The sequence below is a fragment of the Rhinatrema bivittatum genome, chromosome 2 (assembly GCF_901001135.1).
Source record: "Rhinatrema bivittatum chromosome 2, aRhiBiv1.1, whole genome shotgun sequence".
Taxonomy (NCBI): domain Eukaryota; kingdom Metazoa; phylum Chordata; class Amphibia; order Gymnophiona; family Rhinatrematidae; genus Rhinatrema; species Rhinatrema bivittatum.
The window spans coordinates 550,969,264-551,041,352 of NC_042616.1; positions in this window are offsets into that span (position 1 = coordinate 550,969,264).

The following is a 72,089-nucleotide window of genomic DNA, read 5'->3' on the forward strand; positions in this document are numbered from 1 at the left end:
GGAAGCTTCCCGGTGGTGCAGACCCCGCGGGGACGCCGCCGAACAGGGCACCAACCAGGCCTCCAGAAGCCTGAGTAGGTCCAGGAGCACGGAGGTAAGGGTCTAGTCGTGGTGCTCACGGCCAGAACCGCAACACCAAACCTCCCAAAAGCACCCCTTACCTAACCATTTCTATAATAAAAAATGGTTGTATAATGTCTGTAATTACCAGAAACATCAATAATTTCCTAGTGTACTCACCAAAACATTATAAAATGTGCCTAGCCTATCAGAAACAACAATTTCACCTCCTCCACCAGTTCCTTTACGATATCTGCATTTGGACTCTCTATCTGGGTAACATCAAGCTAGGTTGAGAGAACATTGCACAAATCTCATCTATGGGTGAGTTTCCTCACTCCAAAGGTCATCACGTCTTCACAAGAGTGCACTGTTCTGTTTGTATGCCACACTCTGCATGTCATGTCAAAGTGGCCCCTAACCCCTACACCTCACCTCCAGTAACTGGGGGGCCTCATATATAAATACCCACCTAGAGAGCATTATGGCTAGGCAGACTCTCTCTCTCTCTCTCTCTCTCTCTCTCTCTCTCTCTCTCTCTCTCTCTCTCTCTCTCTCTCTCTCTCCTCTCCCCCCTCCCCCTCCTCCTCCCCCTCCCTCAATGGAAATATTTTAATTGTAACTAGAAATCTGTTCGTAACTCAAAACCAGAATTTTGGTCGTAACTCGAAATTTGGTTGTAAGTAACACAAGACCAGAAAAGTTGGTTGTAACTCGAGCCAACTCAAGGGCCCACTGTACACTCCAAGATCAAGAAGCTGGGAGAGAGAGAAGGGACAGCACTGATTTGAAACACTGAAACAGTGGAGAGAAGAGTCATCACTACTAAAACAAAGGTGCCATTATAGCCGCGGTAAATGAAAAAAAAAGAGGGACCACTAAGGCTTGGAGTGAAGGCCCATAGGAGAGGTGGCATCAACACCGAGTAGCTGCTGCGATGGTGGTGCCCCAATGCTCAGAGAGATGAAGTGGCCTGAAAGAGCAGGCTGCAAGTTGGAAAAAAGTGATGCTGCTTCCCCAATTTCGGCCAGCTCATGGGACAAGGAGAGTCGTGGCCCTGCCAGAGGAGAGACAGCCTGAAAATGAACATGCCCACACATAGAGACCCCACAGACCTGAAAGTGCTGTACTGCCCACAACCCTAATACAAGAGAGAGGCTGAGCTACAAAGGAGAGAGCCGCGATGAAAAACTGCTGTGTGGAGGCTAGCCTCTGGGCCACAGAGGATGTGTGGCTGGAGAACAGCAATGGCAATTTAGACTACGGAGATATAGTGAGCGCCAGAAGAGATGAAACAAAGGACCACACTGAAGAGAAGTGCAATATAGAAACTAACATCTCAACCACAAGTGGCCATGTCAAGTGAGGCCACTGGACAGTGTCAGTGAGAGTAAGGCAGTTGCCCGAGCTGGCATTTGGCCACAGGAGAGGCACCTGGAGAAGAAGGCAGGTTCACCGATGGAGCAGTGCCGAAATGTATGCACCTGGAAATGTTAGGAGACCAGCTGAGCTGGGAAGCAGCTTGGAGATACACTGACCATCCCACGATGAGAGAAAGATCAAGGTAACATCGTGCCATGAGGCGTAAAGAAGAGAGACGCAATAAAAATACTGGAAGCGCAAGGCACAAGCTAATCTCCCCGCCACAAGAGAGGGCCGCATTAAAGAGAGGGCATCAGAAGGATACAGCCCGCACTATAGGCAAGTGAGACATTGGGCTGGGATGCTGCCGGCAAAGGAGGAGAGAACTGCAGGAAGATGCAGAGAAAAGAAAGGGAGCCAGCAACAAAAGATGAGCCCTGCTAATTAAATCTGAGAAGCTGCTCAAGACTGAAGCAGAAAAGATAGGCCTGCTGAGAGAGAGACAGAGAGTTGTGAACAGAAGAAAGGAGTGAGAAGTTAAAGAAATAAAACTGGGAGGATTAAGCTGACCAGCCGTCAGTGATCAGCACTGATAAAGAAAGCGTATGCTGCTGGCAGAAACCTGCTCCTGGGACAAGAACTGCTATAAATGAAAAAAAACAAAAGAAAAAAGATCTACTCAGGTAAGTGCCTTTAAGGTTCTTTTTTTTTTTTTAATTTAAGTTATTATTTATATTAGAAAGTCCCTTTAAGATAAACAAGTTCAGGCCAGGTTAAGGTAGGGTATTAGTGACATCATGAACACAAAAATGAAACAGCACTAGCAAGCCCACGATACTATATACAAGTTAGAAAGAGAGATCATATCCAGTTGAGCATGTCATTGGCTTCCCTGGTTACTGGTCAACTGATCAGCATAGGAACATCCAGCAGAGTCATAGCACGAAGGTATAATTCAAAATTAGGAAAAGTTAGAGGTTCATCCAATGTATCAAAAAATACACTACATTAATAGTATTAAAAATAAAGTAAGAGAACATAAGAACATGCCATACTGGGTCACATCAAGGGTTCATCAAGCCCAGAATCCTGTTTCCAACAGTGGCCAATCCAGGCTATAAGAGCCTGGCAAGTACAGAGAAACTGATAAACAGTAAGAAAGATAATAAACAGGTGACCCATTGAACTATTTACTGTAATGACATTATCAAAAGAAGGAATATTCATAGACAGTAAAAGAAAGAAAACATTGGAGAAAGCTACGGTTAGGAGCTGGCTTGCAATGAGGGTGCTCATCATTATCTCAAATTGCAAGGCCTGAAAGTTTAGGGAAAGATCTAATTTTAAAAAGAATAGCTTTGTAATGAATGGTGTATAAATGGAGTGTGTTTGGAAATTTTTTTTTAGTTTAAGTACACATTTTTAATATTTCTAAAGTTAATTGAAGACTTGTACCGTATTATAGAACAACTCTAGATGATTAGCTTGAATGAAAATAGAAAGACAGACTGAGAGAAAAAATGAAAGTGTACAAAGAAATTATTTGCTCTTATAGTAGGGAAAACAATTATGAGTTAGATATTTCACAGTACCAATTAGTTTGCACCACTTTACAGCTAGGGTATTCATTGACTTAGTATACCAAAGTTATGGAAGTGTGATAAGGACATTGATTATAAGTTATTTAAAGAATAGTATTAAAGGAAAGAAGAAAGAAGGAAAGAGATACAGCACTGGCCAGCAGTGAAAGTAAAAAAGAAAGGAAAAAGATAAGTACAAGAAGCTTAAAACAAATTAATAGCCAGGCCTGAGCTCAACACTAATATAATGACTCACAACACATAACAAAGTTACTTACCTGTATAAAAACTTTCCTTGAGGTAGAACTGAAAAGGAAACAGAAAGAAGGGATCAGATTCTAAAGACATTGAAGTAAATATGTATTATAGACAATTGAATAAGAAAGGAGGAGTTACAAAAAAAAAAAAATACTTATCTGATAGTGATATATTGATGATGAATCCAGCGAAAACAGGGGGCGAAGGGGGGTGGGCCTGTGAAAGTCTGCAGCTTTCACACCACCGTGGTGTCTTTGCTCCGGTTTTCGCACCGAATAGCACCACTGTGAAAGGTGGTGCTATTCGGCGCGCTACTGCTGATGATATTGTTGGTAACATTCTCGCCAGCAGCGAAGCCACTGGCGACTCCTCCCTCCCCCGCCCTGACTCCTTCCCCTCCCCCAATTAGCATTATATCACATGCGAAAAGTCCCTTTTCGCATGCAATATGGAATTATCGTGTGTATTAGGGCCCTAACACCCGCGATAAAGCTTTAGTGAATGACCCTATAAGTTCTTGCTTAGAGTTCAATCACTAAGATATTGCAATTTTTAAGAGAATATTTTTCAAAGAGAAGTTACCAGAATATCTTGTAATTTGTTGATGTGCACCTCTAAAGTTTAAATATGCTATAATATGAAATAAATACAAATAAGCTAATATTATTTGAATAAAGTAGTAGTTATTAGTAAATAGATTTTTAGTTGGATGTTAAACTGTACCACTGTGACATAAAATCGGTCTACTTGCTGCCTTTCTACACAACTATAAAATATAATATCCACTACAGCCACGATAAGCCTTTGACCCCCACAGTGCATGGATTACACATGCATTTCCAAAGATTCAAAAAGCTTTCTAAACACATTTCCCAATCGTCTTAGCAAAATTGGTAATTTTTGAACTTCATTCTATCTTCTATTTTTCAGCCAGTAAACCAATTATTAAGTGTTGACTCATTTCAGAATAATAAATTTGCAAAAAGGATTTCATTTTAAACTTATTGATGTTAGTTTAATCCTGAAGATATGGTACCAGTACAGTTTCAAAACTGTGATCCTGTGATATATCTGAATAAAAATACCTAACAAGCAGACATCTGAACTATAGTTTACATGACTGATGATCTATGATTGCATGAACAGTAGTTTGGAAGTTTGGAAACTCTACTCATTATACCAAGAAGGAGCTTAACAGGCATATCTGAAATACTTTCTAACTAGTTCTTTTTCTAGACATTCAGAGTTTAATGAATTATTTAAAAACAGAATAACTATGTGGGCATGTAAAAGTCAGACACATTCATCTCAAAGCACTAACCTTCTGAACATTAGTGAATTGTCTTGCAATTGGAATATGAATCCAGCTACTTTTCTCCAATTGTTGTCCCTACACACTTTCAAAAAATATATAGCACTTGGACTGTATTACATGAAATCTTGTCTCCGATGATATAAACAAGACTCTGCACTGGTGCCAACAGTCCTCTCTTTTGCCTTTTCCATGATGCTCTTTGATAGCTTAAAGCACACGTGTTTCGGGTTGCTTACACCCAGTTTAGGACAGGTGGAGGATTGTTTAACCCGCATGGTCTCCATGCATTATTGTTCTCTGTTAAGGCCCCATGCCTAATTGTTACCCTTGATATCATTGTTCCGAAGTTATTTGTAAGTTATAAGTTTTAAGTTATTTGTAAACCGATACGATGTGCAAACGGTTGTCGGTATATAAAATCTTTAAAATAAAAATAAATAATAAAAATCATCCACGTGCTCTCTCTCAGGTAGTGGAATCAGTGGGCAGGAATTAGATGAGATAGGAAATGACTGTGCACTAGCAGCCCATTCATTGAAGGACATTATAAACTGGTTTGCTCAAGACGTTTGTCTTTTCTTGCTCACCATCAGCTTGAAAAAGACAAAGCTAATGTACTACTAGCTCTATCTAAGACCTATGCCAAGTTTACAGTTTCATTGAGGGCACCGAGTTTAATGCAACTGATAAATTCTTTTACCTTAGAAGCAATCTTTCCAATACTACCAATGACAGTGGAGAGTAGGGGTTCATGTCCTTGATTTCTCTGAGTGGAGAGCATAGTACTAAACTGTGATTAAGGATGTAGAGTGTGGTTATGATATTTCCACTGTGAGGAGGAAAGGATTTCTGTTCACCAGCAATAGAGAAAATATAATCAAGTCAGCTCTGCTTCATCATGTCTGAGGAATTCAGATATTTGAACTGAATGAAATTGGTCTTTGATTTATCCAGCTTAGGCCTGTAAGTAGACCACATGGCATACCCAGTTTTGGATACCACAGTCATCAAGGGGTAGATTTTTTAAAAAAGCGCATTCGCGTACTTTTGTTTGCGCACCAGGCGCAAACAAAAGTACGCTGGATTTTATAAGATACGCGCGTATCTTCTAAAATCCTGGATCGGCGCGTGCAAGGCTGCCGATTTTAGGCAGCCGGCACGCGCCGAGCCGCGCAGCCTGTCACCGTTCCCTCCGAGGCCGCTCCGAAATTGAAGCGGCCTCGGAGGGAACTTTCTTTCGCCCTCCCCTCACCTTCCCCTCCCTTCCCCTACCTAATCCACCCCCCCGGCCCTATCTAAACCCACCCCCTACCTTTATCCACGGATTTACGCCTCCCAGAGGGAGACTTAAATCCATGCACGCCAGCGGGCTGCTGGTGCACCGAGACTCGACCCGCCCCCGAAATGTCGCGTCCCGCCCCCAAAAAGCCGCGTCGTTTGGCCCCGCCCCCGACACGCCCCAACACGCCCCCTTCCGAAAACCCCGGGACCTACGCGCGTCCCGGGGTTCTGCGCGCGCCGGCGGCCTATGTAAAATAGGCGCGCCGGCGAGCAAGGCTTTTAAAATCCGCCCGCAAATGTTTATGGGAAGGGACGAATGAGTGTTCTAGTGGGGTTTGGAATCAATTCAATGTCCTATTTGTTGCACTGGAGGTAGACCCTTGGCCTGGTGTAGGATTGGTATGGCCCTCTGGTCGGACCCAGAGAGCGCCTGCCACCAGGAAGCGGAGCACACAAGGAAACAGAGGCTAGCTGGAGCTTCACCAATAGCAATCCTGGGTTTCCTCAGGTTGAGCCCTTGGATACCCGGACTGTCTGGACTTAGGTGGGCCTCCGAGGGTCTCCCAGAGAGGTAGCGAAGGGGTGTGCCCACCATGAGCAAAGGTGCTTGGTTGATGAAGATAGGGTCACCGGAGACCTCTTGGATGAGACAGGAAGTGAAGGTCCTCTGGGCGAGATAGGCAGTGCCTATTGGTCTGGTCAAGGATAGGCCACGGGTAGTATCAGAGCAGGCTGGTCTGGTGGTCATGGAAATGAACAGAGTGTCTAAATGTACTGCAAGGGTCAGAGCCAGGATATCCATCCGAGGGTGGTCAACCAAAGCAAGGGTCAGTTTCAAGATCAGTCTGTATGTGGTCAAGATGCGATGGACTTCTCCTCCAAGAACTTATCCAAACCTTTTTTAATCCCAGCTACATTAACTGCACTAACCACATCCTCAAGCAACAAATTCAGGATCTTAATTGTGCGATTTGTTTTAAAATGGCGCCAGCCATCCTTTGTCCCTACTATGTGACAGCAGTTACCCAATGGCACTGGTAGCTCCTGTCACAATTTAAGTGCAAAGGGTGGTCGGCACCATTTTGAATGAGGACAGCTGCCGGTCTAGAAGTGGGAAGTAACTCCTGAGCTCCCCACTAGACCACGGGGTGTTAGTAATGATTCCGGGGGGGGGGGGGGGTCATGAGGGTGAGGGGGGGGGGGTATGTTGGTGGGGGAGGTATGTTTTTTCAACAATTTTTTGTTTATGAAACAGCGCAACAATGAATTGAATAAAAATTATCTGAGGCTGGACCCAAAATGGCCCCACCCCAGAATGAAAACAAAAGGGCAACCAAATTTTTCAAGGCTCCCAGCCCTATTCATCACCAACCTATATAGTAATTCTTCTAGATCATATGTAAGCCTGTGGATTACTATTAAATATACCCTTTCCTGTAGTATTAGGACTAGGAGATACTCCATGAAGATAATCTATAGCACTTTTAGATCAAAAAGGAGAAAGTGATTTTTCACACAGTGCACAATTATACTGTAGAATATGATATATTAGAATGTGGTGAAAGCAGTTAGCATAGTTGGTTTTAAAATGGGTCTAGAAAAGTTTCTGGAGGAAAAGTCCATAAATCACTTTCAGGCATGTAGACTTCGTAAAGTCATTGCTTATCCCTGGTTATGAGCAAGAAGTATTGAACTTATTCTTTGGGATCCTATTGGGTGCTTGTGACCTGGATTAACTGCTGTCTGAAATAGGATGATAGCCTTCATGGATATTTGCTCTGTCACAGTATGGCATTTGTTAAATTCTTATATTTCCAATGTTGTCCTTAAATTCCTGCTCACATCATGTATCCCAGAGGCAAAAATGAGCATATCTGCACATTCCATTTGAACTCTTTTTGTGCTTCACTATTGTCTATTGCTCTCAGAGGGTCTAAGGGCATATTACATGGCTGCTAACTAGGGATGTGAATCGGAACCAGAATCGGTTCCGATTCACATCGTGATTTTTCCTTCGTGCGGTCCGATCGGGTTTTTTTTTTATCGGCTGCACCCGAGCCGATTAAAAAGAAACCCACCCCAACCATTTAAAACTGCTCCCTTAGGACCCCCCCCCCCAAAAAAAAATACATTTTAAAATTACCTGGTGGTCCAGTGGGGGACCCGGGAGCGATCTCCCACTCTCGGGTCGTCGGCTGCCACTAATAAAAATGGCGCCAATGGCCCTTTGCCCTGGTGCGAAGGTGGCGGACCTCACGCGTCACCTAGATAGGATTTTAGACAGTGCTGGGGAGGAGCCGGCTGTCGTGGTACACGTGGGCACCAACAACATAGGAAAATGTAGGAGGGAGGTTCTGGAAGCCAAATTTAGGCTCTTAGGTAGAAAGATTAAATCCAGAACCTCCAGGGTAGCATTCTCTGAAATGCTTCCTGTTCCACGCGCAGGTCACCAGAGGCAGGCAGAGCTCCGGAGTCTCAATGCGTGGATGAGACGATGGTGCAAGGAAGAGGGATTCAGTTTTGTTAGGAACTGGGGAACCTTTTGGGGAAGGGGGAGTCTCTTCAGAAAGGATGGGCTCCACCTTAACCAGGGTGGAACCAGACTGCTGGCACTAACCTTTAAAAAGGAGATAGAGCAGCTTTTAAACTAGAACGAAGGGGAAAGCCGACAGTCGCTCAGCAGCGCATGGTTCGGAGAGAGGTATCTTTAAAGGATACTAATGATGCATTAGAATTAGGGCATCCTGACAGTGAGGTTCCAATAATTAGAAAAGTAGTCCGAATGCCTGTAACTAAAAACTCACATGAGCTAAAAAAATTCTAACTTATCCCTATCAATTAAAAAGCAGAATAAAAATACAAACAAAAAACAAACTTTGAAATGTTTGTATGCTAATGCCAGAAGTCTAAGAAGTAAGATGGGAGAATTAGAATGTATAGCAGTAAATGATGACATAGACTTAATTGGCATCTCAGAGACATGGTGGAAAGAGGATAACCAATGGGACAGTGCTATACCGGGGTACAAATTATATCGCAATGACAGAGAGGAGCACTCGGGAGGAGGTGTGGTGCTTTATGTCCGGGATGGCATAGAGTCCAACAGGATAAACGTCCTGCATGAGACTAATTACAAAATTGAATCTTTATGGGTAGAAATCCCTTGTGTGTCAGGGAAGACTACAGTGATAGGGGTATACTACCGTCCACCTGGTCAAGATGGTGAGATGGACAGTGAAATGCTAAGAGAAATTAGGGAAGCTAACCAAATTGGTAGTGCAGTAATAATGGGAGACTTCAATTACCCCAATATAGACTGGGTAAATGTATCATCGGGTCACACTAGAGAGATAACGTTCCTGGATGGAATAAATGATAGCTTTATGGAGCAATTGGTTCAGGAACCGACGAGAGAGGGAGCAATTTTAGATCTAATTGTCAGTGGAGCACAGGACTTGGTGAGAGAGGTAACGGTGGTGGGGCCGCTTGGCAATAGTGATCATAATATGATCAAATTTGATTTAATGACTGGAAAAGGAACAGTGTGCATATCCAAGGCTCTCGTGCCAAACTTTCAAAAGGGAAACTTTGATAAAATGAGAAGAATTGTTAGAAAAAAACTGAAAGGAGCAGCTACAAAAGTAAAAAATGTCCAAGAGGCGTGGTCATTGTTAAAAAATACCATTTTAGAAGCACAGTCCAGATGTATTCCACACATTAAGAAAGGTGGAAAGAAGGCAAAACGATTACCGGCATGGTTAAAAGTGGAGGTGAAAGAAGCTATTTTAGCCAAAAGATCTTCATTCAAAAATTGGAAGAAGGATCCAACAGAAGAAAATAGGTTAAAGCATAAACATTCGCAAGTTAAATGTAAGACATTGATAAGAAAGGCTAAGAGAGAATTTGAAAAGAAGTTGGCTGTAGAGGCAAAAACTCACAGTAAAAACTTTTTAAAATATATCCGAAGCAGAAAGCCTGTGAGGGAGTCAGTTGGACCGTTAGATGATCGTGGGGTTAAAGGGGCACTTAGAGAAGATAAGGCCATCGCGGAAAGATTAAATGATTTCTTTGCTTCGGTGTTTACTGAAGAGGATGTTGGGGAGGTACCCGTAATGGAGAAGGTTTTCATGGGTAATGATTCAGATGGACTGAATCAAATCACGGTGAACCTAAAAGATGTGGTAGACCTGATTGACAAACTGAAGAGTAGTGAACCACCTGGACCGGATGGTATACACCCCAGAGTTCTGAAGGAACTAAAAAATTAAATTTCAGACCTATTAGTAAAAATGTGTAACTTATCATTAAAATCATCCATTGTACCTGAAGACTGGAGGATAGCAAATGTAACCCCAATATTTAAAAAGGGCTCCAGGGGCGATCCAGGAAACTACAGACCGGTTAGCCTGACTTCAGTGCCAGGAAAAATAGTGGAAAGTGTTCTAAACATCAAAATCACAGAACATATAGAAAGACATGGTTTAATGGAACAAAGTCAGCATGGCTTTACCCAGGGCAAGTCTTGCCTCACAAATCTGCTTCACTTTTTTGAAGGAGTTAATAAACATGTGGATAAAGGTGAACCGGTAGATATAGTATACTTGGATTTTCAGAAGGCGTTTGACAAAGTTCCTCATGAGAGGCTTCTAGGAAAAGTAAAAAGTCACGGGATAGGTGGCGATGTCCTTTCGTGGATTGCAAACTGGCTAAAAGACAGGAAACAGAGAGTAGGATTAAATGGGAAATTTTCTCAGTGGAAGAGAGTGGACAGTGGAGTGCCTCAGGGATCTGTATTGGGACCGTTACTGTTCAATATATTTATAAATGATCTGGAAAGAAATACGATGAGTGAGATAATCAAATTTGCAGATGACACAAAATTGTTCAGAGTAGTTAAATCACAAGCAGATTGTGATAAATTGCAGGAAGACCTTGTGAGACTGGAAAATTGGGCATCCAAATGGCAGATGAAATTTAATGTGGATAAGTGCAAGGTGATGCATATAGGGAAAAATAACCCATGCTATAATTACACAATGTTGGGTTCCTGTTAAAAATCCCATTTGTTTACAAGAACAACTCTGAATCTTTTACGTTTCTATTTTTTATTATATGTCATATTAGGTGCTACAACCCAAGAAAGAGATCTAGGTGTCATAGTTGATAACACATTGAAATCGTCGGTGCAGTGTGCTGCGGCAGTCAAAAAAGCAAACAGAATGTTGGGAATTATTAGAAAAGGAATGATGAATAAAACAGAAAATGTCATAATGCCTCTGTATCGCTCCATGGTGAGACCGCAACTTGAATACTGTGTACAATTCTGGTCGCCACATCTCAAAAAAGATATAATTGCGATGGAGAAGGTAAAGAGAAGGGCTACCAAAATGATAAGGGGAATGGAACAACTCCCCTATGAGGAAAGACTAAAGAGGTTAGGACTTTTCAGCTTGGAGAAGAGACGACTGAGGGGAGATATGAGAGAGGTGTTTAAAATCATGAGAGGTCTAGAACGGGTAGATGTGAATCGGTTATTTACTCTTTCGGATAGTAGAAAGACTAGGGGGCACTCCATGAAGTTAGCATGGGGCACATTTAAAACTAATCGGAGAAAGTTCTTTTTTACTCAACGCACAATTAAACTCTGGAATTTGTTGCCAGAGGATGTGGTTAGTGCAGTTAGTATAGCTGTGTTTAAAAAAGGATTGGATAAGTTCTTGGAGGAGAAGTCCATTACCTGCTATTAAGTTCACTTAGAGAATAGCCACTGCCATTAGCAATGGTTACATGGAATAGACTTAGTTTTTGGGTACTTGCCAGGTTCTTATGGCCTGGATTGGCCACTGTTGGAAACAGGATGCTGGGCTTGATGGACCCTTGGTCTGACCCAGTATGGCATTTTCTTATGTTCTTATGTTCTTATGATGTGACAGAGTATCCGTGCCATTGGCCGGCCCCTGTCACATGGTAGGAGCACTAGATGGCCCACGCCATTTTTAAAGATGGTGCCGGCCATCCATTACTCCTACCATGTGACAGGGGCCGGCCAATGGCACGGATACCCTGTCACATGGTAAGGGCAAAGGGCCATCGGCGCCATTTTTATTAGTGGCAGCCGACGGCCCGAGAGCGGGAGATCACTCCCAGGACCCCCACTTGACCACCAGGTAATTTTAAAATGTTTTTGGGGGGTCAGGAGGGTGGGGGAACCTAAGGGAGCAGTTTTAAAGGGTCGGGGTGGGTTTAGGGCTTGTTTATGTGTGCCGTTTTTCCTGCCCTCCCCCAAAATGATAAGAGAACCCCACGAAGAATTTTGTGGGTTTTCCTATTGGTTTCGGGAGCCCCCAATTTCTGACAACTTTGAAACTATTGTACGATATTTTCAATCATCAGAAATATGATTCACATCCCTACTGCTAACCCCTGAGAGTTAAGAAAGTGTAATTGACTGGAGATGGCCTGGTTGCAATTACATCTATGTATGCATGCATGTTATTGATCCAATGATTAATGTAGTAATTTACCCTCAAGAGTTATAGTAATCTAATTGATAATTTAAAGATATACAAGGGCTTTGTACCACTAAATACAAAGTTAAATATCATTTATGGTATATTTCTCTAAGAGTATTGCACTGGCATTGATGTTTTTACCTCTCTGTGCAGCTCTCATACTACAGACCTAGTTTCTGACATATTGAAAGTGATGGTGTTTTACATTTGCTGTGTTCATTGTTTCATGGGTAAAAGAACTGGTACACTATTAAGATACTCACTTCAGGGGTGTTTGCTTCAAATATCTATTAGAAGAGGTGAAATACATCATTATGTAGGAAAAAAAAACCTTGGGTGGGGCTACAAGAGATTTGACTATGTTATTTCTATGGTTGACTATTTGTGATAAATCAATTGTAAAATAAACAGTAGTTGCTATTATACAATTCAAATTAAGCTAATTGAATATAAATGGAAGTTTTTGAAAAAATAGTCATGATATGAGAGTGGAAGGGAATAATCTCAGGTTTCTGGAATCATATAAGAAAATAATTTTTACTGAAATGAGGATTGATGAATGGAAAGTTTATTAATCAAGGAGGTTGTTATGTTCTTATAATTCAAGAAATTATGAGACATGTGCAAAGGATCCTTAGATGTCAGTAAGTCTAAAGCCAAAGAATAAATAGGATGTACAGTATTGCAGCATTTAGGATAAATGGGAAGATTAGGTAGACATTGTAGTCTTTATCTACCATCATATTCTATGTTACTGTGAACCTAAGCAGTGTGTATGCACTCCAGAGTCCTATCAATAACAAGGTTTCCTTCAGTTTTTTTGTTTTTACAAATATTGCTTGACAATGAGGCCCTAGTGTCAAGTTCCTGTCAAGCGTGTTATTTGCTTATTTGTTCAAGTTCTAAAGCTCTGAAAAAAAAGGGTTATAATGGAAAAACTAAAATGCTGACAGACTTTTTATTGTAGAGTCTCATCCTTAACTATGGAAAAGTTATAGCTTGATTCTGTAATAAAAGTGCACCTGCCACTGAATAATGTTACTTATGAGGATATTCCAACATAGAAAAACAGAAAACTACCAATTATGAGCCAAAATGCCAGTTTTCTGATGAATTATGTTTGCCTTGAGCTTGTAAACTTAGTCTTGGAAAATACATCATTGTTTGCATTTAATCCATGCAGTGACTTTAGATGTCATTTGAAGCAGACAAGATCACTTATCTCGTAACATGAATGATAAGGAGAAGGAGACAGCAAGGAGGCTACAAGGGCTGCTCTGCTAAATGACAACATTCGAAGCAACTACTTGTTCATCCCTACTAAAAATACAGAAAATCAGTGTGAGGTTCCATTTACTCATCTTGATTGTTTTATACATTTTTAAAGGATGTTTTATGTAAAGGTAAATAGAATGAATCTTCCAAATTCCATTTAGGCACCACACAAAGTGCATTGTGCATATTCTGCAATATATTTTTCAATGAAATGCATAAAAGGCAACATATTCTAGCCATTAGCAAAATTCAAAAATAAATTGTAAGGCCATTGATGGCTCTTGAACAATGGAACATTGCATTTTTTGACCTTTGTTTTAACACAGATATTTTAACAACTCTATATTATCAGGTCCAGTTAGATAGGTGGCATATTCCCTAGTGCATTATGCTCAGTAAACTTTGTTTTGAAATTAATAACTTAGAAGGAAATAATGAGCTTCCCACGGAGCCTGCAGTCCTATGGCTACAAAGTATCCACTCATCAGTGCCCATTTAAACAGAGACAAAATACATGTCACAAACTATGCTCAAAGATTTAAAAATGACCTAACTCCGCCCTCTTTTCCCATGACTTTATCCATATAGTGGAGGTGGGGAGGAGGTTTATCTAATGATTAACTTCTCATAATAGTCCCTTTTAAAGACTAAGCAAGTGATTCAAAACAGGAAGAACGTTGACAGTCGCACAATCCTGAGAAAGTTCTGAGAGCAGAAGCTCAGTGAGTAGAATTTTTGAATATTGCTTTGCTAGGAAATGTTGTGACTTAAAAATCTGGAGAGAAGAAAGATTGTGTGGTAAATTAATTAATAATGGGGTTGATTTTAAAACCTGCATGCGCACGTCCATGTGTGCATGGTTCCCATGCGTGCACATGGACGTGCCAATTTTATACATGTGTGCAGTGATGCACGCATGTTATAAAATGTGATTTCTTTGCACACACGTGCACGCCAATGTTTTAATCGGCACGCACATATACGGGCAGGTTGCAACTCGCGCGTGCAGGGGGCAGAATTTTGTAAAGTAAATGCAGTGACCCAATCTGGCCTTTGCCCAGTTCCCTCCCAGTCTGCTCCTAATTGGCCCAATTGTGTGCAAAGATATCATATTTTATAACATGTGTGCCTCACCGTGCGCATGTTATAAAATTGGCACATCCATTTTATACCAGTACGCTCCAATTAAGGAGCAGACTGGTAGGAATTTTTTCTATACCCCTACCTAACCTTCCTCCCTTTTCCCCTCTCCTCTCTAACCCTCAGGCTAACCCTATCTACCCTATTTATTTTGTTTCCCTACTTACTTCCTCTTCAGAAAAGAAGTAAGTACTGTGCGCCAGCCGACTGCCGGTGCGCGCTTCCCCGGGACAGGATCTAATGGCCGCTGTCCTGGTCAGCCCCGCCCTACCCCTCCCCACCTAGACCCCGTCCCTGGCCTGCCCCTTTTTGGTGGCCTGGCACTTCTGCACATACTGGGAGATACTCACGTGGCTGGGCCATTTCTAAAATGTGCTCAGTGCACGCAGGGCCCAGCCACACATATACCCCTCATTATATGCGCACAGGCAATAAAAAAATGTGGATGTATGTGTTTAATTGCCTTTAAAAGTGAAAAGCCAGGTTATTTCAATATGTAATTGCCTTTTAAATGTAAAAGCTAGGTTATTTCTGTTTTTTATCCCATCCTTCCTCTCCAACTTGCATTCACTTTGAAATATTTTGATCTATAGACATTTATCCCAATTAAGATGACAAGAGAGAAATTTTTTTCACAGAGGCCAATTAGGGATTTAGATAAAGGAAGGTAGCAATCATGCTCTTTTAAATAGATTAATTTCTGTTTATTTACACCAAATAAATTTAAGGGACTTTATATTAGATTAAGCATCCCTGCTCCCTTAGTAAATTTAATAAATAACTCAATATTATAAGCTGCCATCAGCAGTCCAGTAGTGATATGGGGACTTTTCTATGTTTTGCACCTATACCAGTTGGTGAGAGGTTGTATGTGTGCACCAAGTGCAAAAAGCTCCAAGCTCTCAGAGAATGAGTATGATCTTGGAAGGCTAGAATGGCAGACCTGAAAGAGCTAAGACAGACATAGAGGTATATAAAGGAGCCTTTAGGAACATAGATATGTCCCACTTCATCTGAAATCCTCTGTGTTTCCTTGGACAAGCAAAATGACCTGGAACGTGACATCATCCTGATTTGATAGAAAATGATGCTGTACCTAAGACGTTCTTTCCAGGTGATGCAGTTTCCTTTCTCACCAAGGATATATCTCCAGGGGGTCATGTGAACAGAAAGGAAGGATAAGGATGGCTGTTGTAGTTGGTGATTTAATCATTAGGAATGTAGATAGAAAGGTAGTTGAATAGGCTTAAGGGTTGCTTTGTAGAGATGTGAATCGTGTCCTCGATCGTCTTAACGATCGATTTCCGCTGGGAGGGGGAGGGAATCATATTGTTGCCGTTTGGGTGTGTAACGTATCGTGAAAATCGTTAAAATCGTGAGCTGGCACACTAAAACCCCCTAAAACCCACCCCCGACCCTTTAAATTAAATCCCCCACCCTCCCGAACCCCCCCCCAAATGCCTTAAATTACCTGGGGGTAACAAGGGTAGAATCCTGATGATGATGATAACATTTAAAAAGGAGATAGATCAGCTTTTAAACTAGAATGTGGGGACAGCTGAAAGTTACTCAAGAGTGCATGATTTAGGGTGAGATATCTTCAAAGAATAGTTGCATAACAGGGAAGTTAAAATATCCAATTTAAATTTATTAATTTGTCTGATGAACAACTTGAGGTAACTTATGACAATCACGTTGTATCAAGGTTTTGTTATTTTATATCGTTGCTAATATTGACATTTAACACTCATACTTTTTATGACATTTTATCACAATTTTTATGTAATTTTGGGACCTTCATACCACCTATGGTTTGCAAGTATAAACTTGTGTTTTCATTGCTACTGGTCTTTTTTAATCATCAGTCCACTAAACATTCTTCATAATTGTTTTTTCAATTTTTCTTTTTGTTTTTGGATGTTTTTGTAAAATTACAGAGAATGGTACTTCCCTTTACTTGAGAAGACCAAGTTCCAGGAGACACTGCCTCAGGGATTTCTCAGTTTGACTCACTTAACACTATTGTAGAAAATCTCTGGATACTCGTTTATAGAACATCTCTGAATATTCATCAACTTTTCAATTCAATGAAGGTCCTTCTTATCTCTTCTGTAAATCAGAACTGTTTTAGTTGCTTATACATTATAACCACACATAATAATAAAATGCACATCCTGGACAACTATAAGTGACTCGGGACAATCTTGCTTACCAGACCCTACAACCATTTTTTTCCTTCAGCGTTTCGGCAAATTGAAAATGAAAATGAGTCTGATTTATATGGGATTCACATGCCTCACCTGGTGACTAACATGCTATGATTGACTGACAATCACATGGGAAGTTCCACAGTCTGCTCTTCTTCAATTTCATGCTTCATTGAACAATTTTGATACCTGCCTCAAATTCACCATGGACTTTCATGATCAACAGGTGGCATATATGGACTTATTGATTTCCAGACATGGTTAAAGTATTAGGGCTAGTAAATTCCATAAACCAAATTACCGTAACAACTTGCTCCTTTCTGACAGTTTCCACCCCATCAATTTTAAAACCAATCTTCCTGTAGGACAATTCCTATGGTTAAGGAGACTATGTATGGATCATACCAAATTCAAGAATCAAGCCAAACACATGGTGGATCAGTTTCTACAGCGGGGGTATCCTTTCCACTGCGTTAAATTGTCATATTGTAGAGCCCTATATGCAAATAGGGATTATCTTTTTTTGAAAAAAACCATCAGAGGAGGAATCTAACCCACAGACTCTGGTTCTTACATACAGATTGGCATCTGCCTCAATTAGCAGAGCTATCCAAAAACATTGGGAGATCCTCCAGGAAATCTACCCCTTGTTTAAGGAACCGATTAGGATTGCATATTCCAGAGGTCGGAACATTAAAGATCATGTGGTTCATGCAAGTTGCCACAATCCCCCTATGTAAAGGCTATGCCTAATGACAGCCTTGCTGTCTCTGTTCTAAGTTACATGTGAACCGATAAGATGTGCAAACGGTTGTCGGTATACAAAAATTCTAAAGAAAGAAAGAAAGAAAGAAATGACATTGGCGATAATGAAGCCTTGTACTAAATGCATGTGTTACTCTTTGAAATCAGCACAGAGCACTATTAATACTGCATCGGGTCAGTTGATTTTTTTGCACAAATTGTCATACCACTTTTGTAGTTTACACCATATTCTGTCCATGCTCACTTGTGTATGTGGGAATGACTAAATGTCAAATCCATATTAGACACACTGAGCACAAGTGTTGCCTGAAGACTGGAAGAATAGAAGAACCCCTTGTGGCCCACTTTAAAGATTTCAATCATGGCTTTGATGACATACGGTGGACAGTGTTGGAAGTAGTATATCCACATTGGAGAGGGGGAGACAGAGTTAAGCATCTTAGGCAGTGCGAGCAAAAATGAATCTATCAACTTCAGTCAGTCACACCACATGGACTAAACAAGGAAATTGAGTGGGTCCATTTCATGTGATTGTCAGTCAATCATAGCATGTTAGTCGCCAGGTGAGGCATGTTAATCCCATATAAATCAGACTCATTTTCATTTTCAATTCGCCAAAACAATGAAGGAAGAAAATGGTGGCAGGGACTGGTAAGCAAGATTGCCCTGAGTCATTTATAGTTGTCCAGGATGTACATTTTATTGTTATGTGTGGTTATAGTGTATAAGCAACTAAAACAGTTCTGATTTACAGAAGAGATAAGAAGGACCTCCATTGAATTGAAAAGTTGATGAATATTCAGAGATGTTCTATAAACGAGTATCCAGAGATTTTCTACAATAGTATTTAGTGAGTCAAACTGAGAAGTCCCTGAGGCAGCGGCTCACAAAATGTGTTCACGTCGGACTTGGACTCTGGACTCTTGAACTTGGTCTGCTCAAGCAAAGAGAAGTACTGTTCTCCGTAATTTTACAAAAAAGTCTAAAACAAAAAGGAAAATTGAAAAAACAATTATGAAGAATGTTTAGCGGACCAATGATTTAAAAAGACCCGTAGTGGTGAAAACACAAGTTTATACTTGCAAACCGCGGGTGGTATAAAGGTCCAAAAATTACATAAAAATTGTGATAAAATGGTATAAAAAGTATAAGAGTGTTAAATGTCAATATTATCAATGATATAAAATAACAAAACCTTGATACAACGTGATTGTCAGAAGTTAAAATATCCCAATAGAGAGGATGTGATAGATACAGAAGTAGCCTGGGTGCTATTTAAATAAAAATTATACAGAGATAAATGTTTCCAAACTACTCATTTCAACCACTAGGAAGGTTGTATACTACACCTTGAATTATCTGTATACAAATGCCAAAAGTCTAAAAAAATATAAGATTAGAGAATTAGGTGTCGCATTGAACAAAAATGTATACTGATGAGGTAATTTTCAAGGAAGTTACATGTGTAAATGTAACATACCTTCAAAGCAATTTTCAAAAGACGTTTTTGCATGTTATTGGACTTTCTAGTGGTGGCTTCCTTCAGACCAATGGAGAAGGTCCCTGTTAGAGATGTGATTAGGCTGAACCTTTCAGTTCAGCCTTCGTTTTCGACCCGCTGTGGGAATTTTCATTTTTCCACGGTTCGGGCGAATTTTAATTCGGCTGCCCCCAAAACGATATCTGAAACCCGCCCCGACCTTTCCAATTTAATTAATTAGAACGGGGTTGTAAAAAAAAAACAAAACCCCAAACCCACCCCAACCCTTCAAATTTAATTAATTGCAATCCCCCATCCTCCCGACCCCCCAAAAACTTGCCAAAATTCTCTGCTGGTCCAGCGGGGATACCAAGAGCGATCTCCCACTCTCGGGCCGATGGCGCTTTGCAGTATATCGGTGCCATTGGACGGCATCTGTCACATAGTAGGAGCATTGGATGGCTGGTGCCATCTTAAAAAATGGCGTGGGCCATCCATTGCGCCTACCATGTGACAGGGGCCGACGAATGGCACTGATAGCCCCTATCACATGGTAAGGGCAAAGGGCCATCGGCCCTTTTTGATTAGTGGCAGCCGACGGCCTGAGAGGGGGAGAGATCGCTCCTGGGACCCTGCTAGACCACCAGGGACTTTCAGAAAGTCTTGGGAGGGGGGGTCAGACAAGTCTTGGGGGTTGGGAGGGTGGGGGATTGCAATTAATTAAATTTGAAGGGTTTGGGTGGGTTTGGGTTGTTTGTTTTTTTAAATGTTTCCTTTCTCCCCCCCAAAAATGATAAGAAAACCACACGGAATTTTGTGGGTTTGCTTATTGTTTCGTTGCCCCCCAAAACGCGATGAAATAGGAAATATTGTCTCTATTTCCTATTTCGTCGCACATGAATGCACATCCCTAGTCCCTGTGTGAAGGTAGGCACAGAGGGCTCCCTGCAAGCAGTCTTTGCATGTCTGCATACCATGGGCATTTTGGCCAATCAGGGGTCACGAGTAGAACTAGTTCCTTGTGGTGTTCTATCTTGTGGATGATCTTGCCCAGTAGCGGCCATGGGGTGGAAGGCATTCAGTAAGTCCTCCTCTGGCCAGGTCTGGACGAGGGCATTGATCCCTTGGGAGTGTGGCTGTAGTCTGCAGCTGAAGAACCTGGGAACTTGGGCACTGAGAGAGGTGGCCAGTAGGTCCATGGCTGGGAGGCCCCAGTAAGTTACTATCAGTTGGAATGCTTTGGTCAACAGCCTCCATTCCCCAAGGTCCAGGCTTTCTCTGCTGAGGAAGTCAGCTGAGATGTTGTCTTTCCCTGCGATGTGGGAAGCTGAGATCCCTTGTAGTTTTACCTCTGCCATGCCATGAGAGGATCTATCTCCAGAGACACTTGCTGCTCCTGGTTCCTCCCTGGTGGTTGATGTATGCAACCATTGTAGCCTTGTCCGATATTACTTGAATTGCTTGCCCTTGGAGCCTGTGGCTGAATTGCAGGCAAGCTGGTCTGACTGCTCGAGCTTCCAGGTGGTTTATGTTCCATCCCGCCTCTTCCTTGTTCCATTGACTCTGGGCAGTCAGTTCCTGACAGTGGGCTCCCCAACTTCAGAGCCTCACGCTTGTGGTGAGCATGATCTAGTTTGGTGGCGATAGGCTTACTCCTCTGCTTAGGTGGTCTTCATGTAGCCACCATTTAGCTGAGAAGGTTACTTTGTTGGTAGTTGGAGGCAAATTGAATAGACCTGGGACAGTGGGTACCAGTATGACAGTAAGGAGCACTGGAGTGATCGCATGTGAGCCCTTGCCCATGGAACGACCTCCAGGGTTGATGCCATGAGCCTGAGGACTTGAAGATAGTCCTATACCTTGGGGCGTGTAATGGTCATCAATCGTCGTAATTATTCCATCAGCTTTCTCCTCTTCAGGGGAGAGAGGAAGACCTTGTTCTGTTTGGTGTTGAAATGGGACCCCAGGTACTCGAAGGACTGAGAGGTTTGCAGTTGCTCTTAACCGTGTTCACGACCCAACCGAGTTCCTGCAGTAGGTTCTTGACTCTGCTGGTCACCTGTAGGCTCTCTTCCAAAGACTTCACTCTGATCCGCCAGTCGTCCAAGTAAGGGAGTACCAAGATCTCTTCCTTCCTCAGTTTTGCCACCATGACCACCATAATTTTGGAGAATGTTCTGGGGGGCATTTGCTTGGCCGATGGGTAGCACTTGGAACTGGTAATGGTGTCCCCGTACCGCAAAGTGTAGAAAATGCTGGTGATTTTGATGGACTGGGATGTGAAGGTAGGCTTCGGAGAGGTCCAGGGAGGCTAGGAACTCTTCAGGTAGTACTGCCATTATTACAGAGTGGAGAGTTTACATGAGAAAGTGTAGATTCCACAGATGATGGTTCACGTTCTTGAGGTCCAAGATAGGTCAGAATGATCCTTCTTTCTTAGGAATAATAAAATAGATGGAATAACGCCACCTATTTTGTTGGGGTGTAGGTACCGGAGTTATAGCCTTCAGACTGAGTAATATTGTCAGAGTGGTTTCCACTGCCAGTCTCTTGGTGTGGGAGTGGCAGGGTGATATCATAAATTTGTCCTGAGGGATGCTGTGAAACTCCAGAGAGTAACCTTCTCAAATGATGTTTAGTACCCATTTGTCCGATGTGATTTCGACTCATCGTTAATAGAAGAGGGAAAGTCAACCCTCTATTTCCTCTTCCTGTGGATGGGTCAGCCCATTCTTATTGAGAAGCTCAGTTCGAGCCTGCCCCTGGGCCTGTTCCTCTCTTGGTTTGTCAGTTCCAAAAGGGCTGGTACCTTCCGGAGGGATGAGGTATCTAGAACGAAGAGTTCCTGTAGGGTCGAAAGCATTGGGAGCCTCTGCCCCTAGTTCTTCTTGGGGAGGGGTGCTGGGATCTTTCCCCCCTGTCTTCTGGTTGCTGAGGCACTGGAGATTCGCCCCACTTGCTGGCTAACTTCTCTAATTCACTTCCAAATAGGAGGGCTACCTTAAAAGGCATTCTTGTGAGATTTGCCTTAGAGGTCACGTCTGCAGACCAGTTCCGCAATCAGAACTGTCATCTGGCCACCACTACCGAGGATACTCATCTGACTGAGGTGAGGTACGCACCAGGCCTGAACTTGAGTCCATTAGGAAGGCTGCTGCAGGTTCTATCATTTCACTGGCATACATTCCGGAATTATCTGCCAATCTTAAGAGGAGCAAGCAGGAATGTGCCACCAGCAGGCTTACTTAAGGATGGATTCTAATTGTCTCTCCTGAGTATCATTCAATGCTGCCCCTCCCTCCACAGGAATGGTTGTTCGCTTCGAAATGGCACAGACCATGGCATCCACTTTCGTGAAATGGAGGTGTTCCTTGGTCGCTGGTTCCAGAGGGTACAAGGCTTCCAAGACCTGACCTCCTTTAAAGTTTACCTCCGGGGTGTCCCACTCCAGGTCAATCAGTTCCTGGATGGCTTCTATCAATGGGAAATAGCATGAGGCCTTATGAAGGGATACCAAGATGTGGTTCTTCTTTGGTTTTGCCAAGGATTGTTGCCTGGAATCCCCAGAGTCTTCAGAGTCTGGGAAACAAGGGATGGTAATTCATCCCTGTGGAAGAAGCAAAGCTTTGTTCTGTATGGTTCCAGGCCTAGAGGGATTTCCCCTTCCTCCAGTAAGTCCCCATTATCGTCTGAGGTGTCTGGGTCCTTGTCAGGAAAATTCTTGGTGAGGTGAGGCATGTCTCGAGGCACCTGAGCAGGGCCGGGAGGGTCAGGTGCTCTCGGCTGGGGTTTGACCCAGGTTGCAGCCGGGGCTGATTGTGCCTGAACGAAGGCTTGCAGCCCCTGGAAAAATTCTAACTAGGAGAAGGCCCCTGGATCCATATTAGCCCCAGGGGGAGTCAGAGTAGGGGCCACTGAAAAGCCCTCTTGTGGAGATGCCATTTCAGAGTTGCATAGGTCCGGGGTGCTATAGTATGGAGTAGTTCCGGACCCATCCTCCGACCGTGAGGAACCAGGATTTGGTACCCCCTGTGCTTCTTCACAATGATGACACAGGCAGGACTCCAGTTCAGGCTGTGTGGTTCTGATGTGGCAAGCTGTACAAATGGAGTGCCTTCTGAGCTTCTTGGATGCTGGTGCCATTGCCTTTGTGTATAGATGCACAGGTAATGTGCTTCGATATGTGCGCAGTTATGCGTGTGTGCAGTATGCGCGGTGTAGTTTTGAGTGCGGCTGTGCCTGTAGTTATGTGCATGGTTGTGCGTGCGGTTGTGCGCAGATCTATGTTAGAGGCGCACAAGTTGTGTGCATTCACCGTCCGGCCTGCCCCGTGCGTACTGACGGCCGAGAAAGGAAGATCGCGCCGACACCCACCCCCCCCCCCCCCCCACATGTAAGATGGTGCCCCAGAGGGTCTCCAAGTGTCTGGACCCCTGCACCAGACCGGGGCCTAGCCCAATCAAGTCTGCTCAACCTGATCGGTGCTCCCTTCTACTTCGCCAGATGAAGAAACGGAGTGGTTACGGCACTCCGAGCCCCAGAGACCGGAGACCTTAAGTTAAAGTTTCCTGCTTACCTGGTCTCGGCGCTTACCGGTCGCATGCAGGAACGGTCTCCAGCTGCGGGGGAGAGGGCTTATCCTTCACCGCCATGCTCAGATATGCACCCGCTGCCTTTCAGCCGCTCTAGGGATAAGTCCACACTGGGAGATGGCTGCTGGACCAAGGCACACCTCTGAGGGATATCGACAATCACCTCAGGAATTCTCAACTGGGGGAGGGCCCCTTGGGTATCACCGCAGGAGAGCGGGTCTCAATCCTCTTTAAGGTAAAAATGTCTTCTTTGAATTTCTCTAACACTGCCAATGTATGGGATAGCGTCCAAATCTGCTAGGAGGCGGAGAGTTACTGAGGAGCTTAGGTCACTGCAGGGGTATTTCTAGGGTGATATCAGCCTTGAAATCGGACTCCATCTCCCATCTGCTAGCAGAAGAGCACATAATCCACTGATCCTGAGTCCATCTTGCAACACGCTAGGAAACCCAGTTTTAAGCATGTAAATCCTTTTGAAAATTACCCCATAATAGATATCTCAAAGACCTGATTGAAGAAGAATAATCAAGGAAAACTGTAATACCAGGGTACAAATTATATCTAAATAATAGACCAAAACAAAATGGTGGAGGGATGGTACTATATGTTGGTTTCCCTGCTAATGGTGGACTGGGTCTCATGGGCTATGCTTATACCTTTCTTTTCCATATTCTGGTGAGAAAGTTTGCCGCTAAGATTTTGAAGTTCATTTAAGAAATGTTTTGATTTTTGATTTTTGAGTTTTGGAATGCCTGGTCTTGGCTCAGAGAAGACAAGCCACCTGCATTGGGTAGGACAGAGATAGAGGAGCTGTGATTCCATCTCACACCCAGTGAATAGACAGTGGTGAATCTGAGCTATGAGAGCAAGTAGTTTGGCATGATGATGTTTTTTCCCTATTTTTGTTTCTAACACTTCCTACCCAAAGTGGAGAGGAGCAGAGGATTGAGAGTGCAAAGGACTTTCATCTGGAGACCATCACTAAAGTCTTCATTCCAGGAAAGAGAGAGACAATTTTGGAGGGTTGGGGGATGTTGAGTACATCTGGACATCAGGTTTTGTGGGGAACAGGGGCTCTAGAGAGATAAAAGAACCAGGCACCCCTGCCCTTGAAAAGCTTGCCATTTCATTCCCTGGAGGGTAAGACCAAATCAAAACACTAATTCTGAGGAACACATTCAAAGAGAGAGAGAGAGAGAGAGAGAGAGATACAGTTAACAATAACTTTGGAGCATGAATGTAACCAGATTCAAGCATGTATGGTGCTAGTTAATTACTTTCAAAGATCTGCAGTAAAGTTTAAAATAGGAACACCCATCCAACGTGTCCTGTTTTTTTTTGGCACCTACACCCAACCACAACTTACAACTAGTGAGATAATGCCCAGTTTGCCCACAGCTAGCAATGGACGGCTGGCGCCACCTTGTGCTCCTACCATATGACAGGGGCTGACCAATGGCACCGGTAGCCCCTGTGACATAGTAAGGGCAAAGGCTATCGGTGCCATTTTGAATACCGGCAGCCGACAGCCCAAGTGCAGGAGAATGTTCCAGGACCCTTGCTGGACCACCAGGGACTTTTGGCAAGTCTTGGGGGGGGTCAGGAGGGTGGGGGATTGTAGGTAATTAAATTTAAAGGGTTGGGATGGTTTTTTTTTTTTAACTTTAATAGGAAACAAATACCATACGTAACTAATGGACGAATTGGGGTCCCCCAAAAATGGATGTAACGGATTTGGGTCTCGACAAATATGAATACCGAATCGAACGTATCCGTCCCTATGGTAAACCCACATCCCTATGGTAAACCCACAATCTCTTACTTGTGTCAGATGTGTGCTCTGCATTGTAGGAATAGTCAATAGTTCTTTATTTTGAGATCTTAGTGTTTGTTGAGGTGTGTATGGTTGTAATGTCATGCCAATCATACCAGTGTTACTGGAATGAATGATTTTGAATATTATCATTAATACTTTATAGTATATTCAGGATTGTACTGGTAGCCAAGGCAGTCCAGCTGGAGAGGGGGAGGAGTTGGAGAATGGAGACTACTGAAAGAGAGGGGCAGAGCTGGAGATTCGGGCAGAGATAGAGAGTACATGGAGGTTGAAGGGAGCTCAATGTGCATACACAAATTCAGGTGAATGATAACTTTCCTTTTTATGGGGCCGATATAATAAGGTGTGCTGAAGCTGCCATGGGTTTGTGTGCATTTCTACATGCGTTTTCCCACACAAAGCCCTATATAGGTAAGTAATAAGGGTTTTGTGCACGGGGAAAAAGTGTGTACAAATGCGCTGACAGACCCGCGGTTTTTCTGAGTAAGTGCATGCTAATGGCATTCAAAGGAGATGATTTATGTATGGGCAATGCAGGTGTTTTAATGCAGGCTTTTAGCACCTGGGTTATGGTAGGTGGTAAGTGAAAGCACTGGTGTTGAGACTTGTTTGTTGTTGCTTTTGTGGGTCAGCCAAGCAGCAGATGGAAAGGGTAAAGAGAAGGCAGATTCTCAATGAGGCAGAATCACTGATTTGCATTTCACTCTCTCACCGGCAGTCAGAGTCCGATCATGAAGGGGTTAGTTCTTGCTGTACCCACCTTCACATAAACTTCTGGACAACTAATTCATTCATTTTTTTGAAAAAAAAAAAAAAGAAAGGCTTTCGCCCTGAAAATCAAATGCAAGCGTTCATACACCAATAGGTGACCGTGCAGGTTTCTGTATGGATGGATGTCTGCGTGATTTACTACATAGGGCCATTAGCAAGCATTACTGCACACATAATGGCACCACATATGTTTGGTGTGTGCAGATTTTATGCATGTATCTAATTTGCATGTGTGACTATTATTACATACCACATTTTTGCTGGTTTTTCTACGCACGCCCAAAAATTCTGCTCAGAAATGCGGGTCTTATTACATTATTATAGTTAGATTAGAGACAGACTTTGCCCTAATCTGGGCAATTTTGAAAATTGCATCCAGTATGTCACTGTGAAAGCTGTAATGATAATTTTATGAGCACAAATCATTAATAAGAACTTTTTACATTAAAAACAGAGAAACAGATAATATGATGGCCCAAAAGTGCTCATCTATTTTGCACATTTATTACATTTGGTGGCTCAAAGAAGGGCCCCACAAGCTGCCTTTCTCACCACCGACATGGCTGGTGCAGACCCGCGATCAGCACACAGCCTCCTGCTCTGAGCGCTGCCCAGCACGGCCTGTGACGTCGCCATCCACCACTCCTGCTGCCATGCTTTAGGCACACATACTCAAATGCTGCACATTATATAGACCCTGCAGTGGAAAATGGTGAACAGCACCTTTCGATGATGTCAGGCTGACTGGCCCACTTAATCAAGGGCCTCAGCAAAGTGTCTCCTGCCTCAGCAGTGTGTATTGCCTTTGAGTTTTTGATTCCTGTGTCCTGCGTTCCTGATTCTTCATCCTGCCTTGCCTCTTCAGCCTTGCCTCATTCAACCTTGTCTCTCCAGCCTTGCCTTTCCCAGCCTTGCCTCTCCAGACTTGTCTCATTCAAATTTCATTGTCCAGCCTTGCCTTGTATTGCTGTCTCGTCCAGTGTCTTCCATGTGTTCTCATCCACCCTTGACCTGAATTCCAGATCTGGCTTCTTGCCTGGAGCTGACCATGATAGCCTACTACTGGATCTGACCTCTGCCTGAACCTGACCACCCTTGTCTGCTGCCTGCCTCCAATTTCGTTAGTCTACTGCCTGGCCTGAATCCAGCATACCTTTGGACTCTTTCTCTAGGCCACCTCTCCATGGACCAGCCTAAGACCCGCTGGCCACCAGAACCCAAGGGCTCAATCTGTGGGGGAGGTGGTTGGTATAGGCGAAGCTCCAGACTGTCCCGATACAGGACGCATATGCCAGCAGCCTGCATAGGCTGCGTAGATTCACCTAAGAGGCTGTGTAACCTTCACAGCAGCACAAAGGGCTCACACCCATACCACCCTTCACACCATTTTCATGCCTGATTTATTGCCAATATATCCCAGTTGTTCTCTGATTTTCTCCTCACTACTTTGCAACAAGGGATCTTTTGTTTTTATCCCATCCTTTCTTTAATTCCATTGCTGTTTTAATCTATCTGTATTCGAAAAGGTCATAGAACAGGGGGAAAAAGATCATTTGGAGTGGGAAAGTGAAGGCAAAGTCTGAATTCAGCTAGAGGCCACATTATTGTAACATATAGGGAAAATGGGCAGACTAGCTAGAGTAGGGACTTCTTCTGCCATAATTTTCCATGAACAGTATTCTTTCCAGGGCGAGCCATCAAAAATGGCTAAGTTGGAAGAACACATTCAGCAATATGTACACACTGTCTTCTATCCCTTGGACTGGCCAGGGCAAGGATGTTACTGAAATTGCTTTAACAACCCCTCGGAGGTTTAAATCTGAGCCATTGCAGAACTGTAACTTTCAAAGTTCCACTGAGCTAGTAAAGTAACCAATTAATTTTAGCATGATATGTGTAGGGAAATTTTCAGCTGAGCCTAATTGTCTAAATTGTGGGGCTGTCAATTTCCCAAAATCTAGTTGGTCAGACTTTGACCACTTGGATTTAGGGCACCACATTTTGTAGCTGGTGTTATTTACCTGAACTTAGTCATATGATGCTAAAATATAACTCAAAGTTAGCTAGTTAAACCTTTTAATAAAATGACCCTTTTATTGCCAGACTTATGGTGCAGGGAGTGTGATGTGGACTGTGGCCTCTTGTCATAGACTGTCTCTGCATTAACAGAGCTAGACAGGAAGGAAGGGAGGGAAGGCAAAAAATGAGGAAACACCCTGGTTAGTTAGCTATAGTAGAGGTCAATTCTGATTCAGCTCGAAGTCCAAAGTAGTGGAAGAAAACTGCCAGGACAAAAATTAGCACATTCAGTTACAGTTGTAGAATGTAAGTGTAGGGAACCTATGGCTTCCCTTACAAAAAGGAATGTACTAAATTGCTGGGAAGTTCCAGTGCAGATTTAGTAAAGAAAAGTTTGGGTTTTGCTCCCTATGTGGGAGCTGCAGATGGTGTTTCTAGTGCTTTATTGTCCTCGAGCATCATTAATCCTTGTGGATCTTTAGTTACTCTTCCAAGCAGATAGGAGCTCTCTGTCTTCTGCCTCTTTATGTTATCTTATCTATTGAAAAGGAGCTGGGATTTTTCCCTTTTGAGGGTCAGCTTATCATCTGACCTGATTTTGTTTGTTCTGGGCACTTTTAATCCATTTTTGAAGAATTACCTGGGAGAACTTGTTCCTCCTTGATGCAATAGATTGGGGCATTCAGGGTTCAAGGCTGGGTTATGGAGTAGAGAAGACCTGCAGTGTGCTATCTCTCCTTCACAGGACAGACCTGACAGTGACTTGATACAGAGGAGTTTAAACTTTAAATTATCTAGTGTTTTGGACTATCTCCTCTGTTCTGAGGTGCCCTTCCTGTCTCTTGCTTGATTTTTTCCTCTTTTTTGGATTCAAAGACAATCTTTATTCCACTGGCAGCTGATGGTCCTTGGTACCTGAGAATCAGTAACCAAACCATTGGGAGAGTAGTATCTTTCACTCTGAAAGAACCCAAAGTGTGGAAGAATTCATCTGGAGAAGAGGATCCCTGCCAGTAGCATAAAGGGAAGGAAACTAGAGGATATAAAGTGGAGAAGAACTGAAAGTAACAAGAACTTTGTTCCTGCGAACTCAGGTAGAATACAAGTGAGAGTAAAATGTTTAGCTGGTGCTTCCTAAGGAAAAAGTCACACAGGAAGTGTGGAGTAAATAGCACATACATATAAAGCAAATGCAAAATAATTGATGCATTGTGGACATAAATCACTGGTCAATATATCTTGGCAACAAAAACTTTTATTGTAGATACAATCATAACAATGATACACATTAAGAAAAGTTTTTTTGCCAAGATATATTGACTGGGGTTTTATGTCCGCCACGCATCAGTTATGTTGCATGCACATAAGGAGTAAGGAGTTACTGGATTTAAGAAGACTCAATAAATGTATGAGGACTGGGACTAAGTTCTGATAAAATATTGGGACTATATTCTAACCACCTACAATGGGAAGAACCTGGGATAAAATTTGGGACCTAAAATAGATTTGAACTATTTTCAATCTGGGCATGTCTGAGGTACCTGGGTAATTGGAGTAACTAGGAAAATGAAAGAGATTGAGTATTAAGAAGCATGCATCCAAAGAACTAAGAAACTTTGCTACAGAAGTGATGTCACAAGTTTATTAATCGTTCTGCTATTTTATTGTTTTTTGATTTTATTTACATAGAAACAGAGAAATATAGAAATTATGGCAGAAAAGGACCGATGATCCATCCAGTCTGCCCAGCAAGCTTCCCATGGTAGTATCCACCACACTGTGCAGGTTACCCCCATGTTCCAGTCAGTTTTGCTTGATGTGCCATGCTTATGGACTTGGCCATAGAGTAGTCCAGTGTTTTTTTCTTAATGTCTGCGCATCAGTACCACAGACTGTAAACAAGTTGTGGCTTGTGTTGGTTGTCCCTGAATCCAAATTCTATTTCCTTTTAGCTCCCATCCTCCCTCCTTTAAAACAGGCAACAATGTTGCAGTTGTATCAAAAGCATCAAGGCTTATTGGTTAAGGGGCGGATTTTCAGAGCCCTGCTCGCGTAAATCCGCCCAAAACCGGGCGGATTTACGTGAGCAGGGCCCTGCGCGCCGGGAAGCCTATTTTACATAGGCCTCCCGGCGCGCGCAGAGCCCCGGGACTCGCGTAAGTCCCGGGGTTCTCGGAGGGGGGCGTGTCGGGGGCGTGTCGGGGGGCGTGTCGGGGGGCGGGCCCGGTCGTCGCGGCGTTCCGGGGGCGTGTCGGCAGTGTTTTGGGGGCGGGTACGGGGGCGTGGCTACGGCCCGGGGGCGTGGCCGCGCCCTCCGTACCCGCCCCCAGGTCGCGGCCCGGCGCGCAGCAGGCCCGCTGGTGCGCGGGGATTTACGTCTCCCTCCGGGAGGCGTAAATCCCCCGACAAAGGTAAGGGGGGGGGTGTAGACAGGGCCGGGGTGGGTGGGTTAGGTAGGGGAAGGGAGGGTAAGGTGAGGGGAGGGCAAAGGAAAGTTCCCTCCGAGGCCGCTCCGATTTCGGAGCGGCCTTGGAGGGAACGGGGGGAGGCAGTGCGGCTCGGTGCGCGCAGGCTATACAAAATCGATAGCCTTGCGCGCGCCGATCCAGGATTTTAGTGGATACGCGCGGCTCCGCGCGTATCTACTAAAATCCAGCGTACTTTTGCTTGAGTCTGATGCGCAAGCAAAAGTAGGCTGATCGCGCTTCTTTTAAAATCTACCCCTAAGTGTAGTAATCCCATGATTGATCCCTGATGAAGGAATAATATCCTAAACTTGGCCATGTTGGGGACAAGAGATTTAATCATCGGACAAGTTTTTCGGGATTTTCCATGACACATTACATGATGTGCAGCTAAGAACAATAACTATTTAGATAGAAGGATTTATTATAGAACTGTCTCTGAATATATGTTGCAGAAATTTTGAAAAAAAGAGTATATTGCACCGTGAGATTTAAGTAAGCAGTTTAAAGATAAAATTGTAATTGAGTTTTTTCACAGTTTCAACTTTTTATAAAAAAATATTTTTTGAGTTTCACAAAAAAACCCCCAAAAGAATGGGAGGATAGCGGTCAGTTAATGATTAAATCATTAAATGGTAACAAGGATGGTACCTTTAAACACAATATGAAATTACTACTTCCCCTCTTAAACATTTTTTTGGAGATATTTTTTTTGACCTTCCTGGTTCTTCAGCCTGAACTCTCCCCAGTTCTCCTAGTAACTCCCACCCAGCCAATACTACACAGTAAACAAATCAGGCATAAATTATTCAGGTTAATTAGCATGTGTAAATTCTACAAATTGTCAAATGTATGTTCCGTGTGTTTAACAATAGCAACTTATGAACGTAACTGTTGGCCCTGCCCCTAGACTGTCCCTTTTCTATGCACATATATGAGTATGCAAAGGGGTAGATTTTAAAAGACCCGCATGCGTGTCCATGTGCACGCGGTTTCCGGCACACACATGCTATAAAATGTGATTCCCTCGCACAGATGTGCACCAAATTTTAATGTCCACGCACAGGACCTTTCTAAAATGTGCTCATTGCATACAGGGCCCAGCCAGGCGCTTAACCCCTGGTATTTGTGCACGTGGGCCTTTTAAAATCGACTTGAAAACTTAAAGTATACACATACTACTACCACCCATCTAGATTATGCACCTCCTATACTTCACAGTCTGTCCCTGTTATTGAATGGGCTTTTACTTCTAGAAAAAGTAATAATGAGTAAAAAGAAAGAAATGCATTTTTCAGTGGATCAGCCCTTGTGATCCCACATCTCAAACTTCTCTATTGCTTTTCTGGCAAGGCCAGCACTTCCATTAGGCAAAGTAGATGGAAGGGGGTGGCAAAATCCAACCAGTATCAGGCCACTGGTGGAGCCCATCCCACCAGTGGTGAAAGAGCCATGTAATCTCTATTTTATAAAAGTCAAAAGTATGTGCTTACTTTAAGTTGTGTGTATACATATACACACATAAAAAAGGGGCAGTCTAGGGGTGTTCAGGGACAGAGCCAACAGTTACTTTCATAAGTTGCTATTGTAAAAGACATGAATATACATTTGGAAATTTGCATAATTTTACACTTCCTAATTAACATGCATAATTTATATCAGACTTGTTTATTGTGTAGGTTTGGCTGTGTGGGAGGTTCTGGGTGAACTGGAGAGAGTACAGGCTGAGGAACCCGTTGGGTCTCAATGACCTGGAGAAGGACTGATGGAGTAATTGGTAAACTGGTAATTTCAATTATATGCCTACATGCTAATTTTTACATGTTTAACTCTTTGAAAATGTACCTCTGTCAGTTAACTAAAGACTATGGGGCGGATTTTAAAACCCCTGCGCCGGCGTGCCTATTTTGCATAGGCCGCTGGCATGCGCAGAGCCCCGGGACGCGCGTAAGTCCCGGGGCTTCCTGTCGGGGGCGTGGCGGGATGACGCGGCTTTTAGGGGGTGGGGCGCGGCTTTTCAGGGACGGCGACGTGGGCGTGGTTTCGGCCCGGGGGCGTGGCCGTGGCCTCCGGAACAGCCCCCAGGACCGGACCACGGAGCTAGGCAGCCGGCCGACACGCGCAAAGTTACGCCTGCTTTCAGCAGGCGTAACTTTGCCGACAAAGGTAAGGGGGGGGGTTAGATAGGGCTGGGGGGGTGGGTTAGGTAGGGGAAGGGAGGGGAAGGTGGGGGAGGGCGAAGAAAAGTTCCCTCCGAGGCCGCTCCGAAATCGGAGCGGCCTCGGAGGGAACAGGCAGGCCTGTTCGCGGCTACGCGTACTTTTGTTCGCGCCTGCTGCCCCTATGGATTTAAGCAGAAAATATTTTTGTTTTGGTTCATTCATTCTTTTTTTTTAGTCTTTTTTATTCAAGTTTTTGTTTCATGGGAGATTTTTTATTTAGTTTGTGGTTACTATTCATTTTGGAAAATAGCATGCTCTGATCATAAATAGTACATACTATTTCTGAAATGAATTTATCCAAAAAGTATTGCAATTTTTGGGAACACTATCCATTCATATTCAGTTTCAAAAATTCTAAACAAATCTGTCTGATTCTTTCAGATTCCTTATTTATTTTAAACATATATATGTCTTCTAAAGACAGTAATCTTTTATAGATTAACACTTTGAAATTAATTCTATTACGTATACTACTACTACTAATCATCTGTATAACATAATTAGATGTTTCCAGAACTGTGATTGAAGGACAACTGAAAAACAGCAGCATAATTATATTTTAGTTTATAAAATAGCATACTTGTAATCAACACAGCTGTCAGATTTTTTTCCTGGTAATATATTTCATTAACAATTTAGTTTTGGTCCTTGGTGTCTTAGAAGATGAGTAGTGTATTTTACAGTAGATATGAAGATAGTGCAAGCTTAGTATTGGCTTATCCTTTGAAGTAAATTATATGCACATCACCTGTCTTTCTTGACAGAGGAATGTGTTGCTCTACGTTACTAACTAGAGAGGTGTGATCTATATATATAAAGAGAATGAAGAGTAACATCATTTCTCCACATTATTTCCTGTTGCTGACTGACCTTGAAAAATTGTTTTTTATGATATAAAAAAAACAAAATTAATAGACTATTTTATATAGTTCATAGGTTGTTTTCTGCAGTTCTAAATAGTTACAATATATAGAGAGGCAATTCACATTTTCAGCATGATTTTACATACACAGAATGTTTTAATCAATTTACAGATTAATGATTTCTTTTTTTTTTTATGTTATGCTACTGCCGTTTGGCAGCTGTTTTAACAAAACTGCCTTCCTCATTACAGAATTCCGTCTGTTGGAAGGAACTCGACCATAGCAAATGAGCTTATTGAATTATCCAGCTCACCAAATTTATAGAGTATAAAATCATTCATCCTGATATAATTTGATCAGGAAAAATCATTTATCTTTAGTAACGATGTTAAATTAGATATTATTCTGCTGGGTAGGTGCAATTTGGCAAATGTCATTGAGTTACTGCCTACTTTTTGATTTCACTTTGCTATGACAATGGTTAGTGTCTGACTAATCACTCCACTGAGTATATTTCATTCAAAGTTGAAAAAAAGAAACCCACATTTCAGCCAAAATGTAAGAATTTATTTCATTTTACTAGCATTGCAGTTCTTCCCAAATCCAATTGGTAATGTTTCATTATGTTTACAATTTTATACTAGAGAAATCAATTGTTTTTTTATTAATATAAGGAGAACACTTTCTTGACTGCTTTAAATGTATCTGTAGTATATTCATAATGCATTCTGAAATGTTATTTATGCATTTATTAATTTATTTACATAAGATATTTTTATATGCTTATCCATAAATTCAAAGGAGTACATTTTCAAAGGGGTTCTATGTGTTAAAACACTTTTTCTGTTGATAAGCGGCTGAATTAGCCATGCTGTTTGGGTGACCTTATCGATGCTCTCTGCACTGACAATCACAATTATTGCTACCTGTGTCTTGGCCCAGTAAATGACCAGGCATCATGTAGAGACTGTGGCCACATGTCCCCCAGAGCGAGGAGGCAGAGAACAAAGAAAATATTCCATACTTGAGATAAAGAAGAGCTCCACTTTGAAACTTACGTGCCCTCCCTGAGGTGCTTGACTCACTCCTCACTAGGGCCAAAAGCTAGGATGCATGAAGTTCATCAAAGGACATCTTTCAAGGAGCTGCAGAATGCCAAACATAGAAAACTGGGTGAGAAGGTCGCTTCAGCACCATCAGAACCTAGATCTAAACCCACGGATCAATCCAAATGTGAATCGGGCACCAGCACGTCAACGGCACTGGCAAAAGCCTCAGAGCATCGCCCCAAGCGTCCTTCTGCATTGAGCTCCCATTGAATGTGCAACAATGTTGGATTCCCAGTCCATGTACAGAAGATTTTACCAACCCTATCGTAAATCCTATTAATAGCAAAAGAGGCCATTCAAAAAATTTCAGGCCTTCAGGCTGTAATCTTAACAATTCCAACAACCTCATCTGCAGCCACAATAGTCTCAACTGAGAACTCATCAAAGGGACCAGAAACAGCAAAAGCTTCCACAAACAGCACATCAAAAGCTCCCTCAGTCTTTTTGAGGATAGTGCCACCACAGTCCAGTAGGAGCCAGAATAACTAATTTTTCCTCAGAGTGGAGTCAGATCACCTCAGATCAGTGGGTCCAAAAGATAGTCAGCGAAGGGTATCACCTAGATTTCACTATTGCACCCTCCCTTCCCTACCTTACCAAACAGTTGAAGGATGCGTCCCAGTTGTCTCTGTTACAACAAGAGGTTCAAACCTTATTCTGTCAGCAAGCCATCGGCAGATTCTTAATCACCAAATCAATACTGGTTATTACTCCCAGTACTTCCTTATTCCAAAGTGATCGGGAGGACTTTGCCCCATTCTATGTACCCTCAACAAGCACATTAAGAAGGAAAAGTTAAAGATGACTTCCCTCAAGCTAGTACTCCCGTTCAATCAAAAAAAATGATTGGATGTGCTCTCTGGATCTCAAAGATGCTTACTTGCATATTCTGATACACCCCTCCTGTTGGCAGTTCCTCTGCTTCCAGGTAGTCTTTACTTACTACCAGTACAAGGTCCTTCCCTTTGACCTTTCCTTGGCTCCAAGGGTTTTCACCAAGTGTTTGGCTGTGACAGTTGCTCATTTATGGTGACAGGGAATCCAGATTTTCCCTGTCTAGATGACTGGTTAATATTCTCCCCATCTAAGCTTCATTGCAGGCACACATGGAGTACCTATCACATGCCTAGAGTTTCTAGGATTCCTCATCAACTATGAGAAGTCAGTACTAAAACCAACTCAAGTACTGCAATTCATAGGAACGAGGATAGACTCAATCCACTCTCATGCCATTGTGCCAGTTGCTGGTACTCCTGGGACATCTGGTATCAGCCATTCATATAGTCTGTCACACCCACCTGCATATCAGATGCCTCCAGTGGGGGCTAAAATCTCAATTGTCCTAATTCCTGAAACCTATGACAAGGAAGATAATGCTATCATACTCCATGTGCAGAGATGTTCATTGGAGGCTGCAGCCTGAAGTACTCACAGTGAGATCTCCCCTCCAGGAACTAGCCCACACTCTCAGTTTCTCCACAGATGCCTGTATGCATGGTAGGGGTGCTCATCTTCTAAGCTACAAAATGCAGGGCTTATGATCTTTGATAGAACAGTCCTACCAAATCAACCTCCTAGAACTAAGAGCTATGTGATATGCTTTAAGAAGTTTGCTCACCTGTTGAAAGGCCTAACCATCATGATTCTCTCAGACAATAAGGTGACCATGTTCTATGTGAACAAAAAGGAGGATCAGGCCCCTGGCTCCTTTGCAGGGAAGCAGTATGGATCTGGGAATGGGCTGTGGAAAACTCGATGACTCTTCGTTCGATGTATTTGCCCAGGATAGCAATCATGTTGGTGGATCATCTGAGCAGAGTATTTCACCTTCATGAGTGGTCCCTCAATCAATCAGCAGCTGACAAAATCTTCCGGTAATGCGGTCTCCCATGCTTGGACCTCTTTGCCACCGAGACAGTTGGAATTTAATGGAGTTTTGTTCGATCCATCCCAGTCATCTCAGGAAGACACAGGGCGCTTTCTTCTATTTTGGTTGACCGGCCTACTGTATGTTTTTCCATCGATTCCCCTAATCTTCAGAACAGTTCAAAAGTTCCTTCAGGACAGGGTTTGAATGATTCTCATAGCTCCAACATGGCCGAGGCAGCATTGGTTTGCTTATCTTGTGCAGTATTCAGAGGACAGGCCCATTTTCCTCATCATGAGCCGGATCCCCTAACACAAGAAGGGAGTTCCCTTCTTCATCCTCTCCATGCTTTCCTCAACCTGACAGCATGGATGTTGAATACAAGATCTTACAAGAGTTAGCTCTTTCACCAAGCATTCAACAAATAATTGAAGCAGCAAGGAAACCTTCAACTAGAAGAAACTATTCCTTCAAATGGAAAAGATATGTCATATGATATCAAGTTAACAACGTTAACCCATTTTCTTCATCACCAAGGAGCTTCTTAATTACCTTCTCCATCTCTCAAACTCTGGCCTGGCCTCTTCGCCAGTCAGAGTCATGTCAGTGCCATAGTTGCTTACCATGAGAGAGACAAGGCTCTTCAGTGGCTTCCTATCCATTAGTGTCTTGATTCATGAGAGGTCTTCTTAACCTTCATCTTTCCATCAGAAAACTGTCAGTTCCTTGGGATTAAAATATAGTCCTGTCTGCTCTAATGAAGGATCCCTTCAAGCCCCTACAATCAGTCCATTTGAAATTCCTTATCGCAAAGGGGCATGGGATAAACACTGTGGATCCCTAAAAGACTAGAGGTTGGGAATAAATAAAAAAGCTTAACCAGCATGGAGCGGTAGTTACTACCCTTAAGAGAAACACAGGGGTAACTTGCATGGCGTTGCAGTTACTACCCTTAAGAGAAACATGGGGGTGACCTGCACGGAGCGGTAGTTACTACCTTGGGAAACTTGCTGGGCAGACTAGATGGACCATATTGGTCTTTTTCTGCCATCATTACTATGAAAGCGTTCTTCCTTATGGCCATCACCTGATTATTGATTTTTGACAAAAATCAGCACTTTGTATATGAAAAACTAATCTAGTGAAATAGTGGGACCAGTGAGACAAACAAGAAATCAATAAAACCTTGTTGACACCTCCCGGATGGTCATATTATGAACTTATCTACATGCCCCTCCTGCCAGGCATGCAGTTGGTCCAGCACTCCCCTTCTTTTCATCTTAGCTCCCTGGCCTGCTTTTTCAAGCCCTCAATCTATACAGAGAAATAGTTCAAGTTAGCTGATCCAATGACATCCACAAAGGTTTGTTTGCATTTATTAAATTGAAATCTCAAGTCTGTTTGATGGCTTATGTCTCTCCCTGTGGGCAGCTATATGTGGTGTCCTGTCTCATGCCCGAAAAACAGACCAGAGCAGGGACAATCCCAGAACAAGGTACCCTGTTTCAGGAGGGATTTAGCAGGCCATTGCTGTCTTTCAGACAACTCCTGTCAGGTGCATTATGGTTTCAAAGGGATGAATCAGGGGCAACAGATATTACACAGCTTTCCAGATGAAATTATACATGTAAGATTAGCCCAATTGTGTCCCTTCTGGAACAGAGCTTCTGGTCAGATTTGCAATAGCAGCCACCAACAATATTTGAAGCATGTCCGAGAGGATGATATATCCCTTATTTGGACCTTTATTATATTTAGGAACTTTGTGAATCTTTGTCTCTTTTTTTTAGCTAATCTTTTTTAAATGTATTTTAAGCCTATACATTTTCTACACATGTACATAGGCATGCCATTAATGAAATATAAAACATTTTATGCATCTATACATTCCAATTGGCTTTTACCCTACCACAAGACTACAATGGATACTGCTTACCCACACTCCCACCATACAATTGGGTTACCCCTCTTATCCCTTCCCTTACCCCACCCCCAAACACCAATTGCCCACTAAATGCTCCTCAATCTATCCCAGCACCCCTATCCATACCCCAAAATCTAAATGTTCCCAATTGCTAACTTACTCCATCCCCATCCTCAAACCCCAATTGTCCCAATTACCCCATCACCCCACCCTACCCCAAACCCCAATTATCCCCAACTGATCTCTATCACCCACATCTTCACCCCCAAACCTCAATTGCTGCAATTGTCCAACATACCCCACTCACCCCCTACTCCTGCCATAAACCAAAGTTGCCCCTCAATTGCTCCAACCCTCTCTTATCACTCAATACCCCCACCCTCAAACCCCAATCGCCCTCCAAATCACCCGATCATACCCTACCCCTACCGGTCTTCCTAGTTCCCATTATGTAGCTACCCCACATGGACATTAAGCACAGAGATTTAAATTAGTCAGGAGCTTCCTCCAGGCCTGCCTCAGCACCCGGTTTTTCTGATGGACACTCCAGATAGAAAACAGGATGTGCTCATCCTTCTGACCTACTGGTCTTGGTTTCCTGCATCACCCTGGAGCACTTTTTAAACATCAGAGTTACATTTAAACATCAGAGTTACACTTTTTAAACATCAGAGTTACATCCTCCAGTCTTTGACTACAATGGATGATTAATGATTAGGGTTGTGCATTCATTTGCAACGTATTGGCAATCCGCAACGTATATGTCCATATTCGTTGTATTTGTGGGGTCGCGAAACATATTGAGATCCCCCACGAATACAACATATCATTCGTTCCATACGTTTGGCGCGCTCACAGCGATTTCTTAGCGGCCATTTGAAATAGGAGAACACCATTTGGGTGTATCCATAGCCAAAAATCAGCCCTTTCCTGTGAGTCATCAGTGACCTCACAGCCCTGTCAGAGTTGGTCGGACAGGTTGGCAAGGAGACCAGAATGCAATGTATCAGTGATAAGAATTTTTGCAATGCAGCCAATCACGCTCTCACTCAGTGGTCGGTGATGCTTTTCCTGATGACCCAGCACTATATATACTTAAGCACGCAGCGTGCCATGCACTTTCTTTGCAGGGGTGGTCTGAGGAGGTGGTCTGGTCTGCGGAAGGTGGCTGCACTCAGAGCTAGTCTGAGTTCTCAAATCTGTATTCATATTCAATTGCTAGCTAGCTACTTTGATAGAAAAAGATATTTGTTCTGCATTTGGCTGCAGTGCCAGCTAGCCCTGTTTTTTTTTTAAGCACTTTTTTTAGTTGATCTGAGACGGTCTCTCTGTGCCATGGAGAGAAGCTGCTATCAGTGGCATTTTGCTGCTTAATTCACCCCCTGGGGTAGGTTGCAAGCACAATTTGGGTGTTGTGGGTAGGAGAGATATATTCAATTTCTAGCTAGTTTGCTAGAATTTCCATTGAAAAATATATTTCATTGCTTTTCCTACTGTGCCAATTCCAGCTTTTTTGTTAACTGCATTTTTTTAATTGAACTCACTCAGTGTCTCTGTGCACTGGGCATCAGTGCCAATGGGCACTGGGTAGTTTTGCAGACTCAAGAATATTGGGACAGTGGGACTATGTGAAGCCAAATCCCCATTGAGCCTTTTTAGTAGTTACAAGCTCGATGTGAGCACACACGTTACATTAGTGCACATCAAGGCACTGTGCCCGTGGGCAGCCAGTTTTGCAGACTCAAGTATATTGGGACAGTGGGTGTCTGTGAAGCCAAATCCCCAGAGAGCCTCTTTTGTAGTTACAAGCTCGGTGTGTGCACACACATTACATTAGTGCACATCAATTTTAAAAAAAAGAACCTAGACCCAGATGATTTTAATAATTACCATCCTATCTCTAACCTTCCCTTACTCGCAAAGATGACAGAGAAAGCAGCACTGATGCAGCTTAATGAACACCTAGAAAACAACAAAATACTACATCCATCACAACACGGTTTCAGAAAAAATCGCAGTACAGAAACCCTGCTACTAAATTTATCAAACAAAATAATAAGAGGCTTCGACAATAAACTAAGCCACTTACTAATTCTACTAGATCTCTCTGCGGCTTTCGACACCGTAGACCACAAAAGCGTGATATCAAGACTTGCAAGCATAGGTCTCTCAGGCAAAACTCTTGACTGGTTCACTTCATTTCTAAAAGACAGGTTCTTCAAAGTAACCTTTAACAACTCCTCTGATCCCCTCCCCCTTGAAACAGGGGTACCACAGGGGTCCGCCCTCTTGGCCACCCTCTTTAATTTCTACCTACTCCCACTCTGCCAACTCATCTCGTCTAGGCATAACATTCTATATGTACTCTGACGACATTCAACTCCTCATTCCAATAACCTCAATGATCAAAGATGCACTGAGTCTAACAGCCAACCACCTTATCTCAATCAGAAACATGCTGAACCACCTAAAACTAAGCCTCAACATGAACAAAACTGGATGCATCCTCATTTAAAGAAACAACACAGGCCAAATAACCCCACTGCCGTTCTTACAAATTGAGCACTAACATCCAACTGAAGAACAATACTAAGGACCTCGGTATCTGGATCAACAAAGAGCTAAACCACAAAAAGAACATCGCAACGAAAACTAAAGAAAGCTTTTATAAACTTCACATACTTAAACATCTTAAACCGCTTCTACACCAACAAGAATTCAGAACTGTCCTGCAATCACTTATTTTCACCAGCATCAATTACTGCAACTCGCTCCTGACTGGCCTTCCCAAATCTACATCTCCAGCTCCGAGGACATTACTTTATCCTTCCTTCATAATAAAGTCTCTACTTCTAGCTGTGTCCCACACCACTGAGACTACGCCTGCTGACGGTGAGGCTCACAGGGCTTCTCCCTGTGGGCAGAGACACCTCTCATCTCAGCCCAGGGTTCACATACATACAAAAAACATAATACCTAGTTTCAACTGCATTTGAAGAGGGATATTTTCAGTCAGGCTGTTTTACCCAGTTAAATGCCTTCGTAAACATGTTTTAGGTTTGTGAAGTTATCAGTTCAGTTTAGCTTTCTTGCAATTAATTATTTTTAATCAGTTAAAAGAACCATCCTTCCATATAGTAAACACAGAATTTATTTTGTTTCATTCAAGTAAAAGTGAATTTTCAAGGAGTTGCATGCATAAAAATGATCAGATGCGTAAAAAGAACTTGTTTGGATAAATCTGATTTTATAAACTACAAACATACATGCGCAAGTAATGGTGTGCGAGTAAATGTGCTTGTTTAAAAAAGAGGTGGGCTAGGAGTATTCTGGGATGGGGCCAACATTTAGGCATATAAGTTGATATTTTATAACCTCCGAAAGTGACGTGTGTAAGTCTGCTATGTGCAAATATTTTCTTCTGCTATTTATCTGGCATAAGTGAGAATAAAATTATCATCGCCAAATACCAACTGGATGAGGGATATGGGTAAACTGAGTAGAGTTTAGGCTGAAGAACCAGGGAGGTCTTGTTGACCTAAATATAGACTGGACAAACTGATGGACTAACTGCTAAAACTGGTAATTTCCTTCACATGTGCATCTTCCAAAAATGTGATGACTTATGAGCTTGAATGCAGACAAGTGCTAAGGAAAATATGCGAGTGAAATCTCCATGGGTAAATAATTAAAATTGGAGCACAAATACTCACGTATAATAGATTTGCATCACTTATCTGAATACATTTTGATTTCTCTGGCTAAATGGTGGCTGGATAGGTGACAAAATCTGCTACTTATCTACCTAAGTAATATAGCCAGATAACATTTATAATGCTACTTATCCAGCTATGCTGAAAATACATGTACATATCTTTTAGATACAGGAACATGTTATTTGATTGATTTAAGTGTAATTTTTTATGTAAGGGCATTGGTGTGCATGATATAAAATACTTGTGCATGAGTGTGTGCCCCCATACATGTGTATAGGGATGCACATGTGCATGTTTTCAAGTATTCCTCTCTATTTTTAAGAGTCTTGCCACTTGTTCTGAATATAATTTCTGCATTGCTTAAGGAGCAGTAACAAAACTTCACCCGTAAACCATAAACATATTCTACATTCATGATTATAAACACATGTGCAGCACTTCAATATACAAACTATTTATTTCTGATGCCACTGACAATGCACATAATTATGGCTTAAATGTATTGCTCTAAAATTTGGTCCATGCAACCAATACAAGATTAATTTATTAAAGAGAATTGTTTTTCAAGCCTCCAGTTTGTAACTTCTGATAAGATTGATTTAGGAAGCATTAACCAGATCTAGTAAAAAAGCTCATACTTCACTCTGGGCAAAACTAATTATACTAGTATGACTATCTAGCATTTTAGATTTGAAATCTTTGAAACTGACAAAGGAAGTGTTGATATATTTATCTTCTCCTTAAGAATCTTGCATAGGCTCGGTGGCACGTGCAAGCCCCGGGACGTGCATATGTCCCGGGACTTCGAATAAGGGGCTGGCTGGGGGCGTGGCTGGGGGTGTGGCGGTGGGCAGGGGGCATGTCGGCGGTCCGTGGATGGTCCGTGGGCAGGGCCAGAGGTGTGACGGCAGTCCGGGGGTGGGGCCAAGTGCTCCGGCACAGTGGCCTGTGCCGGGGCAGGGAGCCCGCGGCACGAGCAAGAGGCAGGTGTAACTCCACCAAATAAGGTAGGGGAAGGATTTAGTTAGGGCTGGGGGGTGGGTTAGATAGGGGAAGGGAGGAAAAGGTGGGGGGAGACCAGAAAAATAGTTCCCTCCAAGGCCGTTCCGATTTTGGAGCGGCCTCAGAGGGAACAGAGGCAGGCTGCTGGGCTCAGCGCGTGCAGGTTGCACAACTGTGCACCCCCCTGTGCGCGCTGACCCTGGATTTTATAACATGCACATGGCAGCACGCGCATGTTATAAAACCGGGCATAGATTTGTTCATGCCAGGTTGTGCGAACAAATCTGCACCCTCGCGTAAGTTTAAAGATTTGCCCCTATATGAACGGGTTTTAAAAATACCATCAGAAACTATTCCTCCTCTTGCAAAAATAGACTATGGGCCTCATTTTCTAAAGTATCGCAGGCCTGCAATATTTTAGGTAATGAGGGGCGGGGGGCCAAAACGGGGGGTGGTCCTGAGCTAGCCGGCAGCGATTGCACCACCGCGGTGCGATCGCTGCCAATTTCGCACCCAATAGCGCCACCATAGAAGGTGTAGCTATTGGGAGCGAACTAGGATGCGAAAAGGGCCTTACCTTTTCGTCGTCTGCGGCGTCTTCGCGGAGTCGGCCCCGGTGACACCCTGACTCCTCCTCTTCTGGGGCCGACTCCGCCCCATCCTGGTATTGCACGCGATAAGGGACTTTTCACATGCAAAACGTCCCTTATCGCGTGCGAGCCACTTGGAAAATGAGGCCCTATGTCTCATATAATAGAGTGAATGAAGAACAAACACCTCCATTAAATGTAACTGAGTTTCTTGAGACATCTAATGAAGAATTTGTGGAAAAAAGCGGAATGGTATTGGTAAAATTTATATTTCCTTTGGATAGGGATACAGTTATTAAGCTATTTTTGTGAAATTGTGCTGTCAAATATTATAACCAACAAATATGGATATTTCCAGACATTGCCAAAGTGACCCAAAGAAGGAATTTCTGGAAATGAGACAATTAGCTGAACAAATGGAGCTCAAATGGTAGTGTGCTACCAATGTATATGTATGCTATGATTGAAAAGCATGAAATATATATATTTTGAACAATCAGATTTAAAATTGTTTTTAGAAGCTAAGAAATAAGTGGGGAATAATGTTAGCTAAGAAGGCTACCGCACAGTAGAAAATGTGTGGGGCTTAACTTCCTTTTTCCTAAGAAATGTTACTTTAATAAATATTGCTCAATTAATAATATATTGTTTACTGTTAATTTCATAGTAAATAGGGTACCCATTGATAAATCTTTAATAGAAGATAATATTGGATTGTTAAAATTATATTGGGAAATTTTTGGGAAACTTATAAATATGCAATATTATTTGTATTTGTACCTTTAAGAAAAATGGATACCCACATTGTATTTTGGCATGTTATGTCTTGGAAATTAAAATTTAATAAAGTATAAATTTTAAAAAAAACCACACCATATAAGCCACAGAAAAGCTCAGAGAAGCACCTACCCACAGCACCACAATGGACTAAAATTGCCACCAGAAATGTGACTTAATGTTTCCTCATGTTCTGGCCCAGGTGTCCTTATGTTAAAAAAACAAACACTAAAATGTATTCCTGCTGATGCAGTTCTCTACATTTCCCAATAGTAGCTATTACTCTCTTTTACATGCAATTTGCATGCTCCAGCACTAAACATAGTGCAGGTTTTTTGGCACTGAAACCTATATTACATGCCTGAGTAAGGTTAACACCAAAAAATACATGCTAAAACGAGAGCAAAAATTCATGGTAGGTTCAGCAGTTTATTACATTGGCACCTAAGTCTCCCAGCTGCCTGCTGTATGAAAAGCTGCAGTCTGAGTATATTGATGCTTCAAGTTTAGGCCAAAATCTGAGGGTTTGTAGTATCATTTCTTATATTTACAGAAATTACTAAGAGAATATCACTATGATAAAGTAGTCACAATAATTCTTGTAGCTTTATCAAAGCTAAAAACATAGGGGTAGATTTTCAAAGGGTTACGCGCGTAGGTTACGCGCGTAACCCCCAAAAAGCAACCCCAAACCCCCCTGTGCGTGCCGAGCCTATCTTGCATAGGTTGCCGGCGCTTGCAAAGCCCCGGGATGCACGTAAGTCCTGGGGCTTACTGGGTGGGGGCATGTCGGGGATGTCGGGGGGCGTGCCACAGCCGGCATGTCATCGGGGGCGTTCTGGGGGTGTGGCCGCGGCCTCCGGACCAGCCCCCGGACTGGACCATGGCGCGCCGGCGGCCGGCCCGGCACGCGCAAGTTAAGCCTGCCTCGGACAGGCGTAACTTGTGCAACAAAGGTAGGAGGGGTTTACATAGGACTGGGGGGGTGGGTTAGGTAGGGGAAGGGAGGGGAAGGTGCAGGGGCCTTGGAGGGAACGGAGGCAGGCTGCGCGGCTCGGCGCGTGCAGGCTGCCGATTTTGGGCAGCCTTGCACTCGCCGACCCCGGATTTTAACAGATACGCGTGGCTACGTGGGTATCTATTGAAATCCGACGTACTTTTGTTGGCACCTGGTGCACGAACAAAAGTACGCGCACGCGTAGTTTTATAAAATCTGCCCCATACTGTGGGAATGCCTAATCAGCTCATCATTCATTATTAGCATGCATAATATTTATATTTGTAGCCAAGATATATTTTATCACAATCATGAAGACTCCATTTATTGCATCTTACAAGATTCTATAAGGAGCAATTTTCAGTAGCCTGAACATTTGCAAAGTATATAGGAGCTAATTTTCAAAAAGAAACTGCATTGTACTTTCCCTTTGAAAATGAATTAGCGTAAAGCATGCACTCATGCACTTTACACTTGTACTGGTGAAGGCAATTTTCAAAGTTACTTTAAATGGGTAAATACTGATTTAACCAGATAAATTAGCCTATCTAAAAATTGCACTCTTCAGAGCAGCTAAAAATATGTACAAAATTTTAGATACATTTAAAAGGACATTCTATAAAGTATGTTGAGTCTGAGGAGAAATACCGTGCACAAATTTAATATTTCTAAAAATACATGTACTACTTTACCCTTCCTCTACCATCCACACAAATAGCAGGGGTAAAGGACATGGGTACTTCATGTTAGATCATTTTCAAAGGGAACTTGATCACATGGAGCCTATCTTTTAAACCAACCCACGGTACAGTATTTGTACATGTAAATAAGTGGACACACGAGATTTATGCAAATGTATTAAAAATTGTGCAGTAGGAGCTGCATAGTTTTTAAAATACTACATAATTCTGCACCAAAAGTAATGACATGTTTCAGTGCATGCAAATATTTACAATGCAAGGATATGTTTACTTTCTCCACCTATTTTATAAAGATACTAGCCGTTAAGCCCTTAACAACGGGCTACATTAATTTTTTTTTTCAGTCACTTTCGAACACAGGACCCTTCTATGCTTTCTCCCTCATTCCCCCTTCCCGGTCACTCACCCCCTTCCCTCCCCTCAGTCTTACTCACCCTCTGTCTCCCACTGCCTCCCTCCCCTTACTCTCACCTCCTTCCCATCACTCCCCACCCTCTCTCAATCCCATCCCTCACTCATCCCCTCAAATCCCCTTCCCTTCCCTCTCTCTCAGCCCTCCCCCACTCCCTTTTTTTCTCTGCTCCACAACTTCTTACCCTTCCCACTTACATCCCTCTGTCTATCATTCTCCCCCTCTCACCTCCCTCACTCTCACCCTCCCTCCACTCTCCCTCACCCTCCCTCCCCACACTCTCACCCTCCTTCCCCACACTCTCACCCTCACCTCCTATCTCCCCTCTCCCCTCACTCTCACTCTCACCTCCTACCTCCCCTCCCCTCTCCCCTCCCTCCCCTCACCCTCACCTCCTACCTCCCCTCCCTCCCCTCACTCTCACCTCCTCCCTCCCCTTCCTCCCCTCCTCATTCTCCCCTCCTACCTCCCTCCCTCCCCTCACTCTCACCTCTTACCTCCCCTCACTCTCACCTCCTACCTCCCCTCCCTCCCCTCACTCTTCCTCCCTCCCTCACCACCGGGTTCACTGCTCCTCGCCACAGCCGCTACTGCTCATGGCCTCTACTGCTCCTCGCCGCTGCCACTGCTTGCAGCCTCTACTGCTCCTCGCCGTCGCCACCACCATGTTTTCAAAGAGCTGACGCTCTGCTCTGACCGACGTGCTCGCCCGCATATGCGCAGTAGAGCTGCTTTCTACTGAGCATTTGCGGCACGTCGGTCAAGCCTCATTCATGTAGTAGATATGCATATAATTTTAGGTAGAAAAAAATCATGTACACATAATAATAATTAATATTTTTATATATGATACCACTTTGGAAATTTACTACAGAGTCTCCCTTTGAAATTCATATACAAAGTACACGGGCAACTCAAAATTGCTCTCTAAGGGAAATACGGATAGGAGTTAAAATAACACATGTATTTTCAAAAATGGCAAGTTATATTTCCTAGACCAAATTACATTCAAAGGCATAGTGAACTCTGTGCAAACCCTTTTTTGCCACTCTGAGGAGTGCAGTTTTAAGAGAGAGCAATATTTACCCAAATAAATGACTTTGAAAATCATCCTTGAAATGGTTAATACATAAGGAGAAGAATTCATCATATGGTAAACTTTAGGGGTGGGAATTTGTTTGCAACAAAATAGGAAATACGGACAATATTTCCTATTTATTGTATTTCAGAATTTTAAAAAAACGATAGGCAAAAACCTGGAAATTTTGTGTTTTATTTTTTGTGTATTATTTTCTGGGAGGCGTGCCAAAAAAAGCCAGTTTATAAAATACCCAGAAACTGACCCAACCTTTCCTATTTATTAAAATATAGAGGACTTCCACTAGCAAACCCCCCTGCCCATCCTAGCCCACCCTCATGAGCCCCCCAGGACTCATCAAAAATACCTGGTGGTCTAGCGGGGGACCAGGCAGTGACCTCCAGCTCCCAGGCCAGCAGCTGCCATTAGTCAAAATGGTGCTGGCCACCCTTTGCCCCTCTCTTATGACAGGGGCTGCCAGTGCCATTGGGTAGCCCCGTCACATGACGGGGAAAAGGCTTTGCCTCTTTCATGCAACAAGTGCTGCCCAATGGCAGCAGTACCCCCTGATACAAGTTAGGGGCAAAGGGCAGCTGGCGCCATTATGACTAATGGCAGTCACTGATCTGGGAGTAGAAGGCTGCTCCCAGGCTCCCTGCTAGACTACCAGACATTTTGGTGGGTCCTCGAGGACTCGGGAAGGTGGGCCTGGGGGGGGAGGGTGTTTCCTGCTGGGGGGAGCCTCACTATTTGAATAAATGGTAAAGTTTGGGGTGGGTTCTTTTTATTATTTTTTTTAATAATGAAACAAGGAAACAAAAATACAAAAAAGTAATGACCTGGGGTAGGACCCCCAAATGGCACACCTCCAGAATGAAAATGAAACAGGACCTTTTTTTTAGGGTAGCACTTCTAGTAAAAACTTAGTGCATAGATTTTAGTACCTAAGCGTGGGCGCAGATTTTTGCGCGCAATCCGACATGCACAAATCTACACCTAATTTTATAACAGGGGCACGCAGCCGCGCATATGTTATAAAACCCGGGGTCGGCGCTCGCAAGGAGGTGCACGCTTGTGCACCTTGTGCGCGCCAAGCCCTAGGGGAGCCCCGATGGCTTTTCCTGTTCCCTCCAAGGCCACTCTGAAATCGGAGCAGCCTCAGAGGGAACTTTCCTTCCACCACCCCCCACCTTCCCCTCCCTTCCCCTCCCTTCCTCTACCTAACCCGTCCGCCAGCCCTACCTAAAACCCCCCCTAATCTTTGTTTGGCAAGTTGTGCCTGCCTTTGGTCAGGCGTAGGTTGCGCACGCCAGCCTAGTGCTGGCGCATGACCCCCCAGCTTAGAGGCCCTAAGGAGGCCTCTGGTCATGCCCCCACCCCGCCCTGGACCGCCCACACCCCAACCCTTTTTTCAAGCCCCGGGACATATGCGCGTCCCTGGGCTTACACGCATTGCCAGGCCTTTGCAAAATAGGCTTGGTGCGCGTAGGGCTTTTAAAATCTGCCCCTTATTGAATTGAAGTATACTTGCCTCTTTATACACATGTTATAAAACCGCGCGTCCATGTGTGTGCGCCAGGTAGCGCGCGCACATGGACGCGTGCGCGTAGTTTTTAAAAATCTACCCCTTAGAGTATACACTTCAGGGCCAGAGAATCATTGTACCTGTAAGTAATGTAAATTGTCATAGTTAATTTCTATATAAATGATAACTAATAATACTTTTAAATTGTATTTTTATGAATCTTATAATAAATTTGGAAAACACAATTAACTTATCATCCAAATATTACTATCTTTTTACATGATCGTTTAAAATATGAAACTAATTAAAAAAAAGTCTGTTCAATTTCCCAGAAAAGACACTGAGGACACAGATAATCTCCAAGACCATCTAATTCTTCAGGAATGGGTTAAGAGGGACAACAGGATTAATGAACTATGCTTCAATTGCTTAACACATTCATTGGTAATGCCTAGTTAAATAATCATAAAATGTCAGCTTGTGAAAATAAATGTCAAGCCAACTAATCTAGCAAAACGTTCCAGAAGCAAAATATCTTACTAGACAATAATTCTCAAGCCATGATTTTATTAAGAATACTTACAACTGTAGGGAATGGCAGTTAAATTGTACTATTTTCAGTGAACACACTTAAAAATGGGGAAGTAATTTAAGATGTGTTCCCTTATTTCATGATGATTTCACAGTGTGAGCATTTTGAATGGATTTCCTCTGCCTACTTCCATAAAATGATAATATCAGAAGATTGACTTTTCATATCAAAAATGGCATAAATAGGGTCAATTATTTATGTGTGTGTATGTATGAATGTCTGTATGTGGGCACACTAAAATAGAATTGCTTAGTAATACTGTAGATTTTATTTTAGAAAGGCATTTTTCTTTAGATTTGTTGACACTGCATGTTTATTATCATCCTTTCTTTAACTTTTGTGCTGTTTTTTTAGCCCCTACATATAAAGGGGGAAATTTTCAAATGCAATTATGAACGGAATTAGGCTTTTTGAAACTTGCCCTGTGGATTGTACATCAAAACGTTTGTAGTGATTTTGCACATACTGTTACATTTATTTGAAAGAGGCATTCCCAAGGGTGGAGTTGGAGTAGGGACACCATTAACATGCATACTATCACAGTTTCACCTGCTGTGTAGCCTCACCGTGGCCTGGTTTTGCCTGTTATGATGCCTCCCCACCAGTGGAGGCTTCCAGCAAGCTTTTCTCACAGTTCTGCCATAATCCTCACTGGTCACAACATGCCTCAGCCTTACTTAAACTAGCCTGCTTAGTGCCTCAGTTCCTCTTCATTGAGTCACCTTGGCGCCCTGAACTGGTCAACTTGTTCTTGCTATCCTGTCTTGCTTGTGGCCTCCTGCCTTGCTTTGTGACATCCCGGACTTCCTTGCCTTGCTATGTGATGTCCTGAGCCTCTCTGCTTTATTTTACAGCCTCCTAGAGTTGTGTCCGTCGGTTGCAGGCGGCTGCAACCGCTCTTCCTCACCTCTCTTTTACCTTTCTCCTCCTCCTTTGAGAAGATGGCTGCCTCCACTGCTTTTTGCCGAATCCCTCGGCGTCTACAAGCCAGCATGGACATCCCCGTTGACCATGCTTCTTCCTGAGGCCTCCTAGGGCGCGCGCGCGCATGCTCTCACGTTCTTGAGCATGTCATGGTGGGAACCTCGGGGGCAGCCCCACCGCATGACGTCAGTACCTCCGGGCATTTAAACCTCCGCTCCACTGCAATACAACGAGTTAGCAAGGACTTTGGTTTTGCTTCTCTGACTGCTTCTAAGCTGTTCATTTGGATTCCTCACTACCCTCCGGGGCATTTCACTATCTACTGAAGCTCTGGCTTCCCGCTCCTCGGGGACCCCTCACTTCTTTTCGCCCTCTGGGGTTATTCAGCCTAACCTTCTGGACACCTGCCCCTTGGAGGTCTTGTCTGCTTTATTCCAGGTACCCTCGGTGCTCCTAGGTACTTGCTCCTTGAGGGCGAATCCTGCTCTGGGTATCCTGCACCTCGGACCACAGGTCCTTTTTTTCACTCGACTTCTGAAGAAAGCTATCATCGCTGCTATCCTGTGAGTACTACGACGCTCCAAGCTCTCCTCGCTCCACCCTTCAGGTTCACGGCCTATCCCGCACTGCGGAGCACTTCTGGATCTTTGCTACATCTGGGTGAGATCAGCAACTACATTTCTACTGAGACTATCTAGAGCCTTACTGTGATATCACTGGACTACAGCACTGTCTGTGTTAGGAATCTGTTAGCGATTTGCTAGCGAGTTAGCAATCTGTTCAGGATCTGATGCTCGATGGGAGGAGCAAACAGATAGGAGTAGCAATCTGTTATGAATGACTCCAAAAAAGGAGGAGTTAGTAATGTTCTGAATCTGTATGCTGAAAGGAGGAGCAAGCAGAAGGAAATCTGTACTAGTAGACTGCGGAGTAGCAATCTGTAGTCTTTGATATAGTTGGGGGTGGGGGTGGATGACCATGCCCTCGGGAGGATATCCCGAGAGGGACCACCAGCTAGGCTTCAGTATGGAGACAGACACACATTAGTTCTTTTATTAAACAGGTGATGAAGCCACCAGAGGTGGCGTAAGTGAGATGATATGTCCGGCAGGGCTGTAGTCCCTCAGGTACTGGAACAGCTATCCACGATGGCTGAGCTGTTGAGAAACTGTAGAACATGAATAGGCAGAGTAGACAGGGTTCATGAACAGAACTAGATGACAAAACTCACATAAGGTCTCAAGGAAGCTCAGGAACTGGAACGGTATAGGCCCTCAAGGAGCGAGTACTTGGTTCCAGGGTAAGCTCTGAGAGAGCAATGGTAACTCACAATTGTTTGTAGTAGCGATATCTTCCAGGCAGTAGAGAATCTTCAGAGTCTCCAGGAACATGGGCCCTCGAGGAGCGAGTACCGGTTCCTATCTGTAATCTGAAAGGTAAAGAGAGAACGAGGCCCCCGAGGCGTGGGTACCTCTGGTAAGTTCAAGGAGGCAGAGTAGCTTGGAGGAAATGTATCCGTATTCGTCACTCTGTCCTTGCTAACTCAATCTGATAGTGAAAATAGAGACCTTTAAATATTGGAAGCGGATGATGTCATCTCAGAGGGACGCCCCTGAGCTTCTCGCCCTTGCTGGTACTTCAGTCAGAGTGTGCGCACGCCCAAGGTCATCAGGCAACATGGCAGATCTTCAACGTCAAGCCGTTCCGGGGACACAAGAAGGAGACGGCATGGAGATGCCGCGGCAGACAGCCGTCCATCAGACTCGGAGGGAGTCACCACAGAGGTAAAGAGGGCGGAGTGAGGGTGTCGAGCAGCGACAGATGCAACAGTACCCCCCTTCAAAGGGCGATCTCCTCTTCGGGTACCAGTCCTAGATTTGGAAGGATGCGCGAGATGGAACTGATGAAGCATCTCTATGTCCAAGATATTGGTCTGAGGCTCCCAAGTGATTAAATCGGGGCCGAAGCCTTCCCAAATCAGAAGGTATTCAAAAGTCTTGCCTCTGTTATGAACATCTAAAATCCCTTTGATCTTAATTTCTAATTCGTCTTCTGCCATGATGACAGATGGATCTTGAGATTTGGAAGAATCTTGCAGAGTGTTATTGATGATATCAGCAGCAATGGATTGCAAACTGGCTAAAAGACAGGAAACAGAGAGTAGGATTAAATGGACAATTTTCTCAGTGGAAGGGTGTGGACAGTGGAGTGCCTCAGGGATCTGTATTGGGACCATTACTTTACAATATATTTATAAATGATCTGGAAAGAAATACGACGAGTGAGATAATCAAATTTGCAGATGACACAAAATTGTTCAGAGTAGTTAAAACACAAGCAGATTATGATAAATTGCAGGAAGACCTTGTGAGACTGGAAAATTGGGCATCCAAATGGCAGATGAAATTTAATGTGGATAAGTGCAAGGTGATGCATATAGGGAAAAATAACCCATGCTATAATTACACAATGTTAGGTTCCATATTAGGTGCTACAACCCAAGAAAGAGATCTAGGCGTCATAGTGGATAACACATTGAAATTGTCGGTTCAGTGTGCTGCGGCAGTCAAAAAAGCAAACAGAATGTTGGGAATTATTAGAAAGGGAATGGTGAATAAAACGGAAAATATCATAATGCCTCTGTATCGCTCCATGGTGAGACAGCACCTTGAATACTGTGTACAATTCTGGTCACTGCATCTCAAAAAAGATATAATTGCGATGGAGAAGGTATAGAGAAGGGCTACCAAAATGATAAGGGGAATGGAACAGCTCCCCTATGAGGAAAGACTAAAGAGGTTAGGACTTTTCAGCTTGGAGAAGAGACGGCTGAGGGGGGATATGATAGAGGTGTTTAAAATCATGAGAGGTCTAGAATGGGTAGATGTGAATCAGTTATTTACTCTTTCGGATAATAGAAAGACTAGGGGGCACTCCATGAAGTTAGCATGGAGCACATTTAAAACTAATCAGAGAAAGCTCTTTTTTACTCAACGCACAATTAAACTCTGGAATTTGTTGCCAGAGGATGTGGTTAGTGAAGTTAGTATAGCTGTGTTTAAAAAAGGATTGGATAAGTTCTTGGAGGAGAAGTCCATTACCTGCTATTAAGTTCACTTAGAGAATAGCCACTGCCATTAGCAATGGTAACATGGAATAGACTTAGTTTTTGGGTACTTGCCAGGTTCTTATGGCCTGGATTGGCCACTGTTGGAGACAGGATGCTGGGCTTGATGGACCCTTGGTCTGACCCAGTATGGCATTTGCTTATGTTCTTATGTGCTGCTGTGGACGTCACTGAAGGTTTCAGTGGAAGTGGTGCTGTTAGGTTACGTCCAATATCCACTTCTAAAGGTGACTCTCCAGTAAAGTTGCTGGATGAGAGATGAAGTAGAATTCAGCAATAATGAGTAGCTGCTCTGGACGTCAGTGAGGCTTCAGTGGAAGTAGCGATGTTTTTGTGAGTCAAAATCTACTTCAATAGATGGTGGCATCACCAGCGGAAACAAACTAGCTGGTTGCCAGAGATATATTCTTCAGATCTATATGTGCTGTGGCTCCTCAAACACATCCTCTGAAATTGCTTCCTCGGTGAGAACTGAGGAAGGATAAACTCGTCCTTCTGGTGGCACCGAATTCTTAGACCCAGGGCATCATACAAGCCCTTTGTGGAGGCTGTACACCAACCTCTTCTTCGAAGAAAACTTCTCTGAAAGATGCATCCTGAGGCGGCAGTCCTGGCCTCGCTGGAATTGTAGGCATACATATGATAGACGAGATCTCCTTAAGGCACCTCCCAAACACTCTGGGCCCCATCGTGAGAGATCTAGGGATGCCCAGTCAATTGGGGTTGGTGCATCAGCAGCCAGGGTAACCCCAGGACGATAGGGTGCATAGCCTTTTTCAGTACAAAGAAGGAGATGGTTTCTGTATGGAACATGACAGATATCTCTAGGATTATAATCCGTGAATGGAGATAGATGTTGTATCTTCTTCGGATCTATAATGTGCTGTGGTACATCAGGCACATCTTCTGAGTGAATGAACATGACAGCGCATTTGCTCTGGTGTTTCTATCTCCAGATCGATGTGTGAAGCAAAGATACACAAAGTTCTTGAGATCCGTGAAGACGTTTAATGTTGAACACCTTTGAACCAAGGTGAACGTAGAAGGCGCTATGAATAACAGCAGCAATGAGTTGAACTGCTGCAGACGTCAGTAAGATCTTCAGGAGAAGTGGCGATGTAAAGGAACATCCAAAGCCCACTTCAAGTTGTGATGCAGTAAAGGATCTTCTTGTTTGACGAAGGGACTCCTCAGGTCTTCCACCAGACGTCTGAGAATAAGGTTGCCTCCTGCCCCTGAGCCCAGCAGGGCAGGAGTCTGAACCGTAGCCGGTTCGCAGATCACGGAGATTGGGAGAGAGGGCAGAGGAGAAAACGCTGTGTGGCCCAAGAACAGTCCTCCCACAGGACTTAGGCACGTCTGTTTCCCGGATGAATAGGGCATGCAAAAACATCATGGCCGGGCTGATCACAATACATGCACAGGCCGCGTTTCTTCCGAAATCTTCTCTCCTTGGAGGTCAAGTGTCCACGACCAAATTACGTCGGTTCATCTCTATCGGCAGCAGCAGTTACTGGAACCATCTGAGGTGCAGTGGTGGTACTGGCCTGTTTCAACCCAGGTAACACCTTAGGCCGGAGTTCCTTCACCTTGTCTCGGAGCCGGTGATCAATCCAGGTAGCCAAGGCTATTAATTTGTCCAGCGAGTCAGGTGTCTGGTGAGCGGCCAGCTCATCCTTTAAGCGGGTATCCAGGCCTCTGCAGAAGAGAGTCTTGAGACAATTGGGGTCCCAGCATAGTTCTGCTGCAAGAGTCTTGAATTCTATGGTGAATTCAGCCAGAGATATGTTGCCTTGCTTCAAGTCCACCAAAGCAAATCCAACAACAGAATTATGAGCAGGGTCATCAAAGACAGATTTAAACAAGTCCATAAATCCTTCTATGTCCTGGAAGATAGGGTCCTTGCATTCCCACAATGTAGATGCCCACGACAGGGTTCTTCCATCCAAGTATGACAGCATGTAGGTGGTCTTCGAAAGAGCCGTGGGAAATAAAGTTGGCTGTAAAGTGAAGTGCATGCAGCACTGGTGCAGAAAGCCCCGAGTCTTCTGGATTTCTCTGGAAAAGCAGATAGGAGCCACCAATGGTACAACATTCTTTAAAGTTACCTCCTGTAACTGACGTTCTTGATTAGAAGCTGTGCCTTGTATCTTCTGTGTGTGTAGCTGATGAAATGTTGCAGTAAGTTTTTCCAAAGTTTCTTGCTGCTCTGAGATGCGTTGGGCCAGGCCTGGTATAGCCTGCAAAGCAGAGAGATGTGCCGGATCCATAAGGTTAACAACATCTCAAAGTTGAAGCCAAATCCACTGGAGTTAACAACATCCCATAATTAGCCATATCCACTGGAGTTAGCAATCTGTTAGGAATATGTTAGCGATTTGCTAGCGAGTTAGCAATCTGTTCAGGATCTGATGCTCGATGGGAGGAGCAATCAGATAGGAGTAGCAATTTGTTATGAATGACTCCAAAGAAGGAGGATTAGTAATGTTCTGAATCTGTATGCTGATGGGAGGAGTAAGCAGAAGGTAATCTTTACTAGTAGACAGCGGAGTAGCATTCTGTAGTCTTTGATATAGTTGTGGGTAGATCCCTGGGCCGGTGGCAGATGACCACGCCCATGGGAGGATATCCCGAGAGGGACCACCGGCTAGGCTTGAATATGGAGACAGACACACATTAGTTCTTTTATTAAACAGGTGATGAAGCCACCAGAGGTGGTGGTAGTGAGATGATATGCCCAGCAGGGCTATAGTCCCTCAGGCAGTGGAACAGTGATCCAGGATGGCTGAGCTGTTGAGAAACTGTAGAACTTGAGTAGGCAGAGTAGACAGGGTTCATGAACAGAATTAGATGACAAAACTCACATAAAGTCTCAAGGAAGCTCAGAAACTGGAACGGTATAGGCCCTCGAGGAGTGAGTACCTGGTTCCAGGGTAAGCTCTGAGAGAGCGATGGCAACACACAGTTGTTTGTAGTAGCGATATCTTCCAGGTAGTAGAGAATCTTCAGAGTCTCCAGGAACATGGGCCCTCGAGGAGCGAGTACCGGTTCCTATCTGTAATCTAAAAGGTAAAGAGAGAGCGAGGCCTCCGAGGAGCGGGTACCTCTGGTAAGTCCGAGGAGGCAGAGTATCTTGGAAGAAACGTATCCGTATTCGTCCTTCCATCCTTGCTAACTCAATCTGATAGTGAAAATAGAGACCTTTAAATATTGGAAGCGGATGACGTCATCTCAGAGGGACGCCCCTGTGGTCTGCGCCCTTGCTGGTACTTCAGTCAGAGTGTGCGTGCGCCCTAGGTCATCAGGCAAAATGGCAGATCTGAAACGTCGAGCCGGTCCGGAGATGCCAGAGGGAGACAGCATGGAGACGCCGCGGCAGCCAGCCATCCATCAGACCCGGAGGGAGTTGCCACAGATGTAAAGAGGGAGGAGTAAGGGCGTCGAGCAGTGATGGATGCAACAGTCTGTTCCTTGGACAAGTATCATCTTCATCACAGCAGTACAATAAAGCTTTCTTTCCTCTGTGTCCACTTGCTATTGAGTCTAGCCTATCGCTTTGGTTCCCCATGGTGCCCCTCCCCATATCGCCACTTCGACCAAGAGTCGACATTATGCCACAAACCCAACAGATTGCTAACTGCATGAACTCGGCTCAGCTCACAGCCTTGCAGTCCATTCCTGGCCTAGCCCAGCGGATCATTAAGCAACAAAAGTCTCTGGAAAGCCTGTCTGCCACCTTCAATCAGTTACATGCCACCTTCAATCAGTTATCCACGCCCACCTGCTTCACGGGAGAAGCACGGATGTGTTGGGTGTTGCTTCTGCATATGATGCATCATGCCAAAATTAGTTAGATGTCCCATTTGCTTGCCTCTGCGAATAGCCCTGGCACAGTAATTACACTGAGCAAAACATGGGTCCTCTGACACTTTAATGTGGCTCCAGATCGCAGATTTATTTCATGATTCCTTCTCTATAGCCTTCGGGGTGGATGCTGGCACTGGAGCTGAAATAGTGGGTACACCCTGAGAAGCAATGCGAGGGGCATCAGTCACACTCTGTGCCTGCGCTGACTGCTCTTCCTCCTCATCATCATCAGTTGCATCTTTCCCCTGCAGCACTGAAGTGGAGGCTAAGACAGTACTAACTAATCCTCCTAAACCTTCTTCAGCTATTACTTCTTCCATTTCTGATGATGAGAATCCCACACAAGATGATTCTTCATCGGAATCAGAAGCAAACAGTGCCTTTGCTACATTTTCAACGGTAAGTCGAGTCTGCTGTTGCACTGCTGCTTTTGGGTCTCGCCCTTTTGTCTTGCATGACTCAGCCTCCCCTTCCCTCACCTCCAAAACTACAGAGTCAGAAACAGGTGCTGGCGATGCATCATCTTTAAATTTCAGTTCTTTTTCAGGATGGACCTGCCTGCCCCTCCAGAGATTTTAGATTGGAACAGGTCCCTTTTTAACTTTAATGTGGGACTGGCACTGCCTTTTGAAATGCCTCCTCTGCCAGTGCCTCCTCTGACAGTCCCAATCACTCGACCACGTCTAGCTTTCCCTGACATCATGTATTTAATGTCACTGCCTACTAGTGATTTCAATTAAAATAATTATTTCCAAATTGGCCTACTGGGGATTTGGCTTCAAAGAGCACTGCTGTCCCAATATATGTGAGCCAGCAAAACTGCCCCCAGGTGCACGATGCAGTACCATGATGTACACTACAACTGGGCCCGCTGTATGTGCACACACCAAACTTGAAACTACAAAAGAGGCCTACTGGGGATTTGGCTTTAAAGAGCACTGCTGTCCCAATACATGTGAGTCTGCAAAACTGCTCACAGGTGCAGTGCCTTAATGAACACTACTGTATGTGCACACACCAAACTTGTACCTACAAAAGAGGCCTACTGGGGATTTGGCTTCAAAGAGCACCACTGTTTCAATATAAGTGAGTCTGCAAAACTGCCCACAGATGCAGTGCCTTGATGTACACTACAACTGGGACCGCTATATGGGGTAGATTTACAAAAAATGTGCATTCGTGTACTTTTGTTGGCGCACCAGTCGCTAACAAAAGTACGCTGGATTTTAGTAGATACGCGCGTAGCCGCGCGTATCTGCTTAAGTCCAGGATCGGCGCACGCAAGGCTGCCAATTTTGTGCAGCCGGCGCGCGCCGAGCCGCACAGCCTGCCTCCGTTCCCTCCAAGGCCGCTCCGAAATCGGAGTGGCCTCGGAGGGAACTCGCTTTCGCCCTCCCCTCACCTTCCCCTCCCTTCCTCTATCTAAACCCCCCCCCCAGCCCTATCTAAACCCCCCACATTTGTCCATGGATTTACGCCTCCCGGAGGGAGAAGTAAATCCCTGCGCGCCAGCAGGCCGCTAGCGCGCCGAGACGCGACCTGGGGGCGGTCCCGGAGTGCGCGGCCACGCCCCCGGACCGCCCCGGGCCAAAACCACTCCCCTGGGCCTGCCCCCGAAATGCCGCATCCCGCCCCCAAAACGCCGCGCCGATCGGCCCCGCCCCAACACGCCCCCCTCGAAAAACCCCGGGACTTACGTGAGTCCCAGGGCTCTGCGCACGCCGGCAGGCCTATGGAAAATAGGTGCGCCGGCGTGAAAGGCCCTGCTCGCGTAAATCCGGGTGGATTTACGCGAGCAGGGCTTTTAAAATCTGCCCCTATGTGCACACAACACACTTGTAACTACAAAAGAGTGCTATTGGGGATTTGGCTTCAAAGAGCACCGCTGTCCCAATATATGTGAGTCTGGAAAACTGCCCACTGACACCCAGTGCATTGCCTTGTTGGCTTAAAAGAGCACCGAGAGATAGTCTGAGTTCAATAAAAAAAAACTGCAGTAAAAAAAAAAAGCCTGGCTGGCACAGGAGCAAAAACTAAGAAATATCTTTTTCAATCGAAAATTCTAACAAAGTAGCTAGCATTGAATATATCTCCCACCCACAACACCCAAATCCTGCTTGCAACCTACCCCAGGGGGATAAGATCAGCAGCAAAATGCCACTGCTAGCAGCTTGTCTCAGTGGGAGAGACAGTCTGAGTTCCATTAAAAAAAAAGTGCAGTTAAAAAAAAGCCTGGCTGACACAGCAGCAAAAACGAAGAAATATTTTTTTCAATGGAAAATTCTATCAAAGTAGTTAGCAATTGAATACAGGTTTGAGACACTCAGACTAGGTCTGAGTAAAGCCACCATCCCCAGACCACCTTCCCGGTCCACCCCCGCAAAGAAAGAGCGTGGCACGCTGCGTGCTTAAGGTATAAATAGTGCAGCAGCATCAGGAATAGCGGCCCAGAGCACTGAGTAAAAGTGGCGATTGGCTGCATTAGTAAAATGCTTAGCTCTGATAGGTTGCATTCTTGTCTCCTTGCCAACCTGTCTGACCCACTCTATGACAGGGCTGTGAGGTCACTTATGACTCACAGGAAAGGGCTGGTTTTTCTTATGGGTACCCCCACATGACCTTTTCCTATTTCAAATGTCCACTAATAAATCACTGTGAACCAAAAGAATGAAACTAATATGATATGTTTTATTCGTGGGGGATTGCCATGCATTTCGTGAACCCACAAATACAACGAATAGGGACTTATTCATTTCAGATTGCACATTCATTGAAAATGAATGCACATCCCTAACAATTACCTCCCAGTCTTATCCAATTAAGAAGCAGACTGGAAGGGATCTTCCCTACCCCCTACCCTAACCTCCCTTCCCAACCCCTCTCCTCCCCAACCCTTAAATATATATATATATATATATATATATATATATATTTTTTTTTTTTTTTTTTTTTTTTAACCTTTTCTGCACAACGTACTTTAATGTGCACTAAGTCCAGTTAGTAGAGACTAGCAGAATTTTAGTGTGCACTAAGTATGAAATTAGGGAATAATGATAAAAAAATCCAACAAACAATATGAAACAAAAACACATAAAAAAGCACTGCTGACTCCTACATGCTCTTACATACATATATAGTTAGATATATAGAGAAATATATTTATATAGATTATAGAGATATAGATATATAGATATACACACACACACATTAAGATACATAGAAGAAAATAAACAAGACTTACAAGATAACACAGATAGTTTTGTCTTAAACTTGATTAACTTCAATGCAAATGTAATAAAAGAATGATCTTTAAATGATCTGATAAAAAATGAATTATCTGAAATAAGAACAATGAATCACAAGCATGAATAGGTTTATATTTTTTTGCTCTTTATTACTGAAACTATGTCAGGCTCCATGGCTTTCCAGTTATTGCTATCTGATGTCTACTATCATTTGTCTGAAGTTTTTAGTGGAAAAGATCATTCTTAACAGTTCTAACAGGATTTACTTCACCCAAATTCCGAATTTAAAAAACAATCTCATTAAAAAAGTAATGTGAATAATATGGTCCTACAGAGTTTGGGGAAGTTGCATAAGTGTTCTTGAGCCATCTTTACAGAATGGCCTATGCTCTGAAAAGCATACAACATTATGTATTTCATTCCTATATTCTGGTTGCTCATTCCTCTCCTCATATGCTGAGTCACGATTGATGTCACCATGCCCATCAGTAGTGACTCAGCATATAAGGAAACTCATTCAGCATGCATATGCCATAATGTCTTCATGAAGTGAGGATAAAAGACAAATACTTCATCACTACACTATCTCATTTAAATATGCTCAAATGGAGATTAAAGTTCAAATTCTTCCCACTGATTCATAAAGTATTGGATTTGAAAACTCCATATACTGTCAGCACCTTATTAAAAAACTACATTCCTAATCGATTAATATGCTCACAGGTGAAGAACTTACTTGAAATATCCCCATTCAAGGCCATTCTTTTCTGTGAGACAAGAGATAAAATACCTGCAGTGGCAGGACCAAAGATGTAAAATGTTCTGCCAGAGATTCTAAGAGCTAAAACAGATCTAAAATACTTCAGAAGAAAATTAAGATCAGCTCTTTTTTTCAGAAGCATTACCTACACTTCAGGCTTTGCTGGCAAGAAATTAATAATAGCTTCTGAATATATGGGTAGTAAAATAAGTGTGCCCTGAAATGGTAAGGCTAGGCAGGGACCCACAGCATGAATCAGTGTTGCTTGTTAGAGAAATTTGTATGTTCATCTTTTTTATGTATGTAGTTTATAACTCACCTAGGATTTTAGATACATAGAGCTAATAATAAACTTTTTAAATAAAATATAAACCCCTACCCTCAATTGATAAAAAAGAAAAAGTAAATAAAAAATTAAAAATATATATTTTTATAAGATGGAAATGTTGAACCTGGAGGCGGACCCTTATTCTGGAGCAGGGTTGGTAGGTTCGCTGGTCGGGCCCAGGAAGCGCAGCCACCAGGAGGCGGAGCACAGGAAGAGACAGAGGCTAGCTGGAGCTTCACCACTGGAAGCCCGCGGTCCCCCTGGGTGGAGCCCTTGGAGACTGGGGCCACTTGGACTTAGGTGGGCCTTGCAGGGTCATCCAGAAAAGAAGTTCAATGGTGTGTCCACCAGGATCAAGGGTGCGCAGTCGACGTCAAGGCTAGGGGTCCGAGGGACCAGATAAGGCCAGAAGACTGTCTGAGATGACAAGGCTACAATCAAGGCCAGAATCAAGGAAGTGAGGTCAGTAGTAGCAGAAGTCAAGTTCCAAAGGTCAGTCCGAGAGTAGTCAGCCAAAGCAGAGGCCAGGTTCCAGAGGTCAGACATGGTCGAGTAACAGGCAGGGGTCAGTATCCTGGCAGTGGTTAGCGTAGTCACAAGCAGGCAGAGGTCAGTATCCGGGCGGCTATCAATGTATTCAAGACTAGGCAGAGGTCAGTACCAGAGAGTCAGTTCAAGAGGTAATACCTGAGGGAACGTAGGAACAGATGGACACTGGAACAGAAGAACGCTGGAACAGGAGGTAGCTGGAACAGGACTGGAACAAGAATGGAACAAGCGATGAGATGTGGAGGCAAACTAGCAGACACACTGTGTCGACCCGATTGCCAAGGCAAGGAAGTGCAGGCAGGCACTTCCTCTTGTACTGCATTCAATCAGGGCACACCGCAGAGCTAGAACCCGCCCCTGGCTCTTTAAAGGACCGGGCGATTCATGCGTGCGTGCCTAGGTGAGGGGCCAATACCACGGAGGATGCTGAGCCCCACCGTGAGGCCTGGTGCGCTGACGAAGGCCCAGCAACCGAGGCTGCAGGACACCAAGGCCTGGAGGAGCTTGCGGCTGCTGCTAGGGAGGACAATCCAGGACTTGCAGAGGAGATGGAGAGGTGAGCAGGCCCGTGCGTGGGCTGAGCGCGGACGGAGCACGCAACAGGAAAAGTAATTTGTTTTATCCTAAACTTACAGAGAAGTTATCAATGCTGTCCTATTTCTATTGTGCTGTTTGCCTTTCCTCACTCTCTTATCAGAAAAGGCATCCTTTCCATAAATAACAAGCCAGGTATTTCTGTAACTTATAAACTTCATTCTTCACAACTTAGAATATCCTTGCCATACATTTTGATCTTATATTGTATTAAATTTAGCTGCATATGAATAGTTCATTTGTCCCATCTATTCTTGGTTTTATTGATATTCAAAGACTATAATTTTAAATAGTGTGAGTTGCACTGGAGGTGGACCCTTGGCCTGGTGCAGGATTGGTACGGCCCTCTGGTCGGACCCAGAGAGCGCCTGCCACCAGGAGGCGAAGCACATGAGGAGACAGAGGCTAGCTGGAGCTCCGCTAATAACAGTCCATGGTTTCCGCAGGTTGAACCCTAGAATACCTGGACCGCCTGGACTTCGGTAGGCTTCAGAGGGTCTCCTGGAGAGGTAGCAGAGAGGTGTGCCCACCACGAATAAGGGTACGCGGCTGATGCAGAGAGGATGGACCAGACCTAAACTGGAGACTGTGTAGACCTCAGGGAGGTAACAGTTCAGGAAGGCTCTCCAGGCGGAACAGGCAGCACCTGTGGGTCTGGTCAGATGGAGGCCATGGCCAGAGTCCAAGTAGGTCGGTCTGGAGGTCAGAGAAGGCAAGAAGAGAGTGTCCGAGTGAAGCACAAGGGTCAAAGCCAGGGTATCTTTCCAGAAGTGGTCATCCAAAGCAAGGGTCAAATCCAAGGTTAGTCCAAGTGTAGTCAAGGCAAGCGAAGGTCAGTTCCAGGTGGCGGTCAACGTGGTCAGGCAGGCAGAGGTCAGCTCCAGGCAGTGGTCAATGTGGTCAGTAGGCAGGCAAAGGTCAGGTCCAGGCAGCAGTCAATCGTAGTGAGGCAAGCAGAGGTCAATACCAAGATTCATTCCGAAGGGTACTACCAGGGAACGTAGAGCAGGAACAAGACAAATGCTGAAGACACGGAGGACTTTGGGAACACTGGTTCATGGAGACACTGGAACAAGGAGATGCTGGAACAAGTAGACGCTGGAACAAGGAGACACTGGAACACAGGATCAGGCACTGGAGCAAGGAACAGAGATCACTGGATAGTGTGGATCAGTATTAGAGTGCAGGAGATAATGTTTCATTCCAAGGATAAGTTTCTAGACTTCAGGAAAACTAACTTTCTTAAAATGGGAGAGGGCTTCAAGGAGTCATTAGCTGAATGGAAAAATGTAGGGGAAGCAGAAGAACAGTGGGCAAAACTAAAAGGAGTGTCTCGGTTCTCCTATGATAGATAATTCTAAGTAAGATGTGTTGCATGCCCCGTCCGCGCCCACCTTGCGCACGGGCCAACTCAACTTACTAACTCCTCTGCAGGTCATGAGTCGACCTCCCCAGTGGCAGCCACAAGCACCTTCAGGCCTCAGTGTCCCGCGGCTGCAGTCGCCGGGCTTCCACTGCGCAGCAGGCCTCGTGCCGGTGTTCGGCGTCCTCAGTGGCGTTGGCCACACCCCTACGCATGTGTGCGCGGACCACCCAGCCTCTTATAGGGCCAGTGGTGGGTCCTAGCTCCATGGCGCACCCTGATTGAACATACGGTATAAGGAAGTCCCTGCCTTCACTCCCTTGCTTTGGCAATCGGATCGGCACTGTAAGTGTACTAGTTTGCCTCCGCGTTCACAGTCTTGTTCCAGTCTTGTTCCAGCCTTGTTCCAGCGTCCTATTATTCCAGCCTTGTTCCAGTGTCCTTCTGTTCCAGCCTTGACCAGCATCCTTCTGTTCCAGCATCCGCCTGTTCCAGCATCTGTCTCCTGTCTCCCCAGGTAGTACCCTCGGATTGTCTCTCTGGTACTTACCACGGCCTGTTCCTTGACCATTCTGCTCGCTGCCTGGATCCTGACCTCTGCCTGCCTTGTGACCTCATCTGACCTCTGGAACCTGACTCTTGCTTCGTTGACTACTCCTTGGACTGATCCTCAGATTCTGACCCCGGCTGCCATTGACCATGTCTCCTGATTCTGGCTTTGTTCTTTGCCTTGTCATTGCCTACGCTGTACTATCCTTCCTTGGTTCTCCAGATATACAGCCTAGTGACCTACCATGCTCCCTTGCTGCTCATGGGCACGCCTCTCTACTACCTCTCCAGGAGACCCTGCGAAGCCCACCTAAATCCAAGCGACCTGGGTCCCTATGAGCTCCACCAGGGGAGACCGCAGGCTTCCAGTGGTGAAGCTCATCCTAGCCTCTTTCTCCTCTAGTGCTCTGCCCCCTGGGGGCAGGTGCTTCCTGGTCCCTACCAGGGAGCTGTTCTACACTGCTCTGGGAAAAGGGTCCACCTCCAAGCACAACAAGATGGATGTTAGTAAGGAGTTCCCTTAAAACTTATTCTCTTTACCTTAGAATACCTTATCACATACATTTAACACATCAGTGCTCCTTAGAGTTGAAGCATCATTTTGAGCTCAGGTCAGTTAATTTGAACTCAGTAGTGAGGAAGTTAACGGAATTGCTGCTAAAACAGAGGATAGGATAACTTCTGGAATCCAATGGATTACAAGATCTGAGGCAATATGGTTTTACCAGAGGTTGATCTTTTCAGACCAATAGAATGTGGATGTGGTTAGTGCAGTTAGTGTAGCTGGGTTCAAAAAAGGTTTGGATAAGTTCTTGGAGGAGAAGTCCACTAAAGTCTATTAATCAAATTTACTTAGGGAATAGCCACTGCTATTAATTGCATCAGTGGGCAGTGGCATGGGATCTTCTTAGTGTTTGGGTAATTGCCAGGTTCTTGTGGCCTGGTTTGGCCTCTGTTGAAACAGGATGCTGGGCTTGATGGACCCTTGGTCTGACCCAGCATGGCAATTTCTTATGTTCTTATGTTCTTAATACATGACTTTATATAGGAGATGAGAAAGTTGGTTCAGGGGAGAGAACTCAGATTTAAGAACATAAGAAATTGCCATGCTGGCTCAGACCAAGGGTCCATCAAGTCCAGCATCCTGTTTCCAACAGAGGCCAAACCAGGCCACAAGAACCTGGCAATTACCCAAACACTAAGAAGATCCCATGCTACTGCTACTGATGTAATTAATAGCAGTGGCTAGTCCTAAGTAAACTTGATTAATAGCAGTTAATGGACTTTTCCTCCAAGAACTTATCCAAACCTTTTTTGAACCCATCTACATTAACTGCACTAACCACATCCTCTGGCAACAAATTCCAGAGCTTTATTGTGCATTGAGTAAAAAATAATTTTCTCCGACTAGTCTTACATGTGCTACTTGCTAACTTCATGGAATGCCCCCTAGTCCTTCTATTATTCGAAAGTGTAAATAACCAAGTCACACCTACTCATTCAAGACCTCTCATGATCTTAAAGACCTCTATCATATCCCCCCTCAGCCGTCTCTTCTCCAAGCTGAACAGCCCTAACCTCTTCAGCCTTTCCTCATAGAGAAGCTGTTCCATCCCCTTTATCAATTTGGTTGCCCTTCTCTGTACCTTCTCCATTGCAACTATATCTTTTTTTGAGATGCGACGACCAGAATTGTACACAGAATTCAAGGTGCAATCTCACCATGGAGCGATATAGAGGCATTATGACATTTTCCGTTTTATTAACCATTCCCTTCCTTATATTTCTAACATTCTGTTTGCTTTTTTGACTGCTGCAGCACACTGAGGTGATGAATTTTAAGTATTATCCACTATGATGCCTAGATCTTTTACCTGGGTGGTAGCTCCTAATATGGAACCTAACATCGTGTAACTACAGCAAGGGTTATTTTTCCCTATATGCAACACCTTGCACTTGTCCACATTAAATTTCATCTGCCATTTGGATGCCTAATCTTCCAGTCTTGCAAGATTCTCCTGTAATGTATCACAATCCGCTTGTGATTTAACTACTCTGAATAATTTTGTATCATTCTCACTCGACATATTCCTTTCCAGATTATATATATATATATATATATATATATATATATATTGAAAAGCATCGGTCCAAGTACAGATCCCTGAGTCACTCCACTGTTTATCCTTTTCCACTGAGATAATTGACCAATTATTCCTACTCTCTGTTCCCTGTCTTTTAACCAGTTTGTAATCCTCGAAAGGACATTGCCTCCAATCCCATGACTTTTTATTCAGTTCCATATAGATGACATATAAATAAACTGAGCACCCTTTGTATGGTCCCTAAAGTGACTGACTAGGTTAGAAACTGATTGAGTAGAAGACAGCAAAAGGTATTTGTAAATGGAACTGACTCCAAGCAAAGGGGTGTTATTTGTTGTGTGCCATAGGGATCAGTCCTTTGATTGAATGATTCTACTATGTTCAAAATAAGAGTAGAATTCTTGGGTGATTGTATCTGATTTTGTCATGGTGCCTGAACATATGGATAAGGCAACAGCAAAAGCTAGAAAAATGCTTGAGTACATAAGGAGAGGAGTGATCAGCAGAAAAAGGAGGTGATATTGCCTCTGTATAAGTCCATGGTGAGACCTCATTTGAAATATTGTATACAGCTCTGAAGGCCAAACCTTGAAAAGGATGTAAACAAAAGGGAGTAGGTCTAGAGGATGGCTACTAAAATGGTCAGTGTTCTTTGTTGTAATGTATATGGAGACACACTTAAAGATCTAAACACTAGAGGAAAGGTGTAATGGGGAGATAAGATAAAGACATTTACAATTCTCCAAAGAATCAATGCCCAGGAGGTGGCTCTCTTTCAAGGAAAAGGATACACTGGAATGAGGAGTTATTGGATGAGAGTGCAAGGGAAAAGACTTAAGAGTAATATAAGGAAGTATTTTCTTTAAGGCAGTAGTGGATACATGAAACAGTCTCCTAATGGAGGTGGTGGAGACGAGGACAGTATCTGGATTCAAGAAAGCAAGGGCAACCACAGGGGATATCTGAGGGGAGTGGTAGGAATTATAGAACTGAGCAGTTGTGTGGCTGGGCAGACATGATGGGCTGTATGATTTTATTCTGCCATCATGTTTCTATATTTCTATTAAGCATGTGGATTCATTTGAAACAAAAGTATAAGGCGTGACAACACAGATTCCCCTACCTCCCAGTTAAATCCCCTAACAATTGTCATAAAGAAATTACTTGAGATTGTTGAGAGCAACAATTACTTGAGATTGTTGAGAGCAACAAAACACCCTTACAAATACAGAAAATTAAAAACATATATAAGAAACATATTACAAAAATATTATGGCCATGCAAACAACTTTATATAGAGAAATCTAGTCATAAGATCAGAACGCATATTTATGTACATTATGGGCCGGATTTTAAGAACTACATGCGGGCATACATTTGTGCTCGCAACTGCGCGCATGTTATAAAATCCGGGGTTGACGCATGCAAGGGGATACACTCTTGTGCGCCTTGTGCACGCCGAGCCCTAGGGGAGCCCCATTGGCTTTCTCCGTTCACTCATCTCGGAGGGAACTTTCCTTCACCCCCCCACCTTCCCCTCCCTTCCCCTACCTAACTTGCCCCCCAGCCCTAGCTAAAAAACCCCCTAACCTTTATTTTGTTAGTTGCACCTGCCTCCAGGCAGGCATAGGTTGCGCATGCCGGCCGAGTGCCAGCGCGCGATCCCCAAGCCCAGCGGCAGTGGAGAGGCCTCTGGCCGTGCCCACGCCCGCCTCCAGACTTCCCCACCCCGCCCCACCCATTTTTGCAAGCCCCAGGACTTACACGCATCCCAGGGCTTGCACGTGTCGCCGGGCCTGTGCAAAATAGGCTCAGTGAGCGTAACCTGGATTTACGCTCGTAGACTTTGAAAATCTGCCCCACAGTTGTATTTTGTGATCATGCACTGAAGCACTATTAGTGACACACTGGCAACAACCACATCATGCAATCATGGATTTACATTTCTTTGTTATTGAGAAAGGGGTTTTTTGGCCAAAAGGTAGCGATCTTGACAATTTGCTGCTCCAACATAAAAGGCGCTGGATCTTTAAGTTTCAGTCCCTACATCCTAATGGCTTCAACCACAATAATGATTGGTCTCTGTTTTATTAGATCTTTTAAACAATTTTTTTGATCAGAGGGTGGAGTTGAATTGTTTTTGTAATATCTTTCTTGCATTTTTTCAATTTTCTATATTTATGCATGTGCTTTGTTACCAGTTGCTCTCTACAGGTGGCATTTGTATTATGTGATTTTTTTGTGCTGTTTATTAAAGGATTTAAGTTGGAGGTAGAGCAAAACTGTATTTTGAAGCAGAATTAATGGACTCTATGTTTAAAACATTAGTTTGATACATTAATATATCTTTCATGTATAAGCTCTTCTTATAGATATTTGATTTTGTCAGTTTTGGTATGTGTGGATTGTGATATTATATGGTCCTTTTTATTTATATTATTTTTTTGTTCACCTACATTATCACAGGATACCCCATTTCTCATTGCCATCCTCCAGCCACTAGGGATCCTCCACATTTATGCCATGCCCTTTCGAATTCCATTACCATACTTGACTTCACCACCTCTTCTGGGAAGGCATTCCATACGTCCACTATCCTTTCCATGAAGAAATATTTCCTGGCATGATTCCAGAGTTTACCTCCCTTGGAGATTCATATCATAACCCCTAGTTCTACAGCTTCCTTTCCATCATAAAATATTTGATCTTGTGTATCATTAATGCCTTTCAGTTATGTAAAAGTCTGTATCATATCTCTTCTGTTTCTCCTCTCCTCCAGGGTATACATATTTAGGTCCTCCTAGTCTCACCTCATAAGTCTTTCAGTGCAGACCCTACAATGTTTTATTTGCTTTTCTCTGGATCACTTCCATCTTGTCTCTGTCCTTTTTGACATATGGTCTCCAGAACTGAACACAGTACTCCAGAAGAGGTTTCACTGAAAAACTGTACAGGGGCTGGTTATAACTCTCTATGCAGCCCAGCATCCCTCTAGCCTTGGCCATCATCTTATTACAGTACTTCATTGCTTTCAGATCATCAGATATCATCATCCTAAATTCTCTCTCCTGGTCCGTGCACATCAGTCTTTAACCCCCATCAGGTACTGCTCCTTTGAATTACTGCACACCAAATACATGACTTTGTACTTTTTGGCATTGGATCCTAGCTGAAAAATCTTTCATCACTCCTCAAGCTTTCTTAGATGGCTTCTCACTCTCTCTATTCATTCCGATGTGTCCCCTCTCTTGTAGATTTTATTTATTTATTTATAGGTTTTTATATACCGCAGTATGGGTAGAGGACTGATCGTCAAAGCGGTTTACAATATAACATGTCATCCAGAAAAAAACAAACTTTACCTTCTAACCCCTCCACAATATTGAGCAGAACTAGCCCCAGAACCATTGCTTAAATCCATTGAAAACCTGTTACCCTCACAGCTGATTAGATCAGTTGTTCAGATTGTAGCACTGGGATATTTAGACTATTGCACAAGTTCATGGGTTGGTTTGCCAGATCAACTTTTTAGAGCGTTGCAATTGGTGCAACCAAGGGCAGTTCTATAATGAGGCAGGGTGAGATGGCCGCTTCAGGCAGCAGAATTTTGTGGTGGCAAAAAATGCCCCTCTTAGAACGCCGCTGTGCATCTGCCTCAAACTGCCTGCCCCTGCCATGGCTGCCGACTACCTCACACTCAGCTGCCCTCTGTGTTGATAAACTTGCGCACATCAAATCAGAGCCATAGCTAGCCTTTGATCGATATGACCTTGGCCATAGGTGCCAAGCTTCAGGGGCACCGTTGCACTCCTTCTACTAGAGCTCTTACTCCCAGACTTTGAAGAGCTGCTATGCCTCTCATCAGGGAAAATCAGAAAACACTGCTGCCCAGGCAGCCTACAAGCACTTTTCCTCCCCTCATCCCACCCTGTAGTTAGAAGCAGCATGGCCCACAAGGCTGTAAGAATCATTATCGCCTTTACCCCTCCAATTGGGAACAGGAAAACAGCACGGCACTGCAAAGTGAATCATCGGCTCCCCCTTCCCTCTGGCAGCCAGGAGCACAGTGCAGCTCAGCAAGAAGTATCATTGGCTTCCCCCACCTCCAAATGAGAACAGAAGGAGCAGTGCAGTGTGGTACAGGCTCCAAAAAGAAGACTTGGCCTTCCTCAGTTTTCTGGAGCAGGAGGAGATGCGTGGTCAGTTAGCAGAAAAAAGCACTATCAATATTCCCTCCCTCCTCTCTATTACAGGAGAAGGAGCAGCTGGGCCTGAAGCTAGAAGGAAGTCTGATGACCCGAAAGAAGAGGTGTCTGCTGCTGTGCTTCCAGAGGGGAGAAACAAGTGAGAAAGCATGTGTGTGTGTGTGTTTGTGTGTATGTGT